Source organism: Coptis chinensis, chromosome 2, assembly GCF_015680905.1.
Source record: "Coptis chinensis isolate HL-2020 chromosome 2, ASM1568090v1, whole genome shotgun sequence".
Classification (NCBI taxonomy): Eukaryota; Viridiplantae; Streptophyta; class Magnoliopsida; order Ranunculales; family Ranunculaceae; genus Coptis; species Coptis chinensis.
The window spans coordinates 79,254,528-79,326,616 of NC_141457.1; the positions used below are offsets into that span (position 1 = coordinate 79,254,528).

At 37.7% G+C, this 72,089-nt stretch overlaps 1 protein-coding gene and 2 long non-coding RNA genes across 8 annotated transcripts; all 3 read right to left on the reverse strand.

Annotated features, from left to right (window-relative positions):
* Window positions 1-3,303: 3,303 nt before the first annotated feature.
* On the reverse strand, window positions 3,304-6,426 carry LOC147518086 (uncharacterized). Of its 2 annotated transcripts, none has more exons than XR_015213994.1 (4): window positions 6,216-6,426; window positions 5,927-6,027; window positions 4,946-5,010; window positions 3,304-3,459 (listed from the first exon to the last, which is right to left on the reverse strand). It is a non-coding gene; the product is annotated as an uncharacterized LOC147518086 (long non-coding RNA). The 2 variants fall into 2 exon arrangements; XR_015213993.1 differs by having other exon boundaries at window positions 3,304-3,471; window positions 6,216-6,423.
* A 1,846-nt stretch (window positions 6,427-8,272) lies between these two features.
* On the reverse strand, window positions 8,273-9,210 carry LOC147518087 (uncharacterized). Its single transcript, XM_086593812.1, has 2 exons — window positions 8,709-9,210; window positions 8,273-8,607 (listed from the first exon to the last, which is right to left on the reverse strand). The coding sequence occupies exons 1-2, from the start codon at window positions 9,208-9,210 to the stop codon at window positions 8,273-8,275; spliced, it is 837 nt and encodes a 278-aa protein (XP_086449938.1).
* A 16,505-nt stretch (window positions 9,211-25,715) lies between these two features.
* Window positions 25,716-36,191, reverse strand: LOC147518088 (uncharacterized). Of its 5 annotated transcripts, none has more exons than XR_015211708.1 (5): window positions 36,065-36,191; window positions 29,637-29,744; window positions 28,111-28,805; window positions 26,687-27,359; window positions 25,716-26,372 (listed from the first exon to the last, which is right to left on the reverse strand). It is a non-coding gene; the product is annotated as an uncharacterized LOC147518088 (long non-coding RNA). The 5 variants fall into 5 exon arrangements; XR_015211709.1 differs by having other exon boundaries at window positions 26,687-26,826; window positions 27,014-28,805; XR_015211705.1 differs by having other exon boundaries at window positions 26,687-28,805.
* Window positions 36,192-72,089: the final 35,898 nt, after the last annotated feature.

Below are 72,089 nucleotides of genomic sequence, written 5' to 3' on the forward strand. Positions count from 1 at the left end.
CATACTTACTTCGGGTGTACTCATGTTGCATCATGAACGTGTCAAAGCGCTTATACCATTGCCTGGGCGATTGCTTTAACCCGTACAGTGACCGATTCAATTTGCATACATGATCTTCTTTCTCAGCAATGACAAACCATTCAAGTTGTCTCATATAGATCTCTTCCTCCAAGTCCCCATGCAAGAAAGCAGTTTTCACATCAAGTTGCTCTAACTCCAAGTCGAAGTGAGCAACTAAACTTAATAACACACGAATGGAAGTATGTTTTACCACCGGAGAAAATACCTCATTGTAGTCGACTCCTTCCTTTTGTGAGAAACCCTTTGCTACTACTCTTGCCTTGTACCCAGTACTGTCGGACTTATGAAAGACCTCTTTCTTTCTGAACACCCATTTATTGTCGATAGTTCTTTTGCCCTTTGACAATAAAACTAGGTCCCATGTGTGATTTTTATCAAGAGACTCCATCTCTTCTTGCATAGCAACCAACCAATCTCTGTAATGAGCATCTCTAACAACTTCCTTGAAACTATCTGGCTCATCATCTTCGATATTCAGTGCATATGCCACTAAATCCACCTGACCATAGTGTTTCACCAGCTTCTCGTGCCCATATTTGTGCACTTCTTTAACTTGTCTCGTTGGCCTAGGGTCAGCCAATACAAGATGCGGATGCTCTTGCTCTTCTTCCTGTTGCTGTGTGGTTCCATGATTTGGTACCTCATTATGAACCAACCAGTCATCTGCTGCATCAGACAACTTAAGCTCAGTGGCTTGAACTTCTATAGACTCACCATTTTGCCCAGCTCTTTCTAGCTTACTGAAAGATAACACGTAAGTCTTATCAAATGTAGCATCTCTGCTGACCAGGAACTTGTGGTCTTCTAGACACCACAATCTATATCCTTTTACCCTATTTGCAAAGCCTAAAAATATGGCTTTCTCAGCTCTAGGATCTAGCTTGCTCTCCCTTACATGGTAGTAAGCAGTCGATCCAAATACTTGCAAAATACTATAATCAGCTGGGTTACCTGATTACACCTCATAAGGTGTCTTGCAATCTATAGCTGGAACTGGTGACCTATTAAACAGGTAACACGCCATGGACACTGCATCTGCCCAATACTCTTTGCCTAGACTGGCATTAAACAACAAACATCTCGCTCTTTCAAGCAAGGTTCTATTCATCCTCTCTGCCATTCCATTCTGCTGAGGCATGCCCCTGACTATCCAATGTCTGGCAATTCCCTGTTGCGCACAAAACTCTTCGAAAGGCCCATAGGTATACTCAGTACCATTGTCAGACTGTAGTGTCTTTACCTTCCTATCTGTGCGATTCTCAACCTTTGCCTTCCACTTTTTAAATGTCTCAAACACTTCATCTTTCATTTTCATCATATACACCCCCACACATAGCGGGTATGATCATCTATGAATGAGATATAATAACGGTTACCTCCTTTAGAAGCCACTCTGGAGGGTCCCAAAACATCTGTATGCACATAGTCAAGGATACCTGTTGTCGTGTGCTTGCTTGCTTGACTTGAACTTGACTCTGCACTGCTTCCCATAAACGCAATGCTCACAGAACCCCATACTTAGCTTCTTCAAGTCCTTCAAGAACCCTCGCTTGCACAACTCAAACAAACCCTTTTCGCTCATATGCCCAAGTCGCATATGCCACATCTTAGTGCATTCAGAATCATCACTACATACAACCACTGCTACATCGCCTATCACCGTACTACCCATCAAAGTATACAAGGTTCCATGCCTTTGACCCTTCATAACAGTTAAAGAGCCACTAACAATCTTTAGGACTCCACCTTCGCCCACAAACTTGTGGCCTTTGGAATCCAAGGTACCAAGAGAAATAAGGTTTTTCTTTAGCTCAGGAACATGCCTCACATCAGTTAAAGTCCTTACTACACCATCATGCATCTTGATCTGTATAGTTCCAATTCATACCGTCTTACAAGCAACATCATTACCCATCAAAATGGAACCACCATCAATGCTCTCATAAGAAGTAAACCACTTTTTATTCGGGCACATGTAGTAGGAACATCCAGAATCAAGAATCCACCTTTTGGCTATATAGTCTTGTGTGGACACACAGAGACTCAACTTGTCCCCTTCAGAGCCTAAAGCATAACTTGCCTCAATTTTTGCCTTACCTTTCTTCTTACCATCTCTCTTGTTCTCTTTCTTCGGGTGAAGACAATTACTTACATAATGTCCCTTTTTCATCGCAATTATAGCACTTCACATGTGTCAAAGGCTTCTTTGACTTGGACCTAAACTTCTCATTGCTTGTAGAAGCCTTTTCATACGACTTTTCTCTTGCCACTAGCCCTTGACCTGCATCAATGCTATTCTCTACACGTGTCTTCTTTATCAACTCATAAGAAAGAAGAGCACTCTGAACTTCGTCAAGATCAACGTCTTCTCTGTTCATAAATGTAGTCATTAGATGCTCATAGCTTTCTGGTAAGGAGAATATTAAACATGCCGTTTGATCCTCATCATCCATTTTCATGCCCACATTAAACATGCCGACGGAACTCACTAACGTGCTCTTGCATCGTTGAACCATCACTACAACATAAATGGCATTTCCCATCAATTAAAAAGTGATGTCAAAAGTATAAGACATCACTTTTGAGAGTGATGTGAATGGTGGCGACGTGAAAAGTCAGGGTTTTCCACATCACTTTTTAAACGATGTCCACAAGTGATGTTACTTCACATCACTTTTTAATTGATGTCCACAAGTGATGTTATATCTTTGCATCACTTTTTAATTGATGTCCACAAGTGATGTTATAACGTTTAACATCACCTTTTAAGTGAAATCAATAAGGCCGATTAACATCCCTTTGGAAGTGACGTTTCATTCAAATTCCAAATTTCTTGGAAAGTGATGTGAAATAACTCTATAAATCACTTTAAAAGTGATGTCCAATTTATCAAAAAAATAATAAAATAATAATAAAATATAATAAAAAAAACAAAAGTGTCAATATCATCCTAATATAATACCATTTTCCTGGTCATTTATGATCAAATAAAGATGAAATGTATCTTAAAATCACATTCATCACACAGATATCATCTCCAATTACAAATATTACACCATATACAAAAAAGTGTAACGAGCCAACATATACCAACAAAATCTAATCTGCAGTACCGAAATGAGTCAAAGAGAACCACAATCACCCAACCAAGAACCTATCACAGCCTGGCTTGATACAATCAATTTAGTCCAAGAACCTATCATAGCCTAACAAATCACTATGTTTTCTTTTTTTGCAGTATGAAACATTGTACTAGAAAATCAATGCAAATTTTATAAAAGGAAAATAAACAGACGGAACATCCGCATAATATAGTACCTGAATGACAAAGGAAGTTCTACAGAAGACAATTACTTCTGTTCAAGATCAGGTCCAACCCTGTGCCAAAAGCTGGTTGGAGGTTAAGTTAAAATAAAAACGTTGTCAAGTTCCATCTCAATGAGCTTTCCTATTTCCTTCCTTGATTCATTTCAACCATATACGGATAGACATATATTGACAAACATAACAAGCAAAGTCAAGTTCCATGGTCTAGCCTTTTAACATTCCTCCGTACTATCTTCAAATAGAGAATGATTTGTTCAAGTATCAATTTGATAATAAATCCATAACAATACAACAAATCCATGTAATAGCTTGGCAATCGTTTGTCATTTTCTTACATTTCCGAAGTATATATGCCATGGTAAGTAACAAGTTATGAGAAGAACAAAAGAAAAAAAAAATATAATCATGGAAAAAATGCTAGCTACTGTATCAAATATCCATATTATAAAACTCACATTACCATGAACTAGACCTTACTTAGTTTCTCTCCTTCTCTATATGTACATGTCTGTTTCCCGTGATTTTGGAAGTGCAAGAATAATACAAGGTATAGGCAGCAAGAATAATACAAGGCATGAACCAAGGCACTAATCAATTGTTTAAAATCTAACAATATAAATATATGTGACAACCTCATCTTGTCCAGCTAGAAATAAACCCCAAAACCCAGCTGGGTTCTCTGGATTTTACAACACACATCAAATACTATCAGAAAAAAAAATTAAAAAAAAAAAAAAAAAAAAAAAAAAAAAAAACCCTAATTTGTTCATGATATCAGCACCACACAAGGTTACACTCAAACATTTATTTATAGAGGTATCTAAAATGTCATTTAGTAGATATAGTAGGAGCCTAAGGAAAGAAACATAGAAAGCCAATGATAAAGAAAAGAGGATTTAATGTATAACTAGACACTGAATGTGAGTCCATCTTGTAATTTCACATGTAACAAGAAAATGTAAACAATAGAGCATATCATAACTAATTATTTGACTACATAACTAGACACTTTGATAGCATGACCTATTTCATCTACTAAACTTAATAGTATATGATCCTTCTCCCTATTAAAGGTAAACAAAAGGAGGAGACAAATCAACTTGTGTAGCTCTTACCAGCTTGTGTGTTAGCCAAACTTGTCTCAACCAAAAAAAAGACGCAATATAGAGAAACAGACATCCAATGGTGTGCATTAGGTGGAATGAGCACTAGCAATATAAAAAATGTCGTCTAGAAATTGAAGAGAAAAACATGTAGGCCATTTACTTGGAATCCTTTTTTAAGCTAAAACACTATAGCTTTAGAAAAATAAACATCATGAAAATGGGTTCAGAACCCTTTCTCTCATTTTATTTGGCTTGCATGACATCTAGCATTAGAAATCAAACATTCTAGTGCAATTCACACTTAGTATTCAGTATTGCCAATAAAGTCAGCATTCCCCCTCACCAGATTATGAACTTAAAACACAAATAATTAACTTTAGGAACTATGAGCCATATGAGTGATAAAATATCACAAAAAATAGTCAACTTACTTGATCTTGTAGAGAAGCAAATACAGCTGCAGCAGGTAGGGGTCTGGCCTAATATAAGCCTAAACCTTGTTACAAAAACCAAAAACATATTAAGTATTTTAACTATGGCTTGAGTATTGGGTTAAGCGTCTGTTTGTTTCAAATCGAGAGTCTTATACTGATCGAGTCTTATACAATCATTCTCATATCGTAAGGAATCGGAGAAATGGGAGAGTTTCTGCTACCATTGATGCAGTGTTTACAACACTATTCAAGTGCAAGCCAATCAGCAATGGAGCTCTTATAGAAGACTTTCCACAATTTCAAACAGATATATCAATGTGGGTCTTTAGTCTTTTAGCTAAGCAGAGAGACAAATTTGAGGTCATTAGATGAATAGAATTCTTTAACATCATGGGCAATAGAATCTTCTTCACTTTCCGAAGAAGAACTCTCTGATAAATTACTACTTCTCTTCCTTTTTTTTTCTCTCCTTTCCTCCATTTTCTTCTCTTTTCTCTTACTCCCATCACCTATACCACTTCTAGACAATGGGGAAGAAGAACTATCATCATCATCATTAGATGAGTACCATTTTTTCCTACTAGAAATTTTCTTTATTTTCTCTTCATCAGAACTATCATACTTCAAATCCTTCTTTTTTCTTCTACTTTCTTTTATCTTTTCTATTATTCCTTTCTTTCGGCATAGGATCCAAATGCTTGAAAACCATAATAACATCAAACATTCAATAAAACTAAGCAACGTAATTCAAAATTTGATGAAGTATTATGCATATATAAAACAATAAAGAACTTTAAGTGGTAAGTTGTTCCCTAGGAATGAACTTCACTCCATAAAGCATTGCTTTAATATTTCCAACAACAACTTTTTAGAATAGACTAGTGGTAGCATATTTGGAGAACGTGTAACCAGGGATAACACAAAGCTCCAAGAACTGAAATACATCGAAACACCACCTACAGTATAAATTGTTATTACCTCAATATTTAGAAAGTGCATTCAATATCACTGTGGGTAGTTATAGCTTGGAGTTGCAAGATCCAACTGTGATGATTCCAATATCTCCAAGTTCTGAAAAACTGCAGACCGAAAACCAAAAAAAAAAAAACATACACCGAAATCAAAAGATACCTACTTTAAGAATCTGCAATGCCCAAATTTTATAACCCAAAAGAAAAAGAAATTAGAACTTTTGCGATGAGAGAAATCAGTTCGCAAGGGAGAGTAATCTGTTCACAATAGAGAGAAATCAATGGTGTGAGTTTACCTCGTCTTCCTCAGCTACTTCTTCAAGTTTTCCTCTTTGACCTAGCTTTGGAAATGAGAAGAATTTAGGGTTTAGTCGAGATGAGGGGAAACCACAGTAAGGACTATTAAGTGTTAGACGAATTTTTTTTAAGGGGGGACTATGAAATTAGAATGGTCAATTAGATTACAAGTTTAATTTTCTTTTATGTCTTTTTTTTTTTTTTTTTTTTTTTTTTTTTTTTTTTTTTGACGGATAAAAATGTAAGAAATGGGCAAGATAACCGTGACCCAATTATCTAATTATTTGACTCAATTATCTAATTATTATTTTGATGAATATTTGGTAAGAGTTGTTTCCATGTGTAATGGATATATCTGTTACTTCATTACTAACGGATATATGTTACTAACCTAAAATTGTCTCTGTTACAAAATGGTTGTTCTCGTGTAGTGCACCTGACAAACATCAAATTTTAATAAACAAACAGATACCCCATGAAGATAAGATGCAACAATAGAATGTAATAAATCAAATGGTAAAATACCCAACATCGATAATCAGAGGGATAGTAGCTAGCAGACAAGACAATTAAGCTTCATCTACAACTGATCCTGCAGTTTTAGCTTCGACACCAAATGGCTACTTTAAGTTGAAGCTCCTGTTCAAGGTAAGGGTTCCAAACCATCCTTAGAACCAACCTTAGACTGGACCCAGAAGCAACCATAAGAGAAAGCCCCCAACTCAACTCCCCGAGACAGCTATTGGCATCAGGGGGTAGCGATGACTAGGACCCGCATCGCTACCCCCGAAAAAAGTTAAAGGCTCTTGTTCGGAAACCACCCCTCCCTATAAAGCATTCCCTCGTTTAAAGAAAACCCTCTCTGTGAGCTAGATAGCGAGTCAAAGATCCATCTTCTTCTATTCAACAGTGTTATTAGAGAAGCAACTTCGTTCCTTGCTCATTTGCATGGTATTTGTATTCACAATTTAATCAGAAAACAAAGTTTAAAATTGAAAAACCTTACTCGCTCGATCTAAAACCTTTCAATGTTGTAATCGATTAATATCAAGCTCGTTTTGCAGCGTCAATCAATCTTCGATTTCAGTTTAATGAAGGATTGTAGGGTTTTGGAAAATAAAATACTAAAAATTATCCCTAAAATCCCGAAATTTATAAGTGAGGGGCAAGATCCATTCTTAATTTTCTTCTTCAGTATGTATTAGGTCTTATAAATTTATGGTTTGGACCTTGCTTATGGGGTTTAAGCCTTTTGGGTATTGGTCATTTTTTTATTTTTTATTTTCTATTTTCTATTTTTATTTTCACCTGTTTCATTTCTATTTAACCTAATTTTTTAGATGGTCTTTTTCTAACTAATTAACTTAATTAAGAGATATATTAATAATAATACTTCTGGAAGTCACATTATAAGTGATTTCGAAAACTTGGCAAATTCACTTTTAAAGTGATGTTGAATATATAGATATTACATCACTTTATAATTGACACGGTGAGTGACAACACCTTTAAGGTGATGTTGAATACATAGATATTACATCACTTTATAAGTGACACAGCGAGTGACGTAAAATAGTGTTATTACATCACTATCTCGACATCACTAATTAAAATGATGTTGTACAACTCTACTACATCGCCTTCCTGAAAATAAGTGATGTTAAAAAAAATTGTGATAATTATTACATCACATGCTAAGAAAAAGTGATGTCATAGTTTTCTTATGACATCACTTCGCTGAAAGTGATATAAAATTAGCGATGTCATATGTCATATTTGTTGTAGTGCATCCACCATCATGTACCGATAAATACGCTTCTTAAGGTACATCTTGTTCGTCATGCTCTTGGTCATATACATAGACTCTAGTTTGAGCCAAATACTGGCAACGATATTTTCTCCTATCACACTATACATGACCTCATTAGCAAGACATAATCGGATTGATGAACAAGCTTGAAGATCGAACTTTTCCCAATCATCATTACTTATACTCGCCACCTTAGATTTAATCCCCTTTAAAGCTTTGGTAACCAAGGTGACCATACCTCCGATGCTAAAGATCAGTCATGTCTTGAGTTTCTGCTTGCAAGCATACCTCTTTCTTCAATTGCTTCTCTGCTGGCTGTGACTCGGATAGCAAGGCAAACATTCTATTTGTAGTCATGTCAGTGTGGATAAACAAGCCTCTTGAGGGATGATAAATTCGACATTCATTAGATTGAATCAGCATAGCTAGGCCTTTCTCTTGCAACTGACCAATGCTAAGAAGATGATTTTGTAACTCAGGCACATAGAAGACCTCCGTGACCTCGTGACTAGCACCCTCCAGAAACAGTCTTACATTCCCTTTCCCAACCACATTCATCCTCATATTATTTCCAAGCCTCACTATGTGTGTGAAACTCTCATCCAAATCACAAATAAAGAGCGATCACCGCACATATGGTTACTACAACCAGAATCAAGGAACCATAAATTATTTCGATTACCTCCGCGCATTTCCACATATGCCATAAGCAGCAGTTCCTCTGACTCATCAAACTCCACATAGTTTGCCTTCTTTTCCCCCATTGGACAATCATATTGATAATGTCTAAGCTGGTGACATTTGTAACACTCGATCGTAGCTTTGTCATAGGTCTGTCGGCCTCTTCCTCTGCCCCTTCCTCCTTGAAAGGTTGTTCTTCCACGCCCCCTCACATTACTCCCTTCAGCATGAGTGACTTTGAGTGCTTGTTCTTCCCCACTTGAATGCCTCCAAAATTTATGCTCATGAACTAACAAAGAGCTTTGCAATTCATCAACTGACAAGCGTTTGATATTCTTCGACTCTTCAATCGAACATACAATATAATTGTATTTCTCAGACAAGGAGCGCAATACCTTTTCAACAATCTTTGCATCCTGCAGATCTTCTCCTAAATTATGCATACTGTTTGCAACAATCATCACTCTTGAGAAGTAATCATTGATTGATTCTCCCAACTTCATCTCGAGCACCTCGAAATCTCTTCTGAATGTCTACAGCTGTGCATTTCTGACTCTCTCATTCCCTTGATATCTTGTTTTCATGGAATCCCAAATCTGCTTGGCTGTGTCCTTCTGAAGAATGGTTTTCAAAGTAGTCTTGTCTATGCCCTGGAAAAGGTAATTCTTTACCTTTAGATCCTTCAGCTTCATCGCTGCAAGATCTGCTCTCTGTGCACCATTAAGAACCTCTCCTCTTGTTGGTTCTATGACTCCTGTTGTCACACCCCGAATTTTGACAGAATTCGGAAAAAACATTATTTGTTCCCGACTCTTCGATCTCCGAGGTGTGACGCACTCTCAACTTCCAAAAACCCATAAACAGTTTAAATGTACGAATAATTAAAAACCAATAAAAATTTTAACTTAAACAAAAGTCCTCTTCATTACAAAAATTAACAAATGAAAATGCAAATAACCTTATCTCAACTGAAAATCTATATCACCTCAAGGGAAAACAAAACATATCCTGAAATGCAACGCTAACGCAAACCTCAAGCAGCAACCAACCTTCTTCAACACTAAACCTGTCAAGACTTTCAACTATGTTCATTTAATGAACACACCCGATAAGCAAACATGCAAATCGGGTTAACATTATAAAAATACTGGTGTGAGTAGCTCTAAAATACAACATATATTTATACATATATATATACAATCCATAAGGCAGTTAGTTCCTTCCCCGAGGCGCCTTAACTTCCAATAACTAATACAACATCCTTAAGTACAATAATTAAGGCAGGTAGTTCCTCCATTGAGGCGCCTTAACTTCCCACTAACCACACAACAAACTATACTCATAATAAATAAGGCATGTAGTTCCTCTATCGAGGCGCCTTAGGTTCTAACTAAACAAATAACCAACCAAACATATTATATCCGTACCGCATTTCATGCTCAAATACAGAGTGGGTCGTCTCTACCCAAGTAATTAGTTTGACCCACACTTATGCAAAACCATCTACAATCATATATTTCAAAATATATTATTAACCAACACATTACCATAATTATATTAATTAAGGCTTTCTTTGTGTGTCCCTAAAATCACGTCGTATTTATGTCTTACCTAGTTTCCCTGGCTACCACAATTGCTTCCCAACGCCGAACATGTACATCCATATGCCTCCCCTTACATAATGTACCACTCCGTGCGTAACTACCCTGAGCGGGATGCCGCACACCAGGTGACCCTCACACGAAAGCCATTATGTAAGTACTGCCACTATTCGGCATAAAATATCGCGTGTCTCGTTCTATTTTGCGAACGGAATAATCAAGCCACTATTCGGCTACGATTGCCCAACACATGGGTCAATCAACATCTCATATATATATACACCCTACACAAGGGCCAATCATATCACATACGCCCACACAGGGCAAATCACATGAGTTGTGGTAGTCAGGTTCTAGGATTTTTGTTACGTAATTTATTCCGGTGTCATACATTTATGACTCAATCATTCCACTATATCACGTGCAGGTCAATTACCTTATTGCACTAAGCCACAATATTTAGAAATATCTCAATATATCTCATAACCATTCTCATTCTTTCACGTGCCAATATATTATTGCACTAAGCCACAATCCCGTGGGCAAATATTCACCAATACTATACTACCTCATAGTAGCATCTCACATATATAATAATGGAGCGATTATACATAAATCTATGTCTCCAAAACTATTGCATTTAATATATATATCCCAACATATTATATAATGTCACAATATCAACGTCAAATCTTAATTAGATAATGACCACCAAATTTATACAAGCTTCCACAGTATTTTAGCATTTGATTTGTCCAAACAATTTAATATATAAAAACGTAACACAATTAAACAGTCAACAGTCCACAATCAAAGCCCAATATATATATGCTTTACACACTACTCACGTCAAATCTTAATTAGATAATGACAAACAACGTTATATAATTTTCGACAATATTTTATTACTATATTTGTCCATATTCTTAAATATGAGAAAAACTGGAAAAAGTCAACATTCCACAGTCAACGATCAAAGGTCAAAGTCAACAGTCAATGGTCAACGGTCAAAGTCAAAGTCGACACGTCATGGCCAAAGTCAACACATCATGGTCGAAGTCAAACTGTCATTGTCAAAGTCAACGTTCAATGGTCAACAGTCATGGTCAAAGTCAAAGTCATCACGTCATGGTCAAAGTCAACGATCAAAGTCAAAGTCAAACTATCATTGTCAAAGTCAAACTGTCGTTTCCATGTTCCACAGGTTCAGGGTCATAGCCATGGTTCGTGGCTAAGGTCAATGTGCATGGCTCATGGGCTCATGACTAAGGTAATGGTTCGGACCCAACTGGCCAAGCTCAAACCTTAGAACCCGGAAATTTAAATGTTGAAAGACCCATTTAGATATATTTTAAGTTATATATGACCAGCCCAAAAACCAAAATTAGAAACTGGCTCAAAACACCAATAGGTTCGGCCCAGAGAATTTAATTGAAACCGGCCCAACACTTAAACTCAAACTGGTCCACAACTTAAACTAAACTGGTCCGAAACAAAGGATTAATCCGGCCCAATAACTAACTAGTGTTTAGGCCCAAAAACTTAAACTGAACTGGCCCACAACTGAATCTAAACCGGCCCAAAGGAACTAATTAGTTTTTGGCCCAAATAACTTAACCTACACCCGGGCCCAACCTAAACAACTAAGGCCCAAGCCCAGCTCAAACTACACCAGGTCGTCTTCTCCAAATTTCTTCTTCCTCCAGCCACCAAAATCCGGCCACCACTCCTCCACACACCACCCATTTTTAACCAGGCGGTTTTAATCCCTGCGAAAAACCCACTAACTTTAATTAACGCAAAAACCTCAAATCCTAACATCCAACCTTCACCAAAACTAGATCTTGAAAAAAAATTCGGGCCGCCATTAATGGTTCTTCAAGCTTTCAACAGCCCCTATTCAACCGCCCTCACCCACTCAATCACACCCCCCTTCAACCCATTATCACTCAACCAACCAAAATCCACCAAAAACAGCCCAACCACCGGCGCCATTAACGCCTCCAAGCTTTGGCAGCACCTTACCATCACCCAAACATCAGACCAACAATCTTCAATCATACCACAACACTACAAGTTCAAATCATAGCACAGAGTCCAAACAAAAACAGGCAGGACAAAGTTTTGGGCTCGCGCCGCCGCCATTGATGCTCTGTCGAGCTTCAACAGTCCAAATCGTATCCCAACCACCGTATTACACATTGTAAAGGTTCAGAAAAAAAAAAAGATAATATACAGGACGATTTTCTTTCTTTTGGCTTGATGATGCCATTAACACACTTAACAGAGTTTCAGCAGTAGTCCAACCCAAAACAATAAACCAACAATGAACCATTTTAACAATTCTACGAGGCCGCAACATACTATAGAATAACTGCAGAATCAATAAAACAGAAAAATATACTGCGCAAAAAACCTTTTGGACAGTGAAGTTATCTCTGTGTAGCCGTGAACTAGAAAACTAAACTACTCACCTGTATTAAAACCCGACGAATCCCTCATCATCCGAACCATCGTGCTCCACCCTCCAGCAATCCAGCTTTTATCTCTGCCTCCATTTTTATTATTTTTTTATTTTCTAAAAACCCTATTCTCCAGAACAATACGAATATATACTTGGGTTTGAAACCCAAGCCCAATACAGACTCGGGCCCAGAAATCAGGCCCACATGTCCCAAATCCAATCCGATCCAATTTTTAAATAAATAATTAAATTAATTAATAAATAGAAAATTACGTATTTTAAATACGGGCGTTACATCTGTCTCCACCAATGACTACCATTCCTTCGAGCGAAGCAAATTCTCCATGAGCATAGCCCAATGCTTATAGTCACCATCAAGTTTAGGAATACTCAACAACGAATCCTTCTCTGCTGCCATCTATACCCTGTTATGTTTCCTCACTTTCTCTTGTGTTTACACTCAAAACTTAACGATCAATCAGGCACCTATGATTTCGGCTCTGATACCAAATGTGAAATAAAGAAAACTAAGAAGATATGAAATTAAACAAAGAGAACACTAACAATTATGGGAATGGCTTACTTGCTTATTAAAACTTCAACTGGCTTTTATAAAGCCTTACAGATAACTATGAAAGCAAAACAAAACAAACCATGTTTATAGCCTAGAGACGTGGTAACAACTATGACCTACTGAAATATAACAACTACTCAAACTGCCCTGAAGAATCGGGCTACGAGGTCTGACCTCTTCATCAACAACGCTCCATTAATATTTGTCCACTGAGGGAGACTTGCAAAGAAAAATAATCATAAATAAGTCCATTGAAACCTCATGCGCTGCACATGGCTAGGTGAATTTAAAAAGAATGAGCGTGTTTCAGCACAGTATGTCATAGTTGTAGCAGAGAGAGCAGTTGCCAGTTGCAAATAATCAAAATCCTTGTAGCCTATTTATCTACTTCTATTATCTACTTATACTATCTACTATCTATATACTAAAGCAGAGACCTTTAAAGGAGGATTTTCTCTCTCCTATGTGGCACTCTAATATGAGAGTTAGCCTTTTCTCTATCTTATGTGACACTCTAATATGAAAGATAATATTTTCTAATAGCCTACAATCCCACGTACATGGAGCCTCTCTGGAGAGTTTGAGTGTATTTCTAATTCTTATATTTGGAGAGTTTGAGTGTATTTCCAATTTTTATATATTTGATCAAATAAAAATAAATTGCTAAAAAATAGGTGATTTGTAGAAGGTAATTTCCTATTACGAATCAAACACTTTTAGTGTTACAATTCTTATATATTTAATCAAATAAAAAAATTACTAAAAAATAGGTGATTTGTAGAAACTAATTCCATATTACAAATCATAAAATTTTAGTGTTTATGATAAAGCACCGACTTATTTCGAATATATCCTTAACACGGCCTCAAAACATAGTTAAAAACAATTATACAAAAAATAACATCACAAAATATATAATAGAAAATGAAAAAAAAAATAACGGCAAAACAATAATGGCAAATATTTTAAAATATGTATAATACTGAATGAAACTAACGTCAAAAAATAATTAATGGAGAACTAAAAACTGGATGCAAATGTATCAAACTAACCTCAAATAATATTTAATGGGAAATTGAAAACTTGATGCAAATGCAAGCATTAAACTAATCTTAAAAAGTAATTAATAGAAAATCGGAATATGGATACAACTACATTAAACTAACCTCAAAGAATAATTAGCAGAAAATCAAAACTTAGATGTAAATACATCAAACTAACATAAAAAAATAATTGTCAAAAAATCGAAAACTGGATGCAAATGCATTGAGCTAACCCTCAAAGATTAAATTAACTGGAAATTGGAAACTGGATGCAACTGCATTGAACTAATCTCAAAGAAAAATTAATTATAAATTGGAAACATAATACAAATGCGTGGAACGAATCTTAAAAAATAATAAATGGGAAATCGGAAACCAGAAACCGGATGCAATTGCACTAAACTAATCTAAAAAAATACACTGGATGCAAAACTTTAAGAAATAATTAATAGGAAATTGAAAACAGGTTGTAAATTCATTGAACTAACCTCAAACAATAATTAATGGGAAATCGGAAACGATATACAAATGCAACTTTATCAAATAATAAATGAGAAATTGGAAACTAGATGCAAATACAGTAAACTAATCTCACATAATAATTAACGAGAAATCAGAAACTGGATGCAAATGCATTGAACTAACCTCGAAGAACAATTAACAGGAAATTGGAAATTGGATGCAAATGTATTGAACTAACCAAAAAAAATAATTAACGAAAAATCAGAAACTGGATCCAAATGCAATGAACTAATCTTAAAGACTAATTAACAAAACATTGAAAAATGGATGAAACTGTACTAAACTAACCTAAATGTATAATTAACAAGAAATTATAAATTTGATGTAACTGTATTGAACTAACATCAAAAAATAATTAACGGGAAATCAGAAACTTGATGCAAATGCATTGAACTAACTTCAAAGAACAATTAACATAAAATCGAAAATTGGATGTAACTGCATTGAACTAACCTCAAAGAATAATTAACGGAAAACCAAAAACTGGATGCAACTGTATTAAACTAAATCAGAGATTAACTAACGAAAATCAGAAATTGGATGCAAATGCATTGAAATAACCTCCAAAAATAGTTAACTAAAAATCGGAAGTTGGATGTAACTGCATCACACTGACCTCAAAGCATAAATGTTCACTTTTTTAGCCTTCTCACATGAGTAATTACGAGTAATTAGGAACCAAAAACGAAAATGAGTTTATAAAAACAGACTCTTATATGTATGCAAACTGTATAGAAATTATAAACTCTCGAACTAACCTAGAAAAATAATTAATGGGAAATCAGAAACTGGATGCAGATGTATTAAACTAACTTCAAAGAGTAATTAACAGGAGATTGGAACCTAGATGCAAATGCAATGAACTAATCTCAAAGACTAATTAACAAAACATCGAAAACTAGATGCAACTGTATTGAATTAAATTTAATGAATAACTAACTGGAAATCATAAAGTGGATGCAATTGCACTGAACTAACCTCAAATAATAATTAACGAGAAATCGGAAACTTGATGTAACTGTATTGAACTAACCTCAAAGAATAATTAATGAGAAATTGGAAACTGGATGCAACGTACTACATTAAACTAATCTCAAAGAATAATTAATGGAAAATCAGAAACTTGATGCAAATGCATTGAACTAATAACCCTAAAATATATTTGTATTATATGTAGGGAGAATAAATATATCGACAAATATAGTTTTGCATTTTAAATAGTGTTTATTATAATTCTTTTATTGTGATTGGGAATGCCTTGCTATACAAATAGCTTCAATATTATCTTCGCCACATTGGACATTCTCACAAAATTTCAATCAAACTTCTATTATTAAACCTAAATAAAAAGAAGTCTATGAGTTTTATCAAGATTTGGTGCTTTCTTTTTATAGAGAGTGGTGCAAGAAATTTAAATGAGTAATTAATATAATTTTCATATCTCATAGCTATGCATAGTTGCTAATATTTTTTAGAATAATTTAATATAATGGCACCCATTCATAGGACACACGTTCATATGATAAATCTTTTCAAGTGGGAGTAGTATATTCTTTGAGGATATGGAAACAATCAATCTGTTTTAGTGATTTGTACACATTAGTACGTATGCCGAACGGTGATGATTTACCGCTAAATCACCATAAATCTAATAAAACTATTATACAAGCTAGATCGAGTTTAAGATAATTCCATTTGAAAATTACGGATTAATATCCTAAACTATAAAGTGAATAGGCTATATCAATTTGATCTGTTAGTTTCCAAGTACTTATGCACCATAATTGCTGCTCATTAACGTATTTTGGTTTATTTTCAATAAAAATTTATTCTTATTCAAAAATTTGCCGCTAAATCACCATAAATCTAAGAAAACTATTATACAAGCTAGATCGAGTTTAAGATAATTCTATTTGAAAATTACGGATTAATATCCTAAACTACAAAGTGAATAGGCTATCTCAATTTGATCCGTTAGTTTCCAAGTACTTATGCACCATAATCGCTACTCATTAACGTATTTCGGTTTATTTTTAATAAAAATATATTCTGATTCGAAAATTTGCCGCTAAATCACCATAAATCTAAGAAAACTATTATACAAGCTAGATCGAGTTTAAGATAATTCTATTTGAAAATTACGGATTAATATCCTAAACCATAAAGTGAAGAGGCTATTTCAATTTGATCCCTTAGTTTCCAAGTACTTATGCACCATAATCGCTGGTCATTAACGCATTTTGGTTTATTTTCAATAAAAATATATTTTGATTTGAAAATTTGTGTGAGACATTTTGTAAAGCCTTTTCAGCACACAAAATATTTAATAGATCCAGGGCGTATGCCCGGGTCCAAAATCTAGTCTATATACTAAAATAGAGACCTCTAAGAGAGAGATTTCTCTTTCCTAGGTGGCACTCTAATATGAGAGATAGAGTTTTCTCTATCCTAGGTGGCCTCTCCTAATGGAGTTGTGGTGACGTGGATATCTACTTGGCACTCTCTCATAAGAGTCCATCAATTGCGAATTGCTTAAAACATTCCAATTCCTAATTCCTCAAAAATAGGAATCCTCTTCCAAATTAGATTATTTCTTAAGAAATAAGAAACATAATCTTATAAAATTGTTTGCTTAAAGCATTCTAATTCCTAATTCCTCAAAAATAGGAAAGAACTTCAAAATTAGGAATTCTCTTTCAATTTGGAATTTATATAAATTATTTCCTAAAAAATAGGAAGCATAATCTTATAATTACCCACACAAATTCTGTACATATAGATTTCCCTTTAATGTTGGAATTAAATTAAGTTCAACATAAGCATGTAAGTTTTTCGTTAGCTGCTAGAAAGTAAATATAAAAATTAAAGAATCTAAAGTCTTTGCATTGAATCTAATTTGCGATCATACTAATTGGTCAGGTAATGACTATTACCTGATCGATTTATATTTCTTTGTCTTAATACAAAGCATTGGGGAAACCCTATGCCGCAATAATGTACAGTGATGATACAGATCTTTTTCTCTTCTCTTGGTTATATTGAAAGCATGGCATGGCCAGCAGAACTTACCTTAGTTGATCGATCAAAGTGGAAACAAATTATATTATTTCTTATGGCCTTTGTATATTCACTCCCATGAAGGGACATAAGCTCAATTTACTTATACTATAATTTCATTTGATTTAACTACCTGTACCTGTACTTGTTTATGACAGATCATTTTCTGTACCTGTTTACACAATCAGACCAAAAAATTGCTAGACTCCTTTGTGCCACTTCGACCTTGATTAGGAACTTTTGAGAATTCACAACATAATTTCTTTGATATTAAGAAACTATCTATAATTGCCTCGAGAGTGTACATATATGGTATGGGCGGTATGCAACTCGAGACTTAATTGAAGATGAAAACATTATAGATGAGTCTACTTTGATAAGGTATTCACTAAAATATAGAAGATCTACGTCTTCTCACGTGTAAATAATCTTTTGACATTCTCATGTATGATGACTTGAGTGGTGACTTCATATCATTAAACTAAACCGCATTGTCATGGGATTTTTGTTCACTGTTGATTGATTATTTCTTTTGGCTGAGAATAATCAGACGATGCTAAGTTATAGCAGTTGGAATTGGATACCAAAGAACAAGAGTAATATGGCAGATTCTCCTAGAATTATTAACCTATTGCATGGTACTGAGCAAGCACCCACCCTTGGTACTCTTTTAAACACCTTGGTACGTTATGAGAAACTATACGGAGATGTTCAACAAGAGTTAAAAGCCCATAAGTTGGACCATTTCTAGAGCCATTTAAGGGAAGTGGAAGGTCGAGTCGGTGACACAAGCTAACCGATCTTGCACCCTTAACAGGCACCACTACACCATCAGCTAAGATTACTGCCTTCAGTACATCAGCATCCACATCATGCTGGAAGGACAAAATAACGAACACCAACATTAACATTATGTACCAATGCCTAACAACTATATATAAAAAAAAAGGTGAAATTCCGTCGAGATACATCCACTAATAATATACCATAATAAGGTTAAAAGTTTAATGTCGAATGGAAATTCACGCAAAAAATAAAGAAAAAGAAAAAAGAATGAGGTGTGCCATTTTGCGTAATGTTTAGGCAAGAAGTATTCTCTAAGATGATTAAAAAGATTATAATCATTGGGTCATTGTTATACATGCAACTTAGTATAGTATCAAGAGTTTTATAAGCTGAATAAAATTTAAGACTCGGAACTGATTGAATTGGTGTGGTTATGTTGATTTTTACCCAAACAACTCACGAGTTTATGATGTGCTAATTATTATGAAAAGTTCATATATCACAACCCAATGGGAACTATTAGCAGTCTTTTAAACTTCACGCCGAGAAAGAATGATGTGCAAAAGAGCTGTCATACTACTAATGCTTCACAAGTCAATTTTGCAAATCTTTGGGGTTTTATTTAATTATTGTTACATTCATATGATGTAATTAGGTATCTAATCTAGCTTGACCTCATGCAGGCAACATTTAGAAGGATAACACCTTTCGGCACTGAATTATGGAGAAAACTACTGGAGTATAAGAATATCGATCGTACTACTCACTCTCGAGTTTCTTTGTCTCGATCTGTAAATATTGATAAGTTTTGAAACTGGGTTCGTTCGGTTCACTCCCCTTTCTCCACCTCTCCTGCAGATTTACAACCCGCCAAGAGGTTTGTCCGTGTTTCATAGGCTATGAGGGTGTGGTGACTCAATGGGGTGTTAGTCCGACTCAATGGGGTGTTAGTCCCCTTCTTGGCAAGACTCATAGGCTGGTATTTGTTGAAGGTAGCTTGTATTGGTGCTTGGCATCCAGTTAGAGTTTCATTCTTTATAGCTAGCTAGGACAGAGAAAAATGGGTATCATTATTATACGTAGATGAACAAGAAAATATACAAGCTTGGAAAGGCTTATCATGGGTCACATGCATACTGTTGACAGTAAGTAATGATAGGACTAAGAAGGACATTACTCCGATGGGAGGTTTAATTTCCCCCAAACTTAATAATAAAGGGATGTTGTGCGGGACCAAAGAAGCATGCATGTTGTTACTCTGAGACAATCACTGTTGAAGCAGACCTCAAGACCAACCTTGGAGGAAATCAAGCTCAAATTCATACACTTAATTAAAGTTTGACCATGGTGTAGAAGTCCAAGTTCTATAGCCAAGTCAAAGCTTAGAAATGAATGTTGGCTGCCATTTTCTTTAATTCTAGCAGCAGTTCTGCTTAGTTTGTTTTCTGTTCTATGCTTGGGCATTAATCTTCAAAGAACTTCTTTACTTTTTTCATCATTTCTGTAAGGATCTAAATTTTTTAGCACAATGTGACTTATGAGCAATGGTATCCAGAATACCTAATATCGAAAAGTTATATTGCATGTTCTAACTCTAATTAATTAAGAGATATCTAAACTATTAGAAAACTTATTTGAATTAACTTTGCCTTTCTAATATACAACAATTATAGAAATACTATCGTCAACTCTAGATTTCTACATATAGAACAATCATAATCATTTCAAAGGATCTAATAAAGAGGATCCGTGAAGATATTGTTCTATACTTTGAGTAAGCGGGCACATCATTAGTAAAGAGATTAAGTAGTTCTAATATAATTACTATGAAAATCTTATAATGCATCCCCATCTTCAGAAGGTGCAATATAAGCTTCTTTAGTATTGAGGCTTACATGAAGGATGAAGAAACGATGAAGGGGGAATGGAGCAAATGAATATGAAAAATTGATTGTGAAATGATAGGTCGGACAATAGTGGTGTACTTTAGAGCTGCTCAGAGGAGTTATTTTGCAACGGATAGCAAATAATCAAGATTAACTCAGCAATGTTCTCACGTTTTATCATAATTGATTGGTTTAATATTTACCAATTGATTTCCAATATGTTCAAAAAATTGCGCACCAAAAAAGAAACTTTTTACTTCAAGCAAAATATCTTAAAGATCTCGGGCGTATGCCCAGTCCAAAATCTAGTCTATATACTAAAGTAGAGAGTTCTAGGTGAGATTTTTCTCTCTCCTAGGTGGCACTCTAATATCAAAGCTTTTGAGTCTGCTACACCACATGGCACTATAATATCAAAACTTTTGAGTCTGCTACGCCACGTGGATCTCTAATTGAAACCCTTCCTACTCTAATTGAAACACTTCCTACGTGAAACCCTTCCTACTCTAATTGAAACACTTTCCACGTGTACTTAAGTAACTTTACATAACATCAGTCTAGCATCCTATCTACACCATATACAACCCCCCTAACAACTTTTGCTGCAACTGCACTACCGAAAATCATACATACTTCTTATGTACAATACATGACAAATTTGCAAACATCACATGTTCTTGATCATTTCTGCATACCAGGGTCCATGCACATTACATGACACTGTTGCTACAACGAGCAGAACCTCTACAGCCTTCATCAATTTTTCAGTAAGAACAGCAATTTAATAGATCCTGTGAAAAAGATATGTCATTAATCAATAAATAATTTTTTAAATAGTATCTATTGAAATGGCGGAAAAAGTATAGGGTACCCAAAAGAATATTCAGGTGGCTTTGTTGAGGATCACTTGCGTCTAATTTTATATATGTTTTTCTTGATTAGTTTAGCCATTAGGTTTTTTGTAATTGATATTGGATCGAAAAGTAGTATCATAATTAAGATGTATGATTTTGGCCTGATATGGATGTCTTACCATTTCCCATGGCACACTCATTTGCAATGTCTGATCCTGATTTCTGCATTCCAACGACCTTAATGAATTTTGTTGCAGCAGTATCATCCATGGAGGAGTAGTCCATAGTGTGTATCACCGTACCTTACCACCATAGACTTCAGGGCCTTTATTTGGTGGAAATTTCGGAATGGTTAAGATGTTGCTATACTTTCCAAGGCAAAGGATCACAAGGTTTACTTGATAAAGTTGTTTCTAACAGAAACACAATGTCAGAATATGTAAAATTCAGGATATCGATTTCAGATTTAAGAAAGTAGAAATCAACTTTTTAGATTTGTAGGTTTCGAACATCAAGATCATTGTAACCGGTGCTCACAGGTTACCTCGGTGATTGCATGTAGCTGTTGTCGACTGTAATGTTCCATTTTCCTTTTGGACTGAAGGGATCACTAGTGCCAGTCTAAAGATCCCATATAACCTTTTCTTTGTCAGACTCCCCCTTATAATCGAAATGCATGGCCTTTGAATTGAATTTGATGTATCTTTTCAAGTCGAAGTGGCCAGCCATGACTTGGTTATGATCATGACAATCTTCTTTTATTGAATTAGGCCATTTGGATATATATATATATATATTGTTATTTGGGTAATATAGAAGAATAGAAATCATCACATTTTCAGGAACAAAGAATGGTTGATATCACAAACAGTCGGGGAAATCAAAGGCATGTCGTGGTATTGGATGTCCAATTCTAAGGAAAGGTGACAGTACCAATTCAGGAATTTGGTACTAGATTGGCCTTGTGTGATAATGGCCGACTCCGGGGGAGTAATATTCTAGGGATGCTATGTTCTATTGTTTTCCTGTATGTTTTCCTTTTAGTTGCAGAACGTACTTGTGATGAATGGCCGACTCCGGGGGAGTAATATTCTAGGGATGCTATGTTCTATTGTTTTCCTGTATGTTTTCCTTTTAGTTGCAGAACGTACTTGTGATGTTCTCATTCACTATCAACAGTGCATTGCACTTCCTTTCTAATAAAACCTATAATACAAAACAGCTCAGTTTTTAAGCAAAGTTATAAGGGCTTAAGTGGTGGTCCTGATTTCATTGGGATATGTGCTAATCCTTGAAGAGCCCTATTTACCTAATACTAAAGAGTCTGTTTGAAGAGTCATATTTACTTAATATTCTAAAATAGACAAAAACCTCCAAAACCTATTTACCTAATACTAAAGTGTCTGCTTGAAGAATCATATTTACCTAATACTCTAGAATAGACAAAAACCTCCAAAACATACTAAACCTCCAAAACCTTTTCTAAAACCTCCAAAACCCCTTTTCTTCACGCAAATAGGTGTAGTTGTTTCACATATTAAATTATATAATTGTTTCATTGTTTAAATACCCCTATAGCTTCTCCTACCGTTTGAAAAACGTGTATAAATTGAATATGGATTATACAAGGAATGAACAGTTAAAGTTGTCTACGTACACTCTGCTTTTGGATGAACAAATTGTTCTCAATACATATACTTGGCTAAGATGATTTTCTAAGATATATTCAGTTAAGGGTATCACAATGACACTAACAAGTTCAATTTAAATGTCAAAGAAAAAAAAAATGGTAATTCTACTGTAAAAGTTAAATTTACGTGTATTCATTTAATTATGACTCGAGAGGCGTAGACACGGGTTAAATTCTAGTCTATAATACAAAACAACTCAGTTTTTAAGCAAAGTTATAAGGGCTTAAGTGGTGGTCCTGATTTCCTCGGGATCCGTGTTAATGCTTGAAGAGTCCCATTTATCTGGATCTCTGCTAATGCTTGAAGAGTCCTATTTATCTAATACTCTAAAATAGACAAAAACCTCTGAAACCTGACTAAACTTTCAAAACCCTTTTTCTTCACGCCCAAAAAAAAACTTAAACGAAAATCATCAAGCCAAAAGCTGCTAATAGTTCGGTTTTTTTCCTGTTTTATTCCCAAAATCTGCGTTTGTTATTTTAGGCAAAATATATACAGGATAACTTGCCATTGTTTTCTCCTTAAAGTAAACACAAGCTTGGCAAAGTACCTCCAGACTCAACACTCAAGTACTAATGGATAAATGGATGAGGCTATAGAGAATAGAGGAAAAGGAATCAACGTATATACAAATGGATTCAATCTTGTAAACATTGGCAAGTAGTTTTGTTGAATCCCTGCTCCTGTGGGTTTGTTTCATAGTTTTATGAACGGAGAATTTCCAATCTTGAGGTTGGATCTATCACTCCATGAGCAACACATATCAGCTGATCCTATGTTAATTTTGAAGGGATCAGGTAAGGCCGCAAGGCACCATTGTCAATGTTATTTCCTTCAAATGACTTCTCACACATCACGTTTGGAACCTATACCCACCCACCCCAAAAAAATAAAACTACACATTGAAAATAGAACAAATGATATAATGTGGTGACTTGACTGCCAGTCCATGTACTTCGATTTAAGAATGGACTAGCATATAGTGTTAAGACGAAGAAAAAGGTAAAATTTATCATTGACCATTTATCAAAACTATGCAACAGTCCTTTACAAGTGGTAAAATGATTTAATGCTCAAAGGACTAGAGAGCATAAAAAACAACACTACTAATCTAACATTCTTGATAGCTTTAGGAAGAACAACACCTTCGTCTTCTAGAAACAGAATCTGCTTCATGATATCCCTGTAAAACCACAGTCTTACCATTCATCATCCATGTTATGTCCTGTTTCTATGCTATATATTTCAATCTATGCTTGAAGAGTCCTATTTACCTAATGCTTGAAGAGTCATATTTACCTAATGCTTGAAGAGTACTATTTATCTAATACTCTAAAATAGACAAAAACTTTCAAAACTCGACTAAACCTTCAAAACCCCTTTTCTTCACACCCAAAAAAAGTTAAACGAAAATCATCAAGCCAAAGCCATGGTACGAATCTATAATACAAAACAGCTCAACTTTTAAGCAAGTTATAAAAGCTTAAGTGGTGGTCCTGATTTTCTTGGGATCTGTGCTAATACTTGAAGAGTCCTATTTACCTAATACTAAATAGTCTGCTTGAAGAGTCCTATTTACCTAATATTCTAAAATAGACAAAAACCTCCAAAACCTATTTACCTAATACTAAAATGTCTGCTTGAAGAGTCCTATTTACCTAATACTCTAAAATAGACAAAACCTCCAAAACCCCGACTAAAAACCTCCAAAACCCCTTTTCTTCATGCAAACAGGTGTAGTTATTTCACATATTAAATTATATAATTGTTTCATTGTTTAAATACCCCTATAGCTTCTCATACCGTTTGAGAAACGTGTATAAATTGAATATGGACTACACAAGGAATGAACAATTAAAGTTGTCTACGTACACTCTGCTTCTGGATGAACAAATTGTTCTCACTACATTTACTCGACTAAGATGATTTTCTAAGGCATATTCAGTTAAGGGTATCACAATGACACTAACAAGTTTAATTTAAACGTCAAAGAAAAAAAAAATGGTAATTCTACTGTAAAAGTTAAATTTACGTGTATTCATTTAATTATGACTCGAGTGGCGTAGCCACGGGTTAAATTCTAGTCTACTTATAAAAACAAAAATAAAGTCTGAAGCTTCGTAGTTCGTATAGTCTGATGAGCCCATACACCACCAATACTCCTTTTCGCACAATTGGATTAAAGCCCATCTCTAAGACCTATTTACAGGAAAGAAGGCCATTAACTCCAGCTCCTATGAGCCCCACTTCATTTCTCCTTTGAAGCTGAAGAGGTAACTCCTTGCACGTTGAAGTACGTTTCAGCAAAGACTAAAGCTCTGCAAAGACTTATATGTGCTTCATTCTATTTTTCATTTTAAACTATGAACTCTTTATTCATCACCAGAATGAAGGATGAAAATTTAAAGATACTGATAAAGTGATAAGTGCGTGATAACAAAATGTTTGGTATGTGTTATGTGCACTTGGGCATAGGCACATAGCCCAGTTCCCAGTTGTTGATGTGTCTAACGTTTATATCATACAAATGTGATTTTTGGAAGGATAGGATAACACTCTGTTCTAACGCGTACAATAATTTTTGTTAATCCTTTCATGTAGGGAAATTGCAGTTAACTGTAGGTGCACACATACGTAAGTGCGTTTTAACTAAAGATTATAATTTACGTTTAGCATCTGTATGCAACGGATGATCTCAAGTGGTGACCAGCTTTTCCATGCTCACGTACTAACATAATTCAGTAATTCACTATGCTGGCGACTTGGCCACGGCCAAAGAGTGAGACACAGCAAAACCTTTGCCGTGCTTCCCACCTATAGGCTATAGTTTAGTTAGATTGTTAGAACTGAAACAGAATTAACACTTTTTTCCTTTTGTCATCCAAAGACAACCGCCCTTGCAGCCAAATAAACAGCACGAGACACACTTGAAAACACAGGGTCCCAATCTCTCAAGCTTTTTCCCAACATATTTGCCATGACCTCCTTCCTCGACTGGAGATTCTCAGCGTCCACATAGTCACATGAAGATTCACTGATTGCTTCAACAATTTCTGCTATACCCACATCTTCGACTTGGTCCAGCAGCTAAGTGAGTCTACCAACAGAGTTGCGTACTGCATTTTCTACATTTGCTGCACTGGTTGATACTTTCTCACTGACAACAATTTGCCGGAGAACAAATATGCTGCACATTTCATTAAATTAACATTAAGAGAAGTATAAGATAAACAACGATATATGGTTGATTAAATGAAGATCAAGAAAGAGCTAATTCCCCACACACACACACACCGGTTCCTTTATTCTGTTACTAAAAAAATCTTAAGATGATCTGGTCAGCAAGGGTTTTCACCCGGGTAGACCTCTTGCAATTAGAAGTGGGGTATTGTGTTACACGGACACAACAAAACATAGAATTTGCAAACAAGAGGACAGCCTATGTCCATGCAACACCAACACAGAGAAATCTAGCAAACATTGTAGTTCTTATCCACATACCTGGTAGATATGACAATGATCTTCTCAAGTTGGGCCTGAACATCCCTTAGCCTTGACTAATTGAGCTTAAGAGTTTCAAGTACAGTCTCCTGAGTGATTCAGTGTATCCAATTTGGAGTGCTACCAAACCCAAATCGATCCTTAAAAAATAAGTGAATCTTTTAAAAACTTAACATGAGGAACTAAAAAATAGGTGATTCTGGCATGTTGTGCCTTATTGTGAGGAGCTAAAAAATGGGTGATTCTGTGTCAACACTGTTGACAGTTGACACATATTATGTCCCAAGGAGACTCCCTGAATAGCGAACCAGTTAGCAGAACAATTACCTCTACAAATCCAATTTGGATAGGAGTGGAAGCTTTCATGTGTCAACACTGTTGATAGTTGACACATATATATTACGTCCCAAGGAGACTCCCAGAATATCGAACCAGTTAGCAGAACAATTACCTCTACAAATCCAATTTGGAAACCACTATGAATTCTAGCATACCAATTACGGTACAAGTCTTAGTGTATTTCAACATTCCAAATTGCGAATCAAATCTTAATACAATAGTGAGTCTAAAATCAACTTTTTCTAAAAAATTCCTATATATAGTTTCAGATCTTGCTTCTCCTAATTCTCAACAACGATCAAGTTATTTTGTTCTTCTCTTCTTCTCATTGATTCTGGAAAAGGCAAGACAATTCAATTAGACTGTGATAATTTAAATCCTGTAAAAGGTAAGACAATTCAATTAGACTATGATAATTCAATTAGACTATATTATTAACTAATAACAATCCAATCTAATGAAGAAACCTATTTCTATTTCAGACTCAACAATATGGAGAACTTCGGTAATATGGACAACTCCGGTAAGGAAATCTCAACAAGACGAAAACGACGACAAAAATATTCTAATGCAGCTCCAACTCCTACCAACTCCTACTCCAAGTAAGCAAAGTTCAAAAGAATCACGAAGAAAGAGAATTCAATGTCTACAAAACAAAAGAATCTCTTCTACAATGATACGAGGAAACACAGTAACACAAAAAATTGGTAAGTTCTACATATCAAGTTTTATGTTATTTATATAGATAGTAGATAGAAGAATTGGAATCATATATATGCCACTATATATATTTTCTACAGATACTCAATTGTTGAATTGGACTCCCTATGGACATAATCCTACGTATCAATTTGCAACACCTTCTCATGCATCTACAGGTGGAACACATACTTAGTTGTTGGATTGGACTAAGCATGGACATTACCCTGCGTTTCAATTTCCAAACCAATCTTTTGCAACGCCTTCTCACTCCATATGTCAAAATATTGTCACACAACCATTTGGTAAGTTTACTATATAAAACAATATTTCTAATTTTAGTTTACCTCGACACTACTTGATCTAATGAGAAAAGTTAAGCTTACCTTGACACTACTTGACCTAAAAATCCAGGTAGATCGAACTAAAGAAAAAATAAAAAGTATAATAAGAAGTTGTGAGAAGACTAAGTTTCTAATGCATAAGGTGGTTTGCCTTTACACCAAAAACAACATTATCATCTTCATCTGTTTGGATATGACACACCAAAGACTTTAAACCTTTGAAGAAAAGAAAAGAACAAGGATTTGGGTTACTTACCTTTCCCATACGACCAATCATGGCAAATCCCTCTGTCAAAGTTTGCAATATATGGAATAAATGGTAAAAAAATTAAAAGCAATATCCTACACGATGAATGAATTTGGCAGGGAAACAATATCCTACACTATCTATATATGAACCACGGTATTAGACTTATAAAAATAGTTACACACATACATGACAACTATTCAACAGCTACTCAGTAACATACAAGTATTACTTCTATATATAACTACCTAGAATTTTCCTTCAAACTTAATCCATCAGAAATTTATTTATACAAAACAGTGGGTAACAAAGGCAAATGATATGCCAGTATCATTTTATCTGCTGTTTTTTTGTTTTTTTTATTATCATTGTTCCAATTTCATGAAGATACAAAAACTAAGTAACTTACTTTAAAGCCACCAACAGTCTCTGCCCAATAGTTACAAAACCTATCTCCTGATTTGACATAAACCAGGCCAGAGAAGACACACTGCACAATATAACACGATAACATATAATTAAAAAAACTAGAAATAGTGCTTCATAATAGGGAAGTAGTAAGATACTAACACCTCTGGATGTGGACACAAACTTGAACGAAATTGAGCAGAAGATGCCCAAGGAGAGGACAAGAGATTGCCAAAATAACAGTACAATCAATAGTTCCCGAAATCTAGACCCACAGAAACCCACCCAAGAATCACTTCATAAGAAAAATCCATAAGACCAACTTTTAAAAAACAAATGTAAAAGAATTTATGTTCTAAACAAGAGAAGATAAACACCCAATGAAACGAGTTACAAAACAAAACACAACACAGGTTATAAAACAAACACAAACAGGTTACATAACCCTGTATAGTTGCAAGTCTGGCTATTTAATTACGTGCAATGAGAAAGTTTCTCGAGAAACAAATTGATAGACCAAGACGCAATAACCAATTGGAAATCTAGACAAATCAGGCAATGCAAACAGCCACTGTTTTGTGCAAAAGTAAATAGTAGCAAAGCACAGCCAGATAACTTTTTTGTTCCAGCCCGCTATGTCAACTTCTGGCGGTATCACATGCCTCAACCCGAAATATAAAACAAGAAAAGATGCCTTACCTTCTCTAAAACAAGCTTATATTCTGCAAGACCAAGACGCAATAACCAATTGGAAATCTAGACAAATCAGGCAATGCAAACAGCCACTGTTTTGTGCAAAAGTAAATAGTAGCAAAGCACAGCCAGATAACTTTTTTGTTCCAGCCCGCTATGTCAACTTCTGGCGGTATCACATGCCTCAACCCGAAATATAAAACAAGAAAAGATGCCTTACCTTCTCTAAAACAAGCTTATATTCTGCAAGCTTATTATAAGCACGTTGCAACTTTTCAATATTTGCATTGACTTCTACCAGCTCAGCTTCAAGCTCGCCAAGTTTAATCTTCAAAAATATGTCAATATAAATAGTGTGACTGTATGGGCCAAATTCATGACATGAGAGGTTATTGGTGGCAAGTGGGCCGGATGCGGAGTAGGAAAGAGAAGACATGATGCAACAGATCAAGGCCGTGGAACCCTAACCGCAAAAGGGGTGATGCGACACGTGACGAGATAGAGACCGCTAGATGAAAGAGATCAAGAAACCGCACGAGTGGGGAGTTAAGAATGAGAGATATAAAGAAAAGAGAGAAAAAAAAAAGAAGGGAAGAAAAACGAACGGGAAAAGGAGAGAAAAAGAGAGAGATAGAGAGATAAATACTAGCGAGCTTTAGGGTTGTAATAACTGAGTATACATTTGGCGCCGTCTGTGGGGAACTAGAGAGAAAATGGCCACCGTAGTGAGAAGAGGAGTGGGAAGACCTAAGAAAGCAGCAGTCAGAGAGGTTGCAGAGGAAACATGGAGTGTCGAGGTTGAAGGGGTGGGGGAGGAAGAGGTGTCAGATGTGGCGGCAGATGCCACCATGCTTCAATTCTTCAAGAGGAGATAGTTAGGTTGAAAATGAGAATAACGAGTTAAGAAAGGAAAGGGAAACCACACAAGGGGAAACAGACAATGCATATCACTGAGGCAGTGAAATGGAAGGGGAGACTGAGGAATACCTACCACTGGGCGTGGAACAAACTATCGGTATCACACTGGAGGTGGTACAGACGATGATTGAGAAGGATAGGGAAGAGAACCGTGTAGCAGGAAGAGCAAACCAAAGTACAGCATAGAAAGTGGTGGCGAATCTCAATCAGAATCCGTTGGCAGATTCGGTATGGAATTCAGAGGTGCCTAAGAGGTTCACCCAGCCTAGGTTTGAGAGGTATGATGGTAAATGAGACCTGATGGACCATTTGCATCACTTTCAACAGCAGTTGTCATTGTGGCAGGAAAGTAAGTATGATGAACTCCGCTGCATGATGTTCCCTGCTAGTCTTAAGGGGGGAGCCTCAGACTAGTATTACAGATTGACTTCGCAGAGCATCAATAAATTTGAAGAGTTGGAGAGTGCTTTTGTCGACCATTTTGTACACCAGAAAAGGAGGGTGGTCGATATAGTGGCTCTCTTCAACATCAAGCAGAGGTCAGCGGAGTCGCTAAGGGAGTTTTTGTGTAGATTCAAGGAAGAAATACTGAGAGTAGAAAACCTGGAGGAACATACAGCGGTCATAGCATTCCAACACGGCTTGAAGCCTGGAACTAGAGTTCATGAGTTGGTCTCCAAAATTGAAATCACTACTTTGCACGCTTTGTACCTGAAGGTAGAAAAATACATAAGGTACGAGGACATAATGCAGAGAAATGCAAAGGAACAGAAGAGATCTGGGAAGGCAGTGCAGGCAGTAGACAGAGATGATCGAAAGGATAAAGGTAGGATAGATGAAAGAGAAAGGGGATCATACAGAGGGGAGGCTCGAGGGCCATAAAGAACTGGGGTTCGAGGCAGGAGGGACATTCGAGAGCGGAAACCTTACCACGAAATAACGTAAACTCCTCTTAACAGGCCGTTGGAAGAATTCTTGCTGTTAATTAAGGGGCAGCAATATTATGAGGGTTTGCATAGTACACCAGCGGAGCTGGAGGGCAAACTCTTTTGCGCGTATCATCAAATCAGGAACCATGCAACTAATGAATGTTATGCCTTGAAGTGGCTAGTGGAAAGGATGATAGAGAAGGGGATGCTTAGGGAGTTTGTCACAGAGATTCACCAAGCCGAGAGGGAACTGGCGCCAGCCAGAATTCTAGGAACTATCAATGTCATTTTTAGTGGAGAAACATTAGGAAGAAATGCACACAGAGACAAGATAAGAAAGACAGCCAGTTTGTAGCAGGTCAATGAGGTGGTGAGTATACTACGGCTAGTTAGGGGAGCCGCGATGGGAGAGGAAAACATAATGTTCACCCCAAAGGATTTAGAGTCAGTAATTTCACCTCACGAAGATGAGTTGGTGATCACTATCGCGATGGGTAATTACCTGGTTAAGAGGGTCTTGATAGACTGCGGCAGTTCAGTAGATTTGCTATTCAAAGGGGCCATAGAGGAAATGAACATAGACTGGGAACAGATGAAAGCCCCTCAAACAATTTTGTTCGGATTTAACGGCAGTATGACAGAGCCTATGGTGGATCTTGTGTTACCAGTAACAGCGGGTCCGACGACCATATTCACAAGGTTTATGGTGGTGGATACTAATTCACAATATAGTGCAATCTTGGGGAGAAGATGGATACATGAGATGAACACAATCCCATCGACGTATTACCAGGTGATTCTCTTCCCCACGAATAGGATAATGTATGAAATAAGAGGGGACCAAGTGGCCGTGCAGAGCATCCATCAGGTGACCGTGAAGAGTATGGTCCGAGTATCAAAGGGGGAGGGTTTGGTTCACGAACAAATATCCTCATAGCAATTACAGGAGGAGGCCACGGCGGCAGTCCAAGAGCCGCCTATGGGGCCAAAAACTTTAGACGAGATTGAGATAGTAAACTTGGGAGAGGGAGACAAGGAGAAATTTACATCGGTAGGTTCTGACTTGCCAGATGAGTGGAAGAGCAAGCTGGTGCAGTTTTTGGCAGAGAACAAGGACATATTCGCGTGGGTAATCGAGGATATCACGAGGTTAGACCCAGAGTTTGCTTGTCATCATTTGCATATGAACGCAGATGCAAAGCTGGTAAGGTAGAAAATGAGAAGCGTGAGACCAAAATATACAGAGGGGCTTCGCGAAGAGGTGATAAGGTTGAAAGGCACAGGGATAATAAGGGAAGTAGATTTTACAAAATGGCTATCTAATGTGGTCGTGGTTTCGAAAAAGAACGTCAAGGTTAGGATGTGTATCGACTTCACAGACATAAACAAGGAGTGCCCGAAAGATTGTTACCCTATGCCTCGGGTGAATGAGTTAGTAGACAGAACGACTGGTTTCAAAGTATTTTCTTTCATGGATGCGTCCATGGGATACAATCAGGTCGCGATGTGCGGTCCAGATCAGGAGAAGACAAACTTTGTAGTGGAGGGTGGTACCTATTGTTACACAAGAATGCCCTTTGGGTTAAAAAATGCTGGGGCTACATTTTAGCGGTTGGGAGAAAAGATGTTGGAAGGTAAGATTCAAAAAGGGATTAAAATATACATTGACGACATGGTGGAAAAAAGCATGTCGAAAAAGGAACACTTAGAAGGCCTCTCTCGATGGGAGTGATGTCCGCGGTGGGAGGGACAAGAGGCATAGCAGGGGCAGCGACATCAACATTGACAGATTGAAATGGTGAAGCAGCTGTGTCAAGAACTGGAGGAGGAACGGGAAGTAAACGGCCAGCCGCACTAAGCTCTTCGAGCTATTGCTTTAATTCGCGGTTAATCTTCTTCTGCGCCAGGCTTCGGAAATGATCCGTGGCTTCCTTCAAAGCATTGTCCACAGCAGCCTGACAGGCGACTTTCTCTGCCTTTTTTTGGCTTTCTATCTTGGAGGTGACTCCAAATACATAGTCATGATGCTTGTCCTTAGCTCGCTGAAGTTCCTTTTGGTCCTTGACGGCCATAATGTGAAGATCGTCATGGTCCTTCTCCAACTTTGCATATTTGGCTTTCCAGCCATCAGGACCGTGAATCTCTTGCTTTACAACGTCCAGGGAATCTAGTGTGTTGGTCAATCCGCACAATACATAGCCAATGTCAAGACTCAGCTGAATACATACAAGGATTAGCAAGAGCTGTAAGAAGTAAGGAATGGAGAATAATAAGAGAGCGGACCTTTTCCCAGCCGGTGTAAATGGAAGCTCTATGAGAGGCGAATGAGCTAGCACCACCATATGCTTGATTGCGTGGAAGATGTGAGCTGAAGAACAAAGAAGCGGGGCTGGATTTTCCAAAGCTGAATCGCGAATATTTACCTCGGGATCTCTAGCCTTGAACTGTGGATGCCAAACTTCGATTGGTCCAGAGGAAGGGGGGCCAAATAAGACAGCGTCTTTACCATGATGGCGCGATGGGGCCAGGGACCACGCTGGGTCCATTTGAGTTCCAGATGGGACAAGGGGCGCGGTCCTTGCCCTTTTGGTGGGAGGACTGTTGGCCGCAACTTCAATGGGTGTATCATCATCAGAGTCGCTGTCCCAGAGTTTGAGTTTGTTGGCAGCCATGGTAGTGCTAGAGGTAAGGTGGGCAAAATCGTCTTCTCAGTCCGCTAAAGAGGAATAGGAAGAGGGGGTGGGGTCAAGAGTAGAGTTGTATGATTGGGCGGCGACACGTCGGGCAACGGCTTGGGAGTGATAGATTTTGGTGGTGTATCTGAAGGACTTGTGGGCCTTACGTTTTCCTTTTTTGGGAGGAGAAGGTTTTGGTTTTCTTTCTTTTGGCGGTGGCAGGCGATAGAGGGGGCCTTGGTACTTACCTACGCTTTTTAGGGAAGGATCAAGCAGTAAAGGGTTGCCTTTGTCAGGGTCTATGCCGAGAACCTCACACTGGGTGCTACCCAAATCACGGAGCTTTTGGAAATTTTTGGAGGAGATGTCGGTGTAAATTTGAGATCGCGAATCAGGTTTCCAGCCTGGGTTACAAAAGGAAGGACAAGTTAAAACAAGTTTAAACATAAGCAATGTGGATCAAAATGTTTTACTTACCACTTTTAAGGAAACTGAGGTGCCTTAGAGAAATTTCCGAAGGAAGGTCTACGGAAATAAAACTTCTAGACACATACAACGGATAGTAATGCCACACCTTGTCAGAAGTTGTGATGCGGAGGACAAATGACTTCTTCCGCGGACGAGTATAGAAGGGCTAATACCCTACACTAATGAACTTAATGCTTTTCTTTATATAATAATGAGAAATTACATCACGGAGTTGGATCTTAAGAGTATGGGTTTCGTTGTAGTGGTTAACGGCATACATGGCACACTAGAAGTTACCTATGTCTTGACAGGGCGGAATATTGAAATGATTGCATATCTCGACATCAAGCAGAGTCAAGGGAAAACGCAAGCCAGCCGCTATCTATCCTACAGTAGCGACGAGACAACAGAGCCGTGGTTTTACCAAATGAGGAAAATAGGTGATACCAGGCATGTGCTCTAAGACCACGTCACTAGGGATGTCATAAGCGGCTTTGATGGCATCTAGGTTAGGTCTACGATAGTATGAAGGTGGGGGAGGAAGAGTAGCCTTCCTCCCTGAAGTAGAGGGTACAACGGCAGGACTGATTAAACCAGAGGCCGGGGATTCAGATCTATCAGCAGTGTGATTGCTAGATCTGGGCGTAGAGGACTCCGATCCATCGGATCTGGTGGTTGATATGTTCACCGATTCCAATCCTGACATGATAAACTCAATAAATTGGGGAAATTGAAGCAATAGTGGAGAGTACGAGTTATGAAAGGGGAAAGATTGTGGAACAGTGTCGAGAAATTATCACAAGAAAACAAAATGAATGTGCTGAGAAAGGGAAGAGACAAACCTGAGTTGCAAGGCAGCAAAGGGCAATGGAGTGAGGGAAGAAGGAACTCGAACGGTGTTGGAAGGCTCCCAAGAAGGTGAAGAACAGTAGGGGGGGAAGTTGAAGAGAAAGCAAATGAAATAAGAAAGTCAAAAAGAAGAAATAAGAGTGTTGGGTTTTGAGGGAAGAGAAGTTTGAGCAGGATTCGAAGTAATAGGGGCAGAAAGGTAATCACCGAAAAAGGGACCAGGTGGAGGGTGACGTGTGGAGCCTCGAAAAATGAAAAGACAGTCTATATGCACATGTGTCATTTCTAAGTGGCAATAAGGACGGAACACATGCCAATAAGGGAAAAAGGAGGTGACAGCGCAAAAGAAAAGGGATATACCGCCAAAGGGAAAAGGGAAAGTTGGTTCTCGGTCCCATTGTCTGTCTGCGGATTATCAAGGAGACCGAGAGAGGGCATCTGTATGGGCCAAATTCATGACATGAGAGCTTATTGGTGGCAAGTGGGCCGGATGCGGAGTAGTAAAGAGAAGACATGATGCAATAGATCAAGGCTGCGGAACCCTAACCGCAAAAGGGGTGACGCGACATGTGACGAGATAGAGACCGCTGGATGAAAGAAATCAAGAAACCGCACGAGTGGGGGAATTAAGAATGAGAGATATAAAGAAAAGAGAGAAAAAAAAAGAAGGGGAGAAAAACGAACGGAAAAAGGAGAGAAAAAGAGAGAGATAGAGAGATAAATACTAGCGAGCTTTAGGGTTGTAATAACTGAGTATACAGTGACATTGTGACTTTAACTTTTCTTACAATACAATAAACAATCTGTACCTCCAAGTCATCAAGATCAATGTCAACTTCTAATCATTGACCTTGCTGAAGGTGAAAAACCAGCCTTTGTCATTTGGTCCTTGAAATAACGTAATTTCTGTGCCATCTCTCCACATCTTTTAATCTGCAAGTATAGAGCAAAAAATTTATTTATAAGAGAAAAATGTAATATATATTGTACAAGCGGTATATCAATAATTAGTCAGCAATCAAGAGAAAAACAAAGACTATATTTGTCCCTAATATACAAAAACATTATACACCCTGGGACACTTAATATGGTAGCAGACTACCAAGTGACAAAATTGCTTGACCAACTTAACATCTATGACAAACAGTTACTATCTCAATAGCTGGGTACTACAGTACGTCAGTACCCAAATATACACTACATTACCTCGACACCAGCACTCAGTACTTCATGGATACTTCTTTGACAATTTTACTGTCTAAATCACACTCAAATCAGCAAGCATGCCCGTTCTAAACATATCATCTTATACAAATAATCCAAGAAAGGAAAAAGTATGAACACTAAAATACTTTCTAATTCACTTTATCATCTTCCAAAATCTATTATTGTTATCGAGTGAGGGTTGTAAAGGATCATCCTATAGCACCCAAGTTATCATTGGCCCGTACATGAAATTTGATCAAGATAACCCTTAGCAGGAGAGGTATTCCAAGTATTGGGGTGAAGTCTTCAGTCGAATGGACATGCAAATGTATCTTACTTATGTGTGTTGTTCTTGGCTTCAAATCTGTTATCAGAGAAATAAAAACATGCATAATGAAAAAATATATATAAAAGGTGAATTTCTATATATCATGGTTTATATATTATATTTTCTACAAGTGGGACACATACACAATGGATGAATTGGACTACTTATGGAAATTATCCGGCAAATCAATTCCCATACCAATCTTTCACAACGCCTTTGCAAACTACCACAAAAACAAATTAACATGAAATTGTCGTTGATGCTATGGACATCGAAAATGAGTACGCAGACTACGATGATCAAACTTCAAGTGGTGGTAAATAAAATTATCAATTTATTATAATATTTTTTTACTGTTGTTATAACATATTAATTAAAATTATTATGTAACAGATAAGGAAAATGTAGGTTCACAAGACGAAGAAATGAATGACGATGGAGATAACAGTGAAGATACTATCACAAGTAAGTAGGATTTCTATATAACACATTCACAAATAACACTGATTAATTACAATGAAGCATTTTGTCTAACCTAATATATCTTTTTTCAGGAAATTTTTTTGAACCTTGGAATTTTGGTGGACCAACTTGCATGTGCAAACACTGTGGAGCTATAATGTGGTACGAAAAAAGAACCATAAGAAGTAACCGACTGCTTAATCCAAAATTTTCTCTGTGTTGTCTGTCAGGATGGAAAAGTTAAATTAGCATTGCTGAAAGAAACTCCAAGATTTTTAAAACAGTTGTTAGACTACAATGGAGGACCTAGATCATCAAAGTTTAGAGAAAATATCAAGGCATATAATATAATGTTTGCATTTACATCAATGGGTGGCAAAATTGACAGAAAAATCAATAATGGTGGTGGACCTTACATTTTCAAATTCGGTGGCCAAAATCACCATAAAATTAGATCTTTGCTACTAATACTTGGAACCAAACCGAAATTTGCACAGTTGTACATCTATGACACACAAAATGAAGTGGATAACAGAATAAATGCCTTAAGAGAAGCCGAGAAAAGCAAAACTTTAGATAGAGAAGTAATTGAGGGACTGATCAAAATGCTTGATAAAGAGAATGATCTGACAAAAGTTTTCAGAATGGCAAGAGATAGATTTAAGGAATCTGAATTTGTTCCTGTGTGTATAAGATTAATTGAACGCTGCAATAGTGAGTTCGCAAGACAATATAATATACTTGACGGATCCGGTAGTCTGCCCTAATTGTAGATCAAATTTGATTTGAGCATAATCGAGGAAGAGATGTCATTGTGGATAGAGTCAGACAAGGGTTACAGAGAATACATCAGCTACAACCAAGTTTCATGGCTTTGCAATATCAATTGCTTTTTCCACACGGCAAAGACGGATACTTAGTGGCCATTGAGCGCAATCAAGTGCCAGGAACAAAGACGTCAAAAAGAAAGAGAATCAACATGCGAGGATTCTATGCATTCAGAATTCAACAAAGAGAAAATGAAGGCCATATTGCAATTCTAAGTGACAGTCTCTTCAAACAATATTTGGTTGACTTTGTTGGGGTTTAATCCGATACCAATCGATCCCCACTACATAGATAACTTGTACTAGGACCAACAACAATCTCCAGACAACAATCTAAATATCAACTACAACCTAGCTAACATGCCCAACTCTCTAAACAACTATTAACAATATATAATAATGTAAAAAAAATAACAAGCATACCACAACACAAAGATATATCGTGGTTCGGCCAATGGTGCCTACTTCTACAAGAGCTAATCCTTTTATAAAGTGGGAAGGAAAATTACAATCACTCCTTTCAGTCTCTCACCTTACTAGATCACTCCTTTCTCTTTACAGGATTGTCTCTCTGTAAAGGTTATCTTTCAATCTTGATTGTTTTCAAGATTGGGTTTTCTCTCTGTGTTCTATGTCTTTTTCGTGTGTTGGGTTTTACCAAACCCAAAACCTTATATTGCAAACTCGCGGTTTCGCAAAAATAGAAATCCTAACAAAAATAAGCATGGGCGAGGGCGTGCTCTCGGCAAGGCCAATGTCGAGCGCGCACGCCCTAAAAACACTGAAAGTTGTCCACGACATGGGCGCTGCGGCGCTTTGAGCAAGATCGGATCGAAAGACGAAGCGCCCAAATTTTCTTCACACGTGAACTTCTTTTCCTCCTTATGTGAGGGATAAATCCAATAATCACGCCCTCCTGAACAGTGAGGGGGGATACCTACATGCAATTTCCAAATCAACAGGAGGAGTCTGCTACCATTCCGGTGGTAGCACAACAAACATTAGACTTACCTTTCTGTAAGACTTTGGTCATCATATCCGACCCGTTCTTGTCGGTATGGATCTTCTCAATACACAAATATTTGTCTTCGAGTACTTCTCTAATCCAATGATAACGCACATGTATGTGCTTAGATCTAGAATGAAAACTCGGATTCTTGCTCAAATGGATGGCACTTTGACTGTCACATAGAACTACAAACTGTTTCTGCTTAGTTCATCGAAGAACCTCTTCATCCATAGCATCTCTTTGCAACACTCAATGGCTGTAATATACTTGGCTTATGTAGTGGAGAGGGTAACATACTTTTGCAACTTAGATTGCCAAGAAGCTGCTCTCCTACAAAAGTAACCAGATAACCGGAGGTGGACTTCATCGAGTCAACATCACCTGCCATATTTGCATCAGTGTAGCCTTCAAGTAAGGGATTACTTCCACCAAAATAGAAACATGATTTGGAAGTGCCCTTGAGATATCTCAATATCCACTTAACACCTTCCTAATGCTCCTTACCCGGATTTGACAAAAATCGGCTTACAACACCAACGGCGAAAGCAATATCTGGTCTTGTACACACCATTGCATACATCAAGCTGCCCACTACGGATGCATAAAGAATCTTTTCCATCTGACTCTGCTCATGCTCACCCTTTGGACACATCTCTTTGGTCATCTGGAACTGGCCACCAAGTGGACAACTAACTGGTTTCGCTTGACCCATATTGAATCTCTTCAACACCTTCTCAATGTAGCTTTCTTAAGAAAGCCATAACTTCCCACTCTTTCTGTCAAGAGTGATCCGCATCCCAAGTATCTGCTTTACTTAACCCAAATCCTTCATCTCAAAGGACTTACTCAAGTATTTATTTAGGTTGGATATCTTATTAATGTTTGGGCCAACTATCAATATATCATCCACATACAACAAGAGCATAATGAAATCCCCGTCTGGAAATTTCTAAACAAACACACAATGATCGGAAGGAGACTTCTTGTATCCTTGCTTTGCCATAAATGAATCAAACTTTATGTACTACTGTCTCGGTGCCTGCTTCAACCTATACAAGCTCTTTATTAGCTTGCATACTAGGTGCTCCTTGCCTTTGACCTTAAACCCCTCTGGCTGGTCCATGTAGACATCTTCTTTAAGGTCTCCATCAAAAAAAGTTATCTTAACATCTAGCTGCTCAACTTCTAGGTTCATACTTGCGGTCATACCCAATACCATATGGATAGAAGTCATCTTCACTACAGGAGAGAAAATCTTATCAAAGTCAATCCCTTTCCTTTGACTGAATCCCTTCACAATAAGGTGAGCTTTGTGCCTTGGGTGTGGATTGTTCTCCTCATGCTTGACTTTGTAGATCCACTTATTCTTGAGAATTTTTCTTCCTTTTGGTTTCTCAACTAACTCATAAGTGTGATTCTTATGCAAAGAATCCATCTCATCATGCATGGCCTTCAACCACTTCTCTTTGTCTGTACCTTCAAGTGCCTCTTGATAGTACATAGGTTCTCCATTATCAGATAGTAAAACATACGTATGTGGTGGATACCTGGTTGAAGCTTGTCTCTCTCTGTTAGACCTCCTTGCCATATCTACTAGTGCCTTAGGAGGATGCACTTCTGCTTGCTCAGGTGGTGGTTTATGCACTTCATCTGCATCTTCTATATCAATAAATTTTATCCCATCATGAGCAATAGGATTCTCATCATGAGCTTCAAACTCATGGTTCTCTACATTCTCAATGCCTTCTGCACGTTCCACAGTAGGAACTTCTGATTCTGAATCACCAAGACCATTAGTGAAAGCCTATAATTTCTCACCCTCCTCGTAATCTGCTATGGTTTGGTCTTCCAAGAACACAACATCTCAACTTCGAATTACCTTCTTGTTAATCAGATCATAGAGTTTGTAGCCAAACTTCTCATCCCCATAACCCAGAAAAATGCACTGCTTGGCTTTGTCATCAAGCTTAGATCTCTCATCCTTCTGAATATGCATAAATGCCCTATACCCAAATACCCTCAAGTATCCATAATCAACATCTCTGCCTAACCATACTCTCTCTAGATAATCACTATTTAGAGGCTTTGATGGTGATAGGTTGATCACATGCATGGATGTACGCATTGCTTCTACCCAGTAGCTTCTAGGTAGCTTAGAGTAAGACATCATGCATCTCATCCTCTCTACAATGGTCCGGTTCATTCTCTCTACTATTCCATTCTGTTGTGGGGTCTTGGGAACGGTCTGCTCATGACAAATCCCATGACTCTTGCAATACTCTTCAAACGTCCCATGTACTCACCCCCATTATCTGAGCGAATACACTTCAAAAGCTTCCCTGTCTCTCTTTCCAGCATGCTATGGAAATTTTCAAACACGCCAAGTACTTTATCCTTGGTCTTCAGACTTTATACCCATACCTTTCTTGACGCATCATCAATGAAGGTCACGAAGTATAAAGCTCCCCCGTGGGACTTCACTTTTATAGGACCACAGAAATCTATGTGCACTAGTTCAAGGATATTGTCCTTTCTGTCAAACGAGAATCTTTGGAAAAACACCCTGTGTTGCTTTCATACCAAACAGTGAGTGCATCTATTTAAATGTGTACCTTTGATGTCTGGCAAGGCCTTTTGCTTAGCAAAAACTTCCATCCCTTTTTCGCCCATATGACATAGTCTCTTGTGCCACAGTTTGGAGGAAGCTTCTTCTTCTGCCGCATTCACTCCTGCTTTACACAAACTAGCCTGTGTTTTATAAAGAGAGCAAGTTTTCTTCTCTCTGGCTGCTACAATGGAACCTCTGCTCAGTTTCCATACCCCATTACCAAACGAGTTTACAAAACTATCATCATTTAACTTCCCAGTCGAATTAGGCTTAGCCGAATGTCAGGGACATGTCTTACATCCTTAAGTGTTAAGGTATAGCCGACATTGGTTTCTACATAAACATCACCAATGCCTATTACCTTCGAGACTCCACTGTTACCCATCTTCACTTCACCATATTCATCACAGCTGTAGGTAGTGAAGAATCCCCTGTGCGGTGTGACGTGATATGATGCTCCTGTATCTATCACCCACTCTGTATTCTGGCATGAGTTAATAAGACAACACACACTATAATCTGACACAATTCCCACTAGATCATTGACTAGTGTGGTAGTATCTCTGCCTGTGTTTCCGTTCCTCTGCACCATGTCTTCATGTACACAGTTATTCTTCTCATCCCTCTTCAGTGTTCTGCACTCATACCCAAAGTGACCATTGGTGGCATAATAGTAACATTGCCTCTCTACCTTAGGAGTTCTAGCATCACCCCTAGATTTACTTCTGTCATCACCTCTAGAATAAGATGGTTTTCTGCTCCTACCTCTCCCCCTTTTCTCTGTAACAAGAATCTCTGAGTGAGAGGAGCTGCTTCTTGAACTCTTTCTAGTTTCCTCATTCAATAAAGACGCGGTTGCCATCTCCATGGAAATGATTCCATCCTTAGTTGATCCGTGTAGAGAAATTGCTAACGTCTCCCAACTTTCGGGTAGAGAGCATAATAGAAACAAAGCCTTAACTTTGTCTCCCATATTAATCTTCATCAAATGCAACTGATTGATGGTATACTGTACTTCATTAAGATGCTTAGACATTGAAGAACATTCTTGGTACTTCGTGTTGGCAAACTTGTTAATGAGTAGCACTTTGTTTCCGCCCGACTTTCTCTCATAGAGGTCTTCGAGTTTCTTCCACAAGCCAAAAGTTGTAGTCTCTTGGGATATATGGTGAAAGACATTGTCATCAATCCATTGTCGAATGTACCCAATTGCTTTTATGTCAAGTTTGCTTCACTCAGCCGTAGCAACCGATTCTGGGTTTTCCCCTCCATTTTCAATGGATTGTGCCAAGTCCATGCAGTATAGCAAGTCTTCTATCTTGGATTTCCAAATGGTGTAGTTCTTCCTATTCAGACTCATCATGCGAGTGTTCATGGAATGGTCCATCTTTACAAGTTATTTTCAACTCAAACCTCCTCTCAAGAATTTGTTCAAACACCTTCTGGGCTAGGTTTGGATAACACCTTAGGTTAATCTAACCAAGTCTTTGATACCACTTGTTGGGGTTTAGTCCGATACCAATCGATCCCCACTACACAAATAATTTGTACTAGGACCAACAACAATCTCCAAACAACAATCTAAATATCAACTACAACCTAGCTAACATGCCCAACTCTCTAAACAACTATTAACAACAGATAATAATGTAAAGAGAAGAACAAGCATACCACAACACAAAGATATACCGTGGTCCGGCCAATACTGCCTACTTCTATAAGAGCTAATCCTTTTATAAAGTGGAAAGGAATATTATAATCACTTCTTTCAGTCTCTCACCTTACTAGATCACTCCTTTCTCTTTACAGGCTTGTCTCTCTATAAAGGTTATCTCTCAATCTTGATTGCTTTCAAGATTGGCTTTTCTCTCTGTGTTATGTGTCTTTTTCGTGTGTTGGCTTTTGCCAAAAACCCAAAACCTTATATTGCAAACTCATGGTTTTGCAAAAATAGAAATCCTTACAAAAATAGGCATGGGCGCGGGCGCGCTCTCGGCAAGGCCAATGTCGAGCGTGCACGCCCTAAAAACACTGTAAGTTGTCCATGGCATGGGCGCATGCGTGCCTTGAGCAAGACCAAACTGAGTGATAAGAGCCCAAAACTGTAGTTTTAACCCCTTAGTATCATTACATTTAGACCAATTATGTGTATAATAAATACGAGTTAGTACTGTTTACGGGCGTTTATGTATTTCAGGCATTGGAGTCAAATATGTGAAGAAACATATCACTTTTGCAAGATAAAGGAGCAAAGGTTGGTTGCTAAGAAGTTCCATGATTAAAGGCCAAGATTCAAGGAGAAAAAGCCTTTTTAAAGCCCGGTCAAAGCTGAAAAGTCAAAGTCAACGCGGACAAAAATAGAGCAGAAAAGTCAATAGAAGTTCCGCAGGCCGTATCTTTGGACTCAGACCTCGGAATTGGGCTTATTATATGTTAAAACGACCGGCTCAGAGAGAGCTTTCTAACAGTCTTAGTATTTACCCAATCAGAGGAGCAGAGGTAGATGAAAAGTCTATTACAGTAATTTCTTGCAGAGAAACCCTTTTTGGACTTATGTAATTAGGTTTTGGGCTTGATTTAAGAGCCCAAAACATGGATCCAAAGCCCATGCACGAAAATGTAGACCTAGTCTCTTTTTTATAAAGAGGACTAAGGCATAACTCAAAATATACTTAGACCTAGACATAGATATACTTATACCTAGACATAGAGATACTTAGACTTAGATAGATATAATTAATTAGAGCTAGATAATTAGATTTTCGACTTAGTTATTAGTTTAAACCTTAGTTAATTATTGTTCTTTAGTATTCATTAGATTAATAAAAGTTCATTATTGTTCTTCATTATGTCTCCTTCTTAAATATCTATTTATGATAGTCTAATGACATCTAGCTAAACCTCCATTAGAGGGGTTTGATGAAGCTTGATGAAGACTTGATATGTTAGTTAGAAGTTTTGTTTGTTAAGAGTTTTACTCTAGAAGGATAGTTGATTCGCCATGAGAATGGGTTGGACTTCCTCACATGCTAATTACTAGTTGGTATAGATTGCCATGAGTAATTAGGGATTAACACTTAATCTTAATTGATTAGAACTACAATAATCGACACTAACATATTAGGAATACATCAAGTGGATTCGAATCTCCCTAATCCCTTCTCCATATTCACATTTCAATATTCTATTATCATAGTATAAGTTAAACATCTTATTTAAGTTCAATTGCCATATTAGTGTAATTCAATTTATTACTGTAACGCCCGTATTTAAAATACGTAATTATTAATTAATTAATTAATTTAATTATTTATATAAAATCTGTTGGATTGGATTTGAGATATGTGGGCCTGGTTTCTGGGCCCGAGTCTGTATTGGGTTTGGGTTTCAAACCCAAGTATATAATCACATTGTTCTAGAGAATAGGGTTTTTAGAGAATAAAATATAATAAAAATGGAGGCAGAGATAGAAGCGGAATTGCTAGAGCGTTGGAGCGCGACGATTCGGACGACAAGGGTTTCGTCGAGTTGAGTTTTAATACAGGTGAGTAGTTAGTTTTCTACCTCACCGGTATACAGAAACAGATTTACGGTCCCATGTTTTCATTCAATTTTACTGTCCATTCTTCTTCATCATGTATCGTATTATTAAAATGGCTAAATATTAGTATATTGTTTTGGTTATCTTTGAAACTGTCCGAACTCTTGGAACTCGGAAGAATTAAGCCATAAGCGAGACAGAGAAATCGCTCCTGTATCTTTTTGAACTTTTATTATGTTTTGTATGTGGTGTGTTGGTTGGACGTCGGGATTGAAAATTGGGGGTGGACTGTTGAAGCTCTGAACAAGGGTTAATGGAGGCGCGACCTCATATTGTTTTCTTTAATTTATCTTTGTTGTTGTTTTGTTGGGTTTGGTGTTGATTAAATTGTGATTAGGGAAGGGGCTGTAATGCCATCGAGATTAATTGGTGTGGAGATCAGTTAGAGAGGAGTGGGGCAGTTCATGCTCTGCTGAAGCTCTGTAAAAAGTGCTAATGGCGGTTAGAGGAAATCGCACAGTAGATTAGAGTAGGTGAAGTGTTATTGTTTTGGTTGTTGTTGGGAAGTGTCGGGTATGTGTTTTGACGTCGGGAGGAGGGCTGTCGAAGCTTGTAGAAGCCATTAATGGCGACAAGAAATTTCTAGATCTAGGTTTGATGAAGATGAGGGAGTAAGGAGGTGAGGTTTTTGGCTTTGTTAAAGTTGTAGGGGTTGTTATGGGGATTGAAACCGTTAGGTTGAAATGGGCGGAGGAGTAGAGGTTGGGGTGGCCGATTTTGACAGCTGGTGGTGGCTGGGAAGGAGATGACAGAGGGAAAGATCCAATACTCCCCATCTCACTAGTACAAGTTTATTTCGGTTGGGCTTTGGGCCTAAACCTTTTGTTTTGGTTGGGCCTGTTCTGATTTCCGTTTTTGGGCCTAAACACTAATTAGTGGTTGGGCCGGATTAATCTTGAGTTTTGGACCAGTTTAGTTTTCTTTGGGCCGGTTTCTAATTTTATGTGGGTTGGTCCTTATGTCCCCAATTGGGTTAGGATGAATAATAAGTTGGTTTAGACTTTTGGGGCCGGGTTCTAAGGTTTGGGTTTGGGGCTTGGCTAGTTGGGTCTGAACCATGACCTTAGCCCTGAGCCCATGAACCATGCACCTTTGACCTTAGCCATGAGCCATGGCTATGACCATGAACCTGGAAACGACAATTTGACTTTGACAATGATGTGTTTGACTTTGACAATGACGTGTTGACTTTGACTTTGACCGTTGACTGTGGAATGTTGACTTTTTTATAGTTTTTCACATATTTGATTTTATGGACAATTGTAATAATAAAATATTGTCAAGATTGTATAACCTTGTTTGTCATTATCTAATTAAGATTTGACGTGAGTAGTGTGTAAAGCATATAAATATTGACACGTAACAAGAGGGGATTCTGATAATAAGAATTTGATATATATGTTTTTATGGGTATTAAACTACATACGGACTTAGATTCATGGACTTAAGATTTTTAGGGATTTGATTGTGGACTGTGGACTGTTTAATTGTGCTACATTTTATGTTGTAAATTGTATGGAGAAATCAAATGTTAAAATGCTGTGGAAGCTTGTATAAATTTGGTTGTCTTTATCTAATTAAGATTTGACGTTGATGTTGTGACATTATATAGTATGTTGGGATATATATATTAAAGGCAATAGTTTTGGAGAAATAAATGTATAAACGCTCCATTATTTTATCTGCGAGATGCTAGTAGAGTATTTGTGGATATTTTCTCACGGGATTGTGGTGTAGTGCAATAATATATTGGCACGTGAAAGAATAAAAGTTGTTATGAGATGTATTGAGATAATTCTACATATATTTGGCTGAGTGCAATAATGTATTTGACATGCACGTGATATAGTGATAATGTGGATTGTATTATAATGAGAAATGTTGAGCTTCAGTACAATTAAGTATACTGGCATGGGATAGAATAAGAATTATATGAGTCATAAATGTATGACACCTGAATAAATTACGTAACGAAAATCCTAGAACCTAGCTACCACAACTCATGTGATTTGCCCTATGTGGGCGTGTGCAATTTGATTGGCCCTTATATAGGGTGTATATATAAGATGTTGATTGACCCATGTGTTGGGCAATCGTAGCCGAATGGTGGCTTGATTATTCCGTTCGCAAAATTAAAACGAGATGCGCGATATTTTATGCCGAATAGTGGCAGTACTTGCATAATGGCTTTCGTGTGAGGGTTACCTGGTGTGCGGCATCCCGCTCAAGGTAGTTACGCACGGAGTGGTTCATTATGTGAGGGGAGGCATGTGGATGTACATGTTCGGCGTTGGGAAGCGATTGTGGTAACCAGGGAAACTAGGTAAGACATAGATACGACGTGAATTTTAGGGACACACAAAGAAAGTCTTAATTAATATAATTATGGTAATATGTTGGTTAATGATATATCTTTAGATAGATGATTGTATATGGTTTGGCAGAAGGGTGGGTCAAACTAATTACTTGTGCAGAGACGACTCACTCTGTAATTGAGCATGAAATGAGGTAAGTATGGAATATGCTTGGCTGGTTATAGTTTAGTTAGAACCTAAGGCGCCTCGTGGAGGAACTAAATGCCTTTTTATTTTGCGTATGGTTTGTTGTGTGGTTAGTGAGAAGTTAAGTGCCTCAGTGGAGGAACTACCTGCCTTAATTATTGTACTTAAGGATGCTGTATTAGTCGTTGAAAGTTAAGACGCCTCGGGGAAGGAACTAACTGCCTTATGGATTGTGTAGGTATATGTATAAGTATATGTTGTATTTTAAAGCTACTCACACCAGCATTTTTATAATGCTGACCTGATTTGCATGTTTGCTTATCGGGTGTGTTCATTAAATGAACATAGTTGATAAGTTTTGATAGGTTTCATGTTGAAGAAGGTGGGTTGCTGCTTGTGGTTGCATTAGCGTCGCATTCAGGATATATTTTGTTTTCCCTTAAGGTGTAATAAATTTTTAGTTGAGACAAATGTTGTTTTATATTTTTCAGTTGTATTTAAATAAAAAGTTATTGAAAAGAGATTTGTAACCTAATATTATTTGTAAATTTTTGTAATGAAGAGGACTTTGGTTTAAGTTAAAAATTTTATTGGTTTTTAATTATCCGTATATTTAAACTGTTTATGGGTTTTTGAGAGTTGAGAGTGCATCACACCTCGAAGATCGAAGAGTCGGGAACAAATATTGTTTTTTCCGAATTCTGTCGAAATTCGGGGTGTGACAATTACTCTCTCAATTGTTTTGTTAGTAGCGATTAAACTAGCGGAAACTTACGTTTAAAGGATATGATTGACTAGGAGTGGAACGAATTCTCTACTCTATTTATTGCATGATTTAAGAGAGTAGATAACTTTGATAATCTAGAATGCAATTACTATTAGGTTTACTTCTGTTTAAGTTCAATTAGTTAAGTAGGAGTAAATCTAAGTTTTTAACATTTATCAAATGGTGCCGCTGCCATCTTAGTTCTGTTTAAATTCATTTCCTTTAGATTTTTTGTCTGTACCAAAATCCCATTAAAACCCACCCACCCTTGTTTGGTTCTGATTGTGTTTGTTTGGCTCAAAAATTATTTTTTTTAGAAATCTACACGGAGCGCCCATCCATCGTAAACTATCTCAAGAGCGCCGACGCCTTTCTACGCCCTAGTTCCAAGCGCTGCGCCCCACTTCCTCAGATTTGCCCGATTTTCACAGGTTAGTTTCCAACTCATTTCATTTAAGTTATTCAGTGTTTCTAACTTCGTGAATACACTGTGATCGCGTATACAAGATGCTATTCAAACGCGTAGCAAGGAGGCATTCAGGTACTCCTTCTTTCGCTCCTCACCTCTCCTGTTAGAGGATTTTTTTCTAGCATATTAGGGTTGTTTGACTATTTGTTTGTAGTTTGCTTTATATTGGCCTTAGCCTTGTGTGAGACTAAGGTCCAGTACTAGTAAACCATCTTCGGTTATTTATCGTAAACATCAACGCACACGCCTATCTAGAATACCACACATTACACTTGCACAAATGGCTGACGAAATAGAGACTCCTCTCTCTGATTTTTATAAAGCCCTTAACGATTGCCCTAACTCATGCATCGTTCTTGCAGACCCAGTCGGGGATTTTCGAATCCCCCAAATATATTTAATTTGTTACCAGTTTTTCATGGGTTAGACCATGAGAAGCCTTATCAGCATATGTGTAGGATAGAACAAGTTCTTACCACATTTCATCATCCTACTGTTGGTTCGGAGCAAATTTAATTGAGGATGTTTCCTTTCACCCTCGCCCGATAAAGTCATCTTCTTAAGTTAACAAAGCTAATTAATTTCGTGGACGATGGGCCAAACTTGTTCAATTATTCATGAAACAGTTTTACCCACCGCTAAAGACACATGAAATGCTTCAAAAGATTCATTTCTTCCTCCAGAATCCTCATGAATCCTTTTCAGACGCCTGGAATCGGTTCACTAATCTTCTCATTGAGTATCCACATCATAACCTTGCAAAAGACACACTTGTTCGTGCCTTTTTTAAACGGCTTTTACATCACCATAAAGAGGTTCTTGACATAATGACTGGGGGTAGCTTTCTTAGTAAAGGTGCCTCTGAGGCTTATATATTTTTGGAAGATCAATCTAGACGTCAAAATAACTGGGGGGGGGGGGGGTAATGATATCTGATAAGAGTGAAATGAATAGTTTACCTACGAAATGAACGATGAATTCACAAAGTAAGTAAACTAAACTATCTTTTGTTGCTTGTTTATCAAAGTTTTCTTCTTCTACTCTCAATCCTATGAGATATAGTGGAGTAGAGTGATTCGTTCCACTCTTAGTCCTTCCGTATGCTTGTTTTCTAGTCTCAATACTCTACTTAAAAGTCAATGAGAGCTTTTACGAAGGGCAACTAAACTATGGTGCAACTACCCACAAGATGCAACTAGTCGATTATCGAACAACTATGGGAATGCTACGTTGATTCGATGTTAAGGAGTTAGAGGGGATTGATTCCACCTTAACTCAACTTAATCCACTAGCGGCGAAGTCGTCGTAATCCGAATTGAATCGCTCGCGAAACAATCGGTTCTTCCTAATCCCTAATTACACATGGCATTTCTACCAATTAATAACTAGCATGTGAACAATTAAACCCATTCTCATGGTGAACTAATTATTTACGGCGTGGAATAGAAATTACGGCGACTTTCTACGATAAACGGAATCAAGCTTTCATCAAGGCTTCTCAACCCCCTCTAATGGAGGTTTAGCCTTGAATCATTCATAATCATTTCCATTTAAATTAAAACTACACATAATAATAAGCATTAAAATTTACTAATTTAAACAATAATGAAATCTAAATTAATGACTAAAATGAAATAAGAACAAGAATTGAAATTAGATCTAGAAATGGAAATGACAAAATCGAAATTGATAAAAAATACTACTTTATTGATCTAATCAAATGAAGAACAAGATCCAAAGGTTTAATCTAATAAAGGATTTGAAACTAATTAAATAAAACAATTAAATCTAGATCTAGAAGCTATTTTAATGGCTACTTTCTATTCTAAGCTATCTACCTAACCTAACTGCCATTGACTGCCATTAACACTGAGTCAAGCTTTTGTTTTATACATCCAGATCAAAAATCGTGCATGGGCTTGGAGCCATGTTTTGGGCGAGAATCGCCCCAAAACCCAATTCTTCGATCCAAAAGGCCTCTTCAGCTGCAGTTGGCTTCCACAGACTTTTCGTCCACTTCTGCTTCTCTGATTGGGTGAAGGCTTGAACCATTGCAAAGCTCTTTCCGATCCGGTCGTTTTGACATAAGGTAGGCCTCAATCCAGGTCCGAGTCCAAAGATATGGCATTCGGAAGTTCTCAGCGACTTTTGCTCCTTTATCTCGCTAAAGTGGCACATTTCTCGCACATAATGGACTTTGAAGCCCGAAATGCATAAAACACGTAATCGGTATTAACTCTTACTTATTATTCACATAATTGGTCTAACAAGATGATTATTAAGGGGTTAAAACTACAGTTTTGGGCTCTTATCAAACCACCCCAAACAAACATTTTGCTTGTCCTCAAGCAAAGATGAGAAATTAGAATAAGTGACCAAAATGGAGTTCTACCTAATCTCTCGTTTATTTGAGTCGCGATTGCATTGACCATATGCAACAAGGCCTTAAACCACTAGGAATTCCCTAGTGGGCCGAGTTATAACCTCGTGAGAGTTTTCCAAATGAAGGTACTCACAAACTTCATCTATACTTCTGGCGACTAAGAAAATAAAACTATTGTTTCCTTATTCATGCTCCAAATTATCTATACGTCTCACTAGCTATGAACAAGAATAACCAAGTCAAAACCTAAGCTAATATATGCATAATAATCTATCATCTACAATAAACATATACACAATGAGTAGTACTATAAAATGTTTAGCGGGGTTGTTTTCGAGAACTTCGAATAAGCGTCCTTAAGTAGGTTCTCACAATAATAGTCAAGAAACAACACTCTGATTTTTCCACTCAAGTTTAATTTACTCCGATTAATGCAATGGGCACACTTTACCTTACAATCTCAATGACACACCGAAGTTCGGTCGATCAAACACATCTGCCACTTACTATCACACTAACCTATTCCTAATTGAGCTAGAGGTCTTTATTAGGTGTTTCTGGGGATTAGGAGATGGTTTAAGAAGGAAGGAAATGGATATTCAAGAGGACAAGTCCTGAGAGATAATAGAGTCTTCATATTATGTAACTAGAAAAACCTTGTTATTTTATTTTGCTTCTATACTTTGTTTCCATCCTTAGCCATATTTTTTTTTTCTTTGGCTTTTGACTCCCTTTTTATTCTATTTTTGGAGTTTTTATTTTATTTCTATTTCTATTTTCTTTTTCTTGGATGGAAACTTCTTTTCTTTTTCAAGGCGACTACTAATTTTTTTTTTTTTTTACACGGGTTTTTCTCTTTTTCTTTCTTCCTCATTCTATTCTCGGACTTATTCTAAATTGGGTAGGTTGATTTATTATATATATATATATATATATATATATATATATATATATATATATATATATATTTTTTTTTTTTTTTTTTTTTTTTTTTTTTTTTTGTAACGGGGTAAAGGAATTGTGGTTTATGGAAGGGCTAATGAAAGGCTCGATTAGGCGACTAGCGGAAAATAATTCATATGTTTGAATTTACGGCTATATCGATCCAAAAAGGGCCTAAATTCTCGCTTAGGATATGGTTTAGTGATCAAGCAAGTGGACGGTGATTTCTCTATCCGGATTTTACTTCTCCCTTGTGTCATTTCTCAATTGTTTCACTCATATAAGGCTTTAGGCTATATTCTCCACAGGATTTGTAGAATAAGTACTCTAGCCTAGATTTCTAAAACTTATTGCCAAACAATCATAGATACTCATGTAATATATTTATAGATAGATGCAAAGATTATTACCTACATATTAACCTAAGTTTCTAACAATTATTCTGATGCAAAAGCTATGTGAGACTTCTAGATTGTTAAGAGCATAGAGAAAGAAACAATACCAATATTCCTAAGTGTATAGCATAACTTATTTATTTATATTTTTAAATTTTTGAAATTTTAACTAGAAAACAAATGCATATTATACATATTTATATCCTAGCAGATGTCTTAATTACACGTGTTTCTATGCCCCCCCCCAAACAAGAAGCATGCTTTGTCCTCAAAGCATTTAAATAAAATGGGTAGGAAAAATACCATTGAAGCGCGTGAAATTCAGGAACATCCGTAAAAGAAGGTTAGAACGTACTAATATAGGAAATAAAACTGACTCAACTCTATACGAGTTCTACCCATTATGGGGTTAAAAGAATGAAATTGCTTGGGACATAAGCAGACACTAACAGAAAATAAAACTTACCTCCACTCCCGCTGTTATTCGTCATCTTAGCTATCCTCCACTTCTATAAAGAAGTGAGGCTCCTTCGCGTCCTGCCATGCTATGATAATTTGCCAGGCCTCACGCCATTTATCATCTATGGTTGCTAACCTATTAAGTGTCACTTGGTCTGATGGGGTGTAGGGTGCAACCTGGTGAGGTTGTATCCGCCACCCTTGCCAAGTTATTGCACGGAAAGATCGAATAATACTATTGGTGGGTCGCACCGTGTCTACCGTAATCCAATCCGTGAAACGTGTACAAAAAACAGGAAAGAAACATAGCATAATACGTGAAATTAGAACATGCATAAGAAGGTACTTATGCCTCATGGTATGGGCTCGTGCTAAACTAGACATCAAGGTTCTGGGAAGGTCATAAAACCGGCGTCCCATGGCTAAAGCAAGGAAAACGCTGCAAGTGGCGTCATTCACAGAAGAAAAACGCCATTCCCCTAAAATGTTTAGCATAATCCAAAACATAACAGTTCCTATGTTCATGGACAGGCTACCAAGGGCAACGCGTTATAGTCCCCTTGGTCCTCAATCTGGAAAATGCCCGCCCCATAAGCCTCGTGCAAAAACTCATAAGTGTAGACATGCATATTATCGACCCAATAGCACCATGGGTCTTGTATCTCGTGAGGCATAGCAAGTCCAAGAACAAATGCTAGCAAGAACACGGTAATTTCCATTGGTTCTTCGTCAATGTTGATGGAGAACACTTTTTCTCCATCCGGTCTCTCAAAGAAAATGCAGTTATTATAAAAATAAGATGCAAGTCTTTGGAGAATAAAGTTCACCCGGTCTTACCATAAGAGGTTCCGACCAACATATGTGATCACCTCACGAAACCAAGCACCGTAAGTAGTGCTTTGGAACAAATCTTCGAAAGACTGTTCGGTATCAATGTTGGAGATGTCATCTCAAAATTACGCTTTGGAATAGCTGCGAAAGATCCGGATACTATCTTGAAAAAAACTGGAAAATTTACGGTCCACGAAGTCGTCGGCGAAAGGCTAACTAGGGCGCCGAAGTCGCGCTTTGTAATTTGGAATTCCGATTAAAGTAGGTCGGTCGCAGCTTTGACTTGGGGCTGGCGCTTAGTATTTTGGAATTCCAGTTTTTTAAGTCGCTTCTATGCTTCTATGAAGGCCCCTGAGTAAAATTTTCTGTCGGAAGTGTAGAGTAGAAGCGCTTTTACGGGCGTATGGCGGCCTCGAGTTCTTGATTTGCAAAAATGGAGTCGAAAACGTGGGAATCGCGGGTGTGAAGGGTGAGTGATGGAGTTTAGGTGTAGTGTGAGTTGTGAGAATAGTTTGTATCAAGTTTATATAGGTTTAAAGTTGCTAAAAAGGATCGGAAAGTTGCCAAAAACTAATTACGGCGGTTCAGAAATCCTAAAATTTCCAAACTCGAAAAACGGAAACAACTCATAACCCGGATTCTAATTCAAACCCGGTATCTTTTAGGTTGATTTATGATAGAATGTACCTATTTAATCTAGATTTCATCCTACAATGATACTTGATCATATTTCTCTGCCTAAACAACCATATTTTCACCTTGACTCATGAATTAATTCTAATACGAGGGTTATACAAAAATAATGCTTGAATTGATAAAACCACCCCCAAACAAGTTGGGAAGGTGGGGTCAATATGAAACAACCATGCATAATGAAAATAGGCCCTTATATTAAAATTTCATTGAGTACCACTACAAAATTCAAATTACGGAAATAAAAGTTATATTACAATAAAACAACAAAAAGTAAATAAAACAACAACCACTATCAATCCTCGGACTCTCTAAACAGCTTCGCAATCGGTGGCGGAGGGCACACTCTCTAGTGGTGGCTCCCGGGCTCCAGAGGTCCAGCAGAAAGCGCCGTCCTTCGCCGACGACGCTCATGCCTCGTGAGTGTGTCCTCGAAGCGTTTTGTATGAGGTGGGAAGCGTGCAAGCATATCCACTCTAAACCGGCGGGCTTCCATCTCAGCCCTCGCCCTCCCATCTCTCATCCTCTCTCCTCGGGTGCGGATCTCGGTTGTGATGAATAGTCGCGCTGTCGAGTCCGGAGGTCCGTCTGGCAGATAGTGTTTAGTGAACGATGCCCCTATGAAGCATAGCCATGCGTTCGCGTCGACCAAACACCTCGGAAGGCATCCGCATCAAAGCGAGTCACGTCTTCCTCATCCTCCGAGGCATCCTCATCCTCCTCCTCTTCATTCTCAGCTCCTCCATCCTCTTCTTCTTCTTCTCTATCCTCAGCCCTCCTCCAAACTTGTTGGACACACTCCCTATAGATCGCGTGTTACGGTGCGGGGTAATGTAAATCCTCTCCATTACCGGAGTCGCTTTCATCTTCGGCATGATCTTGGTGATTAACACGGGAAGAGAGGTGCCAAAGACCTTCCGACCCCCTAATCATGCTCAGCAAAACTCCGGGATACAGAAAATCGCATACGCTCCCCTGGAGTACCCATAGGACGATGGAGGCAGGTCGGGCCGATGTCAATGACCTTATCCTTCCCTAGGACATTCCGACCCGATCCACTGGGCAGTAGCCGGCTGGTTTGGTCCCGAGGATGCCTGCAAACACAATGGGAGTTTGTATTGTAGCTCCCATTGATGACGAACGCGCCATCAATGGCTCTACCCGTCAAACCGGGGCTCTGTAAAGTGGCCTCGGATGGATTCTAGGCGGAATGCCTAGAATCTCGACCAAACGATCCGATTCAACTCCGCTTCTCTTCTTCCTTACCATCACAAAAAATCTACTCCCCTCCAACTCCCCTGGTGTTGTAGAACCGTCGGACTAAGTCTTCGTGGTAGAAGGCTTCGGTCGAGTACCAGAGACTATTCCAGTCTCTACTAGCCATTTCGTCACCGTAAAACGGAGCGAAATGGTCGGCAGTGAAAACTTGCTCCGGTATAATTCGGCGTTGTTGAGCCATCTAGTGTTTGAAATGGAGTGAGGGTTTAAATATGATGTGGTGGTGGTGGTTTGACTTGACCGACTGAAAGAACAGTGGTGGTGGTGGAGTGGTGGCGGCGCAGCACCAAATTTTTGAATTTTTGGTGGTTTTTAGTTATTTAAATCGGTGGGGGTTGTGGTGGTTTGGTTTTAGAAAGATTTGGGGTTAGGATTTGATTTTTTTGGGTTTATGGTATTTTCTTTTTAATTTTTATTTTTCTAGGTTTGGAGCTTTGTTAATGGCGGTGGAAGATGAAAAACGATGAACTTGTTGAAGAAGGTAAGGGGCCTTGGTTGGTTAGGCCCCAAGCCCAAAATCGAAATTTTTGATTTTTTCGATTTTTTCGCTAATTTCAAATCAAAATTCCCGCTTAGTTACGGTCCGATTTTTGCGAATGAGATATGGAAATGATCAGGAGAGAATTTCCTATCCAATGATCCATAAAACACTCTATTCCGACTTCAGATGACATACGAGATAGTGGAAAACGCCTCGAAGTGTGCATGATGTAAGTTATCTTGAATCGAATGAACTCTAAATTAATAGATTATGTCAATCCGAATTCGTAATACAATAAAACGCCTAAGCAGCTGTAATGGGACATAAACATTTAGTACGGAACACGAACACCCCACCCCCAAACAAATTTTTACAACGGCTTAGAAAATTTGTTTTAGTAATGGGTCTTTTAAAGTCGATTCCCCGAGACTTCCTAGATTACTATGTTTATTTTTATTTTTTATTTTTATTTTTATTTTATTTTTTAGAAGGAAAAAACGATAAGCAATAAAGACATAATTCACACCATAGAGAAACATGACTCAAAAATCCGAAAAAAACATGCAAGAGTGGAAAACGTGAACTATGTGAACCGTGGACTTAGGATCCGGTACTTTACAGCCACACACACACTCCATAGGGAGGGCCCGGTTACCTTAATGGTGCACTCACCAATATATTAAAGTGAAAGGAAATGCACCAAACACAGAAAATTGAGTCGCTTATAGTCGATACTTTAGACTTTATCTAAAACATAAGTATGAACATGCAGTTGATCATATATCAACAACCGAAATAGTTGTGGATCATTCCATAAATAAATATCACATAAAACATATCCAAACACAATGAAACACCAATTTTCCCTATGACTCAACCTAGTGAAATGAAAGCGAAGTCGGATTACCCTATTGTGTAACCTATCATGCACCTTCTTTTTAATTTTTGAATGAGTGGGTGTTCTAGAAAATAAGTGTGGAAAAGTGAATGGTTGTGGAGAATATGGTAGATATGGATAAGTTCTAGAAAGACAGCTTGTACCAATAATGAGAATGTGGTTTTAGCACCGAACTCATTCATTGTGTGTGTAATCTTGTCAATTCTGAAAATGAAGGTGTCAAATAGTTTGTCCTTACAAGTATCCGCTTGCTAGGAGGATTTAAAAAATTATGAAGCACAGGAGAAAAAAAAGGATCGAAAGTGCAAACTCGAGATTCCTTTGAAAGGGTGGAAGGAGGGAATCGAGGTGGATGTTGTGCAAGTTAGTTCTTGATAGGGTGAATTGTCACCTACTCGAAAAAAACTCATCGAATTCCTCATCTAGATTGGTCATATCCACATTACTATGGTAGTCCTCTACATCTTTGAGAAAATCCTCTATCCCTTCCTCATCAATAATAATGTATCGACTAGTGTAGGAATGAAAATGTTGGAGTCCGACTTACCAAAGGAAAGAATTTTGGTAATATGATTATCGAGGAACGTGTTGTTGAAATAATCTCGAGCAAAGCTCGATCATGCTAACCTCTCCATCCATAGATCTAATCGGGTAATCGTGTCCTTGTTTTAAAACATTGACTTCAACAACAAGATGGCCAAAAGACATGGACATTGAACCATCCGGCAATTAATGAGCGATTGGCGGTTGCCGAAAAGGACGCCCTAGAATGATCGACAGTCGTTAGCGACTTCAGATCGAGGACTACAAAATCAGCCGGATAGTAGAAATCCCGAACTTTTACCGGCACATTTTCGACTACACCCTTAGGATACTTAATAGACCGATCGACTAATTGCAACGCGTCATTTTAGTGGGTTGCATCTTGTCTAGACCTATTTGTCTATACAAATACAATGGGAGTAAGTTAACACTAGCCCCCGTGTCTAATAACGCGGTCGTCGTGATAGGAATCTCCTAAGGTGCATTGTCTGATAGATCGACCGGGTCCTTGTACTTAACAATTCCATTATTTTCGGATAAGGTTGGGAATTGTTACATTAAAAAAGCGCCTTTTGGTATATTTGTCTTACGCCTAGTAGTACACAATTCCTTAAGAAACTTAGCATGATGTGGTAGCTTTTAATAGCTTCGAGGAAGGGAAGGTTTATAGTTAGATTCTTGAAAACGTCCCTAATCTCCTCGTAATTTGTATCCCTAGTTAACATGGCTAATTTTTGTGGAAACGGTGGTTTCGGCTCTATATTTAGCAATGGTATCACCGGATGTTTAACCGTGGCTTTCTCGTTTCTTAGGTTGTGTTGTAACCGGTACCTCTACCGTGGTAGGCTCTTCTTCAGTTTCTATGTCGGTATCTAGTAAAGTAGTAGGTGTAGGGATCTTGGTGGGGTAACTATAGGCATAGTTACCTTGTTATCAACCACTCTGCGGAGAGTGGTGATGGCATTTATCTCACCTACATTTTCAAATTCATTACTAGTATTATCCGTTACCTCAAAGGTCAGGTGTGTTTGTTGTTTTAGGATTATGTATTGCGCGACTTGGCAACACACCTTTGGTTTGGGCTTTATCTTGAGCCAACCGTTGGGTTAAATTATTAACGGATTGTAGAAGCCGCCGGTTAGATTGAGCCATAGTTTGGAAAATTTTTTGCTCACTTGTATGAAGGTGTCAAAGGCGATCCGGTTGTGTGGGTGTAGTAGTCACGGGTGGTGTGGACCGAACTATTTCTCGTGAATTATTTATAGGTGGATTCTGAAATTATTATTGACCTAACGATACCTCTATTAGCATTATAATTATTATAATTACCTTGACCGTGTGCTTGACCTTGTCGAGGTTGCACTTGGTTGTTATAATTATTAAAATTACCCCGACCGCCTTTGTCGTAGTGGAGCTTGGTTAAAGCCGCGGCGTTGGCCTAACATATTGATTATTGTACCCTTGAGGTGTGACTTGTTGGTTATTTCTCCAACCGAAGTTGGGATTTTGTCTCCAAGGGCGTTAGGTTCACTATTAATGGAAGAAGCCCGTTCATAGGCTATAGATGCGATGGAGTCGGGATGCTTCGGGACTCCAAATAAACTACATGGGTTTGAATTTACATTCATGACGGGGATAGGCTTTTGTTGTACTGTAAATGGCCTCTACCTTTTTAGTGAGTGATTCGATTAGAGTTTTAAGCTTCGAATCGTGTTTAATTTCAAACATACCGGCGGCCTTAATCGTATTAGTAGAACTAGCGGAGCGGGGATATCATCACTACCCCCAATTATTATTTAAGCTTAGTTTGGTCCTCTAAAAATTTATAAGCCTCCAGGGGCTCCTTTACTTAAGAAAAACTACCCCCATTCATAATGTCAAGGACTTCTTTATGGTGATGTTGAAGTCCTTTGAAAAGGCACCTAACTAACGTGTGTCTTTTGCTAGGTTATGGTGTGGACACTCTATAAGCAGATCGGTGAAACGATTCCAAGCCTCTGAAAATGATTCATGAGGATTTTGTCGAAAGAAATGAATCTTGGAAAGCATCTCATCCGTCTTTAGGGGTGGGTAAAAATGTTCCATAAACAACAACAAGTTTAGCCCACGAGTCCACGTAATTAGGGCTTGGGCGGTTTAACCAAGACGCCTTTATCGGCTAAGGTGAAAGGGAATACCCTTAATTTAATTTGTTCCGTACCACCGTAGGATGGTGGAATGTTGTTAAGACTTGTTCAATCCCACGATAATGCCGATAAGGTTTTTCATGGTCTAAACCATGAAAAACGGGTAACAAATTAAAAATATTTGGAGGGATTCTGAAATCCCCATTCCGCTAGAACGATGCAAGATTTGGGGCTATCGCCAAGGCTTTGTAGAAGTCCGAGAGAGAGTCTCTCTTTCTTCCCCCATTATATCAGGTGGTGTGTGTAAAATAGTAGCTAGAGGTGTAGTGTGTGGTATACTAGATAGATTTGTTTGTTGGTGTTGTTGTGTATTTACGTTAGGTGTTTTTGTTCTACCAGACCTTAATCTCATGCAAGACTAAGTCGAGCTTAACTAAACATGCAACACTCCAAACAATTCTGATATACTAGTATAAAACCTCTAACAGGAAGATGCGAGGTTTGGAAGGAAGGAATACCTGATTAGGCCCTTGCTTAAACTTATAAATAGCGTCTTGTTTACGCTTGTTCAGTGTATATAGCAGGTTAGAACACTGAAAAATATGAAAGATCAAAGTTCGAATCAAAACTGTCGAAATCCGAAAAATTTAACACGAGCTTTCAAGCCATAGAGGCCTTTCGCCAAGCTCGAGGTATTTTCAATTTACAGTGTTTTTAGGGGTCGCCTCGGTCCAAGAACATAGGGGGTCGCTCAAGGAGAGCCATCTCGTTAAAATTTTGCTCGAATTTTTCAACTCTAAAATGGACAACCACAGTATGATTCAAACAAGGGTGGGTGGGTGAAATGGGACTTTAAAAACAAGTACTAACACTATGAAAACAATACGAAAGTGAAACTAAGATGGCAGCGGCGCCATTTGATAAGAGTGAAATGAATAGTTTACCTACGAAATGAACGATGAATTCACAACGTAAGTAAACTAAACTATCTTTTGTTGCTTGTTTATCAAAGTTTTCTTCTTCTACTCTCAATCCTATGAGATATAGTGGAGTAGAGTGATTCGTTCCACTCTTAGTCCTTCCGTATGCTTGTTTTCTAGTCTCAATACTCTACTTAAAGTCAATGAGAGCTTTACGAAGGGGTAACTAAACTATGGTGCAACTACCCACAAGATGCAACTAGTCGATTATCAGACAACTATGGGAATGCTACGTTGATTCGATGTTAAGGAGTTAGAGGGGGATTGATTCCACCTTAACTCAACTTAATCCACTAGCGGCAGTGTCGTTAAGTAATCCGAATTGAATCGCTACGCTGAACAATCGGTTCTTCCTAATCCCTAATTACACATGGCATTTCTACCAATTAATAACTAGCATGTGAACAATTAAACCCATTCTCATGGTGAACTAATTATTTAAGTGGAATAGAAATTACTTAATTTAACTTCTACGATAAAAGCGAAATCAAGCTTTCATCAAGGCTTCTCAACCCCCTCTAATAGAGGTTTAGCCTTGAATCATTCAAAATCATTTCCATTTAAATTAAAACTACACATAATAATAAGCATTAAAATTTACTAATTTAAACAATAATGAAATCTAAATTAATGACTAAAATGAAATAAGAACAAGAATTGAAATTAGATCTAGAAATGGAAATGACAAAATCGAAATTGATAAAAAAATACTACTTTATTGATCTAATCAAATGAAGAACAAGATCCAAAGGTTTAATCTAATAAAGGATTTGAAACTAATTAAATAAAACAATTAAATCTAGATCTAGAAGCTATTTTAATGGCTACTTTCTATTCTAAGCTATCTACCTAACCTAACTGCCATTGACTGCCATTAACATTGAGTCAAGCTTTTGTTTTATACATCCAGATCCAAAAATCGTGCATGGGCTTGGAGCCATGTTTTGGGCCGAGAATCGGGCCCAAAACCCAATTCTTCGATCAAAAGGCCTCTTCAGCTGCAGTTGGCTTCCACAGACTTTTCGTCCACTTCTGCTCCTCTGATTGGGTCAAGGCTTGGACCATTGCAAAGCTCTTTCCGAGCCGGTCGTTTTGACATAAGGTAGGCCTCAATCCGAGGTCTGAGTCCAAAGATATGGCATTCGAAGTTCTCACGACTTTTGCTCCTTTATCTCGCTAAAGTGGCACATTTCGCACATAATGGACTTTGAAGCCCGAAATGCATAAAAACACGTAATCAGTATTAACTCTTACTTATTATTCACATAATTGGTCTAACAGTATGATTATTAAGGGGTTAAAACTACAGTTTTTGGCTCTTATCAATATCCCCCGCTCCAGTAATTCTTCTTCCACAGTTAAGGCTGCCAGTATGTTTGAGGTTAAATTTGATCCTGAGCTTAAAACTTTAATCGAATCTCTCACTAAAAAGGTAGAAGCCATTTCTGTCCAACAACAACCTACTCCTGTCATGAACGTTAACACTCTTCCATATAATTTCTGTTACAACCTTGAGCATCCCGACTCCTATTGTCCTCTAGTCTATGAACAACCATCCGCTCAACCGGACAATGTTTATTCCATTAATTGCGAACCTAACGCACCTTGGAGACAACATCCCAACTTTGGTTGGAAAAATAATCATCACGTTACACCTCCAGGGTTTTATAATCAAAATGTTAGGCAAGCGCCAAATTACAATCAAGCTCCACTGAGACAAGGACAAGGTAATTATAATAATTATAATAATAATTATAATGCTAATAAAGATATCGTTCTGGTTAGTAATAACTATCGCAACCCACCCATTAATAATCAACGTGAGATAGTTCCAGTCACACTACCTGTGACCACTACACCTTCACAACCGGATCGTCTCGACGCCTTCATATAGGTTAGCCAACAGCTTTTCCAATCCATGACTCAATCTAACCAACAGGTTTTACAATCCATTAATCATTTAACCCAACATTTAGCCCAAGAGAAAGACCCACCCAAAGGTGTGTTTACAGGTCAAGCCGTACCTAATCCTAAAATGCCAAACACAGCCTTTGAAGTAACCGGTAATCCTAGTAATGAAAATATGAATGTAGGTGAGCTAAATGCCATCACTACTCTCCGTTCTGGCAGAGTGGTTGATAACACCGTAACGATGCCTGTTGTTAATCCACCAGTGGTCCCTACACCTGATATTTTACTAGATACCAAAGTAGTAACTGATGATCCTACTCCTGTAGAGGTACCAGTTAAACCTCAACCCAAGAGGAAAACGGACAAGGTTAAAACTCATATTGATCCATATGCTAAATATAGAGAGAACCCACTGTTTCCCCAAAGACTAGCCATGTTACACAAAGATACTAACTTTAATGAGATTAGAGAAGTTTTTAAAAATCTAACGATTAACTTACATTTTCTTGACGCTATTAAAAAGTTACCACAACATGCTAAGTTTCTAAAAGAGGTGTGCACTACTAGGCGGAAGACCAATATACCAAAAGACGTCTTTTTAACTAAATAGTTCCCAACTCTATCTGAACATAATGGAATCGTTAAGTACAAGGACCCTGATCATCCTACTGTATAATGCACCTTGGGGGATACCCATACGACGACTGCGTTATTAGACCTTGGGGTGAGTGTTAACTTACTCCCTTATTATTTATTTAAGCAAATAGGTCTATAGGAGATACAACCTACTAAAATGATGTTGCAATTAGCGGATCGGTCTATTAAGTATCCTAAGGGTGTTGTTGAAAACGTGCTGGTTAAGGTTCAAGATTTTTACTACCCAGCAGACTTTGTTATCCTAGACACAGAAGTCGCTAATGACTCTGTTCCTATCATTTTAGGGCGGCCTTTCTTGGCAATTGCCAACGCGCTCATAAACTGCCGCGATAGTTCGATGTCCATGTCCTTTGGTCACTTTATGTTGAGGTAAATGTTTTCAAGATGATGAAACAGTTACTAGATTCGTCTATAGATGGGGAAGTTAGCATGATCGAGAGCCTAGCTTAAGATTATTTCAACAATACATTTCTAGAAAATCAGATGCACCAATTCCTTTCCTTCGGTAGTTTCGACTTCGATGATGACTCCTACTTAGAGGAAGTCAAAGCCCTTTTCGATTCTACCCCTGTTTTAGATCCTTCTGACGCTCTACTTTCCGAGTTTGAGGACCTCTTACCTAAATAGGTCTTCACTACTCAAGACAAGGATCCTCCGAAATCCTTTTTACCCATTCCTCCCACCCCTGTGCTTAAACCTCTTCGTGCTGAGTTGAAATATATCCAGCTTGATCCGGATGGTAGTTATCCGGTGATCATATCTTCTCAGTTATCTGCTGATGAAGAGGCCCGTTTAATTAGGGTGATTAGGGAACATCGTTCCACGATCGGTTGGTCCCTGGACGACATTAAAGGGATTGACCCTGGTGTATGCACGTATCGCATACATTTGGAGGATAATGCAAAGACTTCACGCGAACCTCAGCGTCACTTGAACCCTGCCATAAAAGAGGTGGTCAGGGAGAAAATCTTACGGTTACTCGATGCGGGGATCATATATCCCATTTCCGATAGTGAATGGGTAAGTCCTATTCATGTAGTCCATAAGAAATCGGGGGTTACCATTGTTCGTAATGCTATGGGTGAATATGTTTCCACCCATGTTCCTATGAAATGGAGGATCTGTATTGATTACAAATGCTTAAACGGCATGACACGAAAGGATCACTTTCCTTTACTTTTTACAGATCAGATGCTCAAATGCCTAGCTGGTCATGCTTATTATTGTGTTTTAGATGGCTATTCTGGCTATTTACAGATCATTATTGATCCTGATGACTAAGACAAGACTACCTTCACATGTCCTTTTGGAACATACGCGAATAAACGGATGCCTTTTGGTCTCTGTAATGCTCCTAGTACCTTCCAACGGTGTATGCTTCATATTTTTAGTGACATGGTGGAGCGCTTTATGGAAGTTTTCATGGATGATTTTTCTATCTATGGAGACTATTTTCGTGAGTGCCTATCTAACCTTTCTCAGGTGTTGACACGATGTGAGAAGAAAAATATGGTTTTGAATTGGGAGAAGTGTCATTTTATAGTAAAGAAAGGGATAGTGCTAGGTCATATTATATCTAGTGACAGCATAGAAGTAGATAAGACTAAATTGGATAAGATAGTGTCTTTACATATACCACGGACTGTCCATGATATTAGAGCCTTTTTAGGCCATGCAGGGTTCTATAGGTGTTTTATCAAGGATTTTTGGAAAATAGCTAGGCCTTTAACTAATCTGCTTTTAAAGGATGCCATCTTTGATTTCAATTTTGACTGCAAGCAAGCTTTTGCAACTTTAAAAGCCGCTTTAACATCTGCACCAATTATACAGTCTCCCGATTGGTCTAAACCTTTCGAGCTTATGTTCGACGCTAGTGATTATGTTATTGGTGTTGTGTTAGGACAAAAACTAGATGATAAGTCGACTGTAATTTATTATGCTAGTAAAACTTTAAATGATGCTAAACGCAATTACACTACTACTGAAAAGAAATTTTTAGTTGTGGTTTATGCTTTAGATAAATTCCACCCTTATTTGGTTAGTTCTAAGACTTTAGTCTACACCGACCATGCAGCTCTTAGGTACCTTCTTGCCAAGAAGGATGCTAAACAGAGATTGATCTGATGGATTCTTCTCCTCCAAGAGTTTACCCTAGAAATTAAGGATAAACGAGGGGTGGAAAATGTGGTTGCAGATCACTTATCTAGACTTTCCAATGACAGTGATAGTGATTCAGAGTCCATACCAGATTCTTTTCCTGATGAGCATCTTTATGCTATGTTTTCTGCACCATGGTATGCCGACATTGTGAACTACTTAGCTTCTGATATTATTCCTGATATTTGGTCCATAAATGAACGTAAGAGGTTTTTGGCTAGAGTTAAGCTATATTACTGGGATGAGCCCTACCTTTTTTAAGTATTGTGCGGATCAGATTATTAGTTGTTGTATTCCCCAATGGGAATATAATGAGGTTTTATCCTTTTGCCATGACAAAGAGTGTGGTGGCCATTTTAGTGGTATAAAAACGGAAGCTAAAGTTATTCAATGTGGTTTTTATTGGCCTATCATGTTTAAAGATACCCAAGTTTATTGCAAGACGTATGTTCATTGCCAACAACTTGGGCGTATTACTAAATGTAATATGATGCCTTTAAATCCCATTTTGGTGGTAGAAATTTTTGATGTCTGGGGCATTGATTTCATGGGTCCTTTTCCTATTTCCCACGATTTTGTTTATATTCTTGTTGTCGTGGACTACGTTTCAAAATGGATAGAGGTCATGGCTTGCCGTAGCAATGACTATAAGACAGTTGTGTATTTTGTTAAGGGATATATTTTCTGTCGTTTTGGCATTTCTAAAGCCATCATCAGTGATGGGAGAATACATTGTTGCAACAGAGTTGTTGCTTCTTTAGTTAAAAAGTACGGAGTTACCCATATGGTGGCAACTCCTTATCATCCACAAACTAGTGGCCAGATAGAAGTCTCTAATAGGGAAATAAAGAAAATATTAGAAACAACAATAACTCTTGATAGGAAAGATTGGTCTAAGCGTCTTATTGATGCCTTATGGGCATATCGGACTGCTTTTAAAACTCCTATAGGTATGTCTCCCTTTAGACTTGTGTTTGGAAAACCTTGTCACTTGCTCGTTGAATTAGAGCACCATGCTATGTGGGCTATAAAAAGCCTTAACTTCAATTATGATAAGGCAGGTGTCAGACGCAAATTGCAATTAAATGAGCTTGAAGAAATCCGTAGTGATTCTTATGATCTCGCGAAAGATTATAAAGCTAACATGAAACGATTTCATGATAAACAAATTTTGCGTAAGGAGTTTGTGGTTGGTCAAAAGGTCTTGCTTTACAACTCCCGTTTGCACATTTTTTCTGGAAAATTAAAAACCCGTTGGCCTGGTCATTTTATGGTTACTGAAGTCGCCCCTTATGGGGCAATCACCTTGTTAAATCCTAAGGATAACAATACCTTTAAAGTTAATGGCCAACGATTAAAATATTTTCACGAGTTGATGTCCCCAGATGTCGAGGATGTCCTTTTACAGGACCCTATCTATGAGGACTAACCTTTGTTGTGGGTGTACTTCCTTTCATTTCCATATTTTTGTTAGTGCACCATTCAGGTAACCGGGCCCTCCCTTTGGAGTGTGTGGCTGTAAGTACTGGATCCTAAGTCCACGTTTAACATAATTCACATTTTCAACTCTTGCATGTTTTCTCAATTTTTGAGTCATGTTTCTCTATGGTGTGAATTATGTCTTGATTGCTTTATTGTTTTCCCTTATTTTAAAACTTATTCATAAAAATTTAGAAAATGTTAAAACTATAAAAATATGTAATCTAGCAAGTCTCGGGAATCTGACTTTAAAAGACCCACGTGTTTAAACAAATTTTCTAACCCATGTTTTCAAAATTTGTTTGGGGGAGGGGTGTTGGTCTTTCCATTCTTGTTCGCTCAACTTCCTATTCTTGTTGTTTATGCCGTTTAGTCTTATTTTGATTCGGGTTGACACTATCTATGAATTTAGATTCCTTATGCACAAATAACTTATGTCATGCACGCACTTCAAGGTGTTTTCCATTTTCTTACATGTCAACCACGGTTAGATTTGAGTTTTTATAGATCATTGGATTGTACTCTCTTTGATGATCATTTTCATAGCTCATTCGCAAAAATCAGACCATTAACGAATCGCGAATTTTAGTTTTAATTTCACGCAACATAGGACGGAATTGGTATTTTCGAATTTGTTCTGGGCTTGGGCCCAACCAGTTAAACCCACGTGTTTAAACCAGTTTGCATTCTTCATCTTATCCCCACCTCTAAGAACAAATCGAACCATAAAAAAAAATTTAAAAAAAAAAAAAAAAAAAAAAAAAAAAACAAAACCAAAAGCCACACACCCACTCCAATTTGTTTCAAATAGAGTTCAATTAGAACTTCTCCCCACCTTGCAATCCACCCAAATTCGAATTCCAAAACCCAATGGCTTCCCAAAATTGAAAAATTCTTCCGGAACAAGCTTTTGTTTCTAAACAATTTTCACCCTTTTATGATACTGAGATGATTAGTTGGGGGTGGAAAGGGTTGTGGTATTCAGTAAATGATTTTTATCACACCGATTTGGTGTTGAGTTTTTATAAGAAGAGGGAGATTGAGGGTAGGAAGATTTTTGTGAGGGGGGAAGAGAAGGGAATTGTGTACAGGTGTGTTGGCTAATATTCTTGGCATTTATACAAGACGCCTCACATTGACAGTGCAAGAATCCCAATTCAGAGGAATCGAGGCTTTGATAAGAGAGACGATATTGGAAGGGCAATACAATATGAAGTCGCATTATGTTAGACAATCGTCTCTAAGAACCAACCAGCTGGCTGCAGCTCAGTAGATTGTTCGAAATGTCATTTGCACTACAAAAGTCAGTGACATTAATTCAAACTGTCTGCACGTTCTCTGGGTTATGCAAGAGAAGAGGTATGATTTTTGCATCCTCGACTTTTTGTTAGCTGAGATTTGATGCATCGGTGTTAATAATGCACCCTTCCCTACTTTAATTACAAAGATTATGATGTATTGGGGCTGTGTTCCAAAGACTGATAGGATTATGTTGAAGTTGCATGCAAATCCACGGATTTATAAAAACTGTATTCAGATGAAGTGGAAATTGCCTGAGGATAGGGGTATTGAGACTGAGTCGAGTGATGAGGATGAGGAAGACACGACATGTTTTGAGGCCGATGCCTTGGAAAAGGCTACTTCTGATATAAAACGCATGGCATTGCTTCATCGTGGTCTATGTTCTTTTAATACCATTTGTGAGAATCTGCAGACTAGGCAGGTGAACATCCATCAAAATTTTGAGGACCTCAGTGCTAGTAACCAGGAGCTCCAGGCTAACATGGAGACCCTAGTCCAGCGAGATAAGGAGCGTGAGGAATCCATGAACGCATATATAGAGGGACAGAGGAAGTTCCAAGTCGAAGTTCTTCGACTCTTGCCACCTGATAGGGGTTCTTTTTCGGATACCTCTGTGAGGCATGAGCGTCGTCGGCGTAGGACAGACGACTCTGGCCCATCCTCGTCGCGTGCCTAGTTTTTGTTATGTTAAGACTAGTTTTCTTATTTTTCGTAGATTTTGTTTCCGAATTGTTAGTTAAGTAGTTAATATTCGGATTCTGTAATCGTTATTTCATTTTAATTTAATTTTAAGTTATTTTAGTTTTCGGCATATGCTATGTGTTGTATCGTGAATTCCACCCTTTCAACTTGTTTGGGGGTGGAATTATTTATTTAGAAATGCCTATAATCATATCCACGTATTTTGTTTTCGAATTTATTACCGGTTTGATTATGATTGAGTTATGTGAGAATGTTGCTATTTTGGTGTCGCTAGAATTAGCAAGTGATGTTTGGTGCAATCTCAAGGAGTCATATGTAGATGATTGCTATTTTCATTCTAGCCAAAAAGCTATTGGTTTGGTTTTGGAGTATGCCTCTTGTCTGTTTCTATTTTGGATTTAGAACTGTCCTATTCCATCCTGTTGCCTTAACTAGTTGGAAAACTTGTGGAACTTAGAAACTAGTTCTCTATAAATCCTTGGTGCACTCTCAACTTCACATCACACCTCTCACTTTGCATCTCTCACTTTGCCTTTGAATTTTTCACTTCATAGCACTCATCATACTCGGAGCGCGCACGCCCTCGATTTTGCCTAAACTCAGAGCGCATGTGCTAAAATCACTGGACATCAAGCAAGGCAAGAGCGTGCCCGCGCCCTTCCACAGCCAAACTTGAGCGCGCCCGCGCCCTGCACCTCATCAGCCACTTTCATTGTTTATTTTTTGTAGGTTCTTCTTAGGTTGTTTCCAACAGTTCTAGAGTATGTTATGTGATATGAAGCCTCCCCAGGTTATACCAGAGCAGTCCTTCAAAGATTTTCTTGGAAGCAAGACCTATGGAGGATGGTTCCGCGAAAGGATCGTGCAGTCAAGATGGCAGAATCTACTGGTAAGTCCTGATGACTTGTATTCACCTAAAATTACTGAATATTTCTATAATAATTCTGAGTTCTTTTATAGACCAGATGGAGAACAAGTGTTCTCTGTCATAGTTAATGATACGACAATAGATTTCAGCAAGCTTTTTGTTGCCTTTGCTGTGAAAATGCCTATGCATGTTCTTAAAACCTCATGGGGATATCTGACTAATAACGTATACCTTTATAACTATGAGTACTTTCACGAGACTTATGGGACAGGAATTTTTTGTATAGAGGACCGAGGGCAATATAACATAGCCCTTGGTAGCCTGTCCCTGAACGTAGGCACTACCATGTTTTTTATCATGATGAACATCTTAGGGGAGTGGCGGTTTTCTTTTGTGAATCATGCCGCTGGTGACGTTTTCCTTGCTTTAGCTGAGGGACATTTCTTATATGACATTCCTCAGGTTTTACTGGCTAGTCTAGCAATAGCTCATAGTATGAGGCATAAGTACCTTCTTATGCCCGTTTTAGTTTGCCGCATCATGCATTTCTTTTTCCCTGATTTTTGTACATGTTTTACGGATTGGGTTGGGGTTGAAATTATGAGACCCACCAATTGTATTGTTTGTGCATTTCGTGTTATGACTTGGCCGGGATGGAGGGTACACCCTCATTGGGTAGCTCCTTACACCCCATCAGACCAAGTAACGCTTGACAGATTAGCACGGGTTGATGATACAAGGAGAAAGGTTTGGCAAGTTATCATGGCATGGCAAGACACAAAAGAATCTCGCTGTTGTATTGAGGAGGAGGACGATGAGTAAATGCGGGATATGAGGTAAGTATGTTTTATTTTTGTTCTTGTCTGCTTATGTCTCAAGCAATTTATTTCTTGTTAACGCCATAACGGGTGGAACTCATATAGAGTTGCTTCTGTTTTTCTTTACATATATTAGTATGTTATAATTTGTTTTGCAGGTGTTCTTCAATTTTCATGCGTTTCCATGGTATTTCCTAACCTTCTTATTTTAATACTTTTAAGACAAAGCATGTTCTTGTTTGGGGGTGGCATAGAAACACCCGTAAATTAAGGCACCTATTAGGATAATATATGTATAATATGCACTTGTTTTATAGTAAAAAAATTTTAAAAAAAAATCATAAATATAAATAAAAAATTTATGCTATACACTTAGGAATATTGGTATTGTTTATTTCTCTATGATGATAATAGTCTAGATATTTCACATTAGCTCTTATATTTGAATAGTTTTTAGAAATTTAGGTTAATATGTAGATAATAATCATTGCATTTTTCTATAAATATATTGCATTAGTATCTATGATTGTTTGGCAATAAGTTTCTGAAATCTAGGCTAGAGTACTTATTCTACAAATCCTGTGAGAATATAGCCTCAAAGCCTTATATGAGTGAAATATTTGAGAAATGACACAAGGGAGAAGTAAATTCCGAATAGAGAAATCACACGTCCACTTGCTTGATAACTAAACCATATCCTAAGCGAGAATTTAGGCCATATTTGGATTGATATTGCCAGAAATTCAAACCTATATGAAATTATTTTCGTTAGTCGCCCCTCTGAGCCTTTCTTTAGCCTTTCGTAAACCGCAAATCCTTTACCCTTTTACAAAACAAAATAAAAATAAAAATCAGCTTACCCATTTTTGAACGAGTCTGAGAATAGAGAGGAAATGAAGAATAGGAAAGAAAAAGACTTGTGAAACTAAAGAATTTGTTAGTTGCTTCAAATAAGAAAAGAAAGTTTTCATCCAAAGAAAAGAAAAAAATAAAAAAAATAAAAAGTTAGAACTCCAAAAACAGAATCAAAGGAGTCAAAAGCCAAAAGAAAAAAAAAATGGCTAAGGATGGAAACAAAGTGTAGAAGTAAAGTAAAGAACAAGGTTTTCTCTAGTTACATAATATGAAGACTCTATTAACTCAGACTAGTTCTT

Bases quoted from the DNA above. Each gene is read 5' to 3' on its own strand.
- LOC147518087 (XM_086593812.1), bottom strand. From the start codon at position 9,210: ATGAAGTTGGGAGAATCAATCAATGATTACTTCTCAAGAGTGATGATT. The intron at 8,608-8,708 runs GTAATCGAAATA...TCACACACATAG, and splicing joins ATATGTGGAAATGCGCGGAG to TGAGGCTTGGAAATAATATG.